This window comes from Salvelinus fontinalis, chromosome 5 (genome assembly GCF_029448725.1).
Source record: "Salvelinus fontinalis isolate EN_2023a chromosome 5, ASM2944872v1, whole genome shotgun sequence".
Taxonomy (NCBI): Eukaryota; Metazoa; Chordata; class Actinopteri; order Salmoniformes; family Salmonidae; genus Salvelinus; species Salvelinus fontinalis.
Genome location: NC_074669.1, coordinates 11851792 through 11905025, shown reverse-complemented (window position 1 = coordinate 11905025; position 53234 = coordinate 11851792). Strand labels below are relative to the sequence as shown.

The 53234-nt window shown below is 43.3% G+C and overlaps 1 protein-coding gene and 1 long non-coding RNA gene across 5 annotated transcripts; both read right to left on the bottom strand.

Annotated features, from left to right (window-relative positions):
- Positions 1-14438: 14438 nt before the first annotated feature.
- LOC129855112 (ral guanine nucleotide dissociation stimulator-like 1) lies at positions 14439-32520 on the bottom strand. 4 transcript variants are annotated; one of them, XR_008759422.1, is made up of 17 exons: positions 32443-32520; positions 32247-32333; positions 32013-32099; positions 31780-31812; positions 31501-31622; positions 31255-31344; positions 23019-23166; positions 22800-22914; positions 22520-22689; positions 22082-22281; positions 21673-21747; positions 21305-21498; positions 21027-21160; positions 19766-20085; positions 19568-19650; positions 19356-19445; positions 14439-19205 (listed from the first exon to the last, which is right to left on the bottom strand). XR_008759422.1 is itself a non-coding variant. In XM_055922451.1 (16 exons), the coding sequence occupies exons 1-16, from the start codon at positions 32446-32448 to the stop codon at positions 19432-19434; spliced, it is 1878 nt and encodes a 625-aa protein (XP_055778426.1). In that variant the 5' UTR covers positions 32449-32520; the 3' UTR covers positions 14439-19431. The 4 variants fall into 4 exon arrangements, 1 of the variants encoding a protein (XP_055778426.1); XR_008759423.1 differs by having other exon boundaries at positions 14439-16702; XR_008759424.1 differs by lacking the exon at positions 31255-31344.
- A 343-nt stretch (positions 32521-32863) lies between these two features.
- On the bottom strand, positions 32864-36427 carry LOC129855113 (uncharacterized). The gene is made up of 3 exons (XR_008759425.1): positions 36228-36427; positions 33291-33470; positions 32864-32953 (listed from the first exon to the last, which is right to left on the bottom strand). It is a non-coding gene; the product is annotated as an uncharacterized LOC129855113 (long non-coding RNA).
- Positions 36428-53234: the final 16807 nt, after the last annotated feature.

Below are 53234 nucleotides of genomic sequence, written 5' to 3'. Positions count from 1 at the left end.
AACCAGTTGACTACTTTAAAATGGTGGAAGCCCTCAATAGAGTGGTGAGGGGGAGCTCCTCACACCCTTCTGTCCAGAAGTAATTTAGCCATTAATTGTACTCATTGTGCTCTGTAGAGTTGCTATTTTCTCGAGTTTTCTTGTGTCAATTAACTCATGCTTACTAATTATATTAATAAAGTCTGATTTAAAATCAACAAATACAATAGTCAGTTTAAAAAAAGTTTGTTACAACACTGTGTACATACAGTTGAAGTCGGGAGTTTACATACACTTTGGTTGGAGTCATTAAAACTTGTTTTTCAACCACTCCACATTTCTTGTTAACAAACTATAGTTTTGGCAAGTCGGTTAGGACATCTACTTTGTGCATGACACAAAAAAAAAATTCCAACAATTGTTTACAGACAGATTATTTTACTTATAATTCACTGTATGACAATTCCAGTGGGTCAGAAGTTTACATACACTAAGTTGACTTCTTTTAAACAGCTTGGAAAATTCCAGAAAATGATGTCATGGCTTTAGAAGCTTCTGATAGGCTAATTGACATAATTTGAGTCAATTGGAGGTGTACCTGTGGATGTATTTCAAGGCCTACCTTCAAACTCAGTGCCTCTTTGCTTGACATCATGGGAAAATCATAAGAAATCAGCCAAGACCCCAGAAAAATATTGTAGACCTCCACAAGTTTGGTTCATCCTTGGGAGAAATTTCCAAATGCCTGAAGGTACCACGTTCATCTATACAAAAAATAGTATGCAAGTATAAACACCATGGGACCATGCAGCCGTCATACCGCTCAGGAAGGAGACGCGTTCTGTCTCCTAAAGATGAACGTACTTTGGTGCGAAAAGTGCAAATCAATCCCAGAACAACAGCAAAGGACCTTGTGAAGAAGCTGGAGGAAATAAGCACAAAAGTATCTATATCCACAGTAAAAGGAGACCTATATTGACATAACCTGAAAGGCTGCTCAGCAACCACTGCTCCAAAACCGCCATAAAAAAGCCAGACTACGGTTTGCAACTCCACATGGGGACAAAGATCATACTTTTTGGAGAAACCTCTGGTCTGATGAAACAAAAATAGAACTGTTTGGCCATAATGACCATCGTTATGTTTGGAGGAAAAAAGGGGAGGCTTGCAAGCCGAAGAACACCATCCCAACCGTGAAGCACAGGGGTAACAGCGTCATGTTGTGGGGGTGCTTTGCTGCAGGAGGGACTGGTGCACTTCACAAAATAGATGGCATCATTTTTGGAAAATTATGTGGATATATTGAAGAAACATCTCAAGACATCAGTCAGGAAGTTAAAACTTGGTCTAAAATGGGTCTTCCAAATGGACAATGACCCCAAGCATACTTCCAAAGTTGTGGCTTAAGGACAACAAAGTCAAGGTATTGGAGTGGCCATCACAAAGCCCTGACCTCAATCCTATAGAAAATTTCTGGGCAGAACTAAAAAATAGTGTGCGAGCAAGGAGACCTACAAACCCGATTCAGTTACACCAGCCCTGTCAGGAGGAATGGGCCAAAATTCACGCAACTTATTGTGGGAAACTTGTGGAAGGATAATCGAAACGTTTGACCCTAGTTAAACAATTTAAAGGCAATGCTACCAAATACTAATTGAGTATGTAAACTTCTGACCCACTGGGAATGTGATGAAATAAATAAATCATTCTCTCTACTATTATTCTGACATTTCACATTCTTAAAATAAAGTGGTGATCCCAACTGACCTAAAACAGGGAATATTTTACTTGGATTATATGTCAGGAATTGTGAAAAGCTGAGTTTAAATGTATTTGGCTAAGGTGTATGTAAACTTCAGACTTCATTTGTATCTGGCTGTGTCAGTACATATCTCATCGAGCCAAGCAGGGAGAGGCTGCTCATCGTCACAAAACCAATCAGAAACGTCCAGTTTACCCTACGCCAATGACGCCGGTGGATCTAAAGATGTAACTTGGGTCCGCGGTAAGTAGCAATGATATCCTTCGCCACCGTCGTTTTACGACAGATATCTTGAACCAGTCATGATAACTCAACAAAACAATAAATAATTAAAGTTTCTTTCCAGCAAATTTCTTAGTTACATGATTGTATAACTAGCAAGAGTTTTAATGTTGAAGGTGCAGTAATTATGAAGTTTGGCAATGAGGATGAAAAATAGCATAGTTCAGCTAGTTTAGTCATCTGTTAGTAGGCTCCTTGCTTAATGGGATCCCTGGGACGTCCCCCCCTGTTTTTACCCAAAACAGGGGCGGGTTTTTTCTTATTGTTTCAACTGCAGATTGCATGGAAATTATTCAAGTAAAAGTGAAAGTCACCCAGTAAAATAGTACTTGAGTAAAATTCTAAAAGTATATATATTTTTTAAATATACTTAAGTATCAGAAGTAAAAGGAAATGCTAAACTATACTTAAATGCTATAAATCATTTCACATTCCTTATAAGCCAACCAGACTGCACCATTTTAAAAATGTGACAGACTCCAGCACTCAGACATAATTTACAAACAAAGCATTTGTGTTTAGTGAGTCTGCCAGATCAGAGGCAGTAGGGATGACCATATGTTCTCGAAAGTGTATGAATTGGACCATTTTCTTCCTTCTAAACATTTTAAATGTAATGAATACTTTTGGGTGGCAGGAAACTTGTAAAACTTACATGATTACATTAGGAATGCAATGGAGTAAAAGTTATCAAAAATATAAATACTAAAGTACAGATACCCCAAAAAAACTACTGAAGTAGTACTTCAATACATGTTTACTTAGTTACTTTACACCACTGAGGGTATGCGTGTTGCATACAGAGAAGCAAGTATGTTGGTTGTGAATAATAACTGTTTCTTCATCCCATCCCAGGTGAGAAGCCCTACAACTGCTCCTGGCCTGACTGTGACAAGAAGTTCTCCCGTTCTGATGAACAAATCCGCCATCTGCGGACTCACACGGGCGAGAAACGGTTCCAGTGCCCACTGTGTGCCATGCACTTCATGCGAAATGACCACCTGCTCAAACATGCCCGTCTCCACCCTGGCTTCGAACTGTCCATGATCAGTCATTAGTTGGAGTAAGGCCTGGGGTTTATTCATTAGTCAGATTCCGTTCAAAAACAGAAAACATTTAGCAAAGAAAACAAGAGTTTCTATGGGACAAATTCAGGTAGGTTCTGTTTGCTTTCGTTTGGTTCCTAGAGTAAACGGTAACGGTTTCTGTAGAAAAATGTTTTGCAAAAGACCAAACGTTTTGCAACGGAATCCGACTAATGAATACACCCCTGGTCAGACCAATGGATAACTGGATCTCCACTGTGGGGAAGCAGAAGTACAGGATAGGAAGAGGTTCTGTAGCCATGCCCTGGTCCCAGATCTGTCTTAAGAAAACTCCTTTGACTATTGTCATGATGCCATACATTCATGTTTGGCTTGACAAGTACCACACATGGCACAGAGTTGGCTAAAGCACACATACAGATGGGATCAGGTAGCCTACTTCACTCAGCCAACTCTTGTATTTGGCTGGTAATCTGAGCTCTGAAAGCCAGGCCGAAGACATACCCTTTTCCAACGATAACACCAATTGAGAAAGCGCTTTCTGGTTACAGTTTATTTTTCTCGCTTTGGTGCATTTCACAAGTATATGGTACATTTTCACCACGCTTTGTACAGAACATCAAAAAGGCATTTGTTTTGAAACTATGCAGGTTTTTCTATTGACTAGGTTCAACACACAATCAGTTATTCATCAAACTTAGTGTTTCATCTAGAAATACATGTTCATATTAAGTAGTAGCTTTTAACAATGCAATACTCATTACTTTTAGTATGATTGTCTTCTCATTTGTTAAAATACATATAACTGACTTAATTCAACTGCTCTTAATTGATAATCATTTAACTATTTGGTAAACCTATTGAGATCTCACAGATTGAGAACACAATGAAAATGTTTGATAAGTATAAACACACATACATACACATACAGTAATGTACTATTATGACTTAAGATTTTACTTCACAGTAAATAAATACAAAAATCTGATAGACAAGATGTGTAATGCATCCCCTATACAGTAAACATATCCAAAATGAAGTCTTTCGGTGGGGTGTTTCACACTGCTTTGCTAAAATTGCATTGGCCAACACAGTACTGTAATACCTTTATAAAATTGCCTGTACATAGAAGGCCTTTAAAACCAAAGTGACAGTGAGTCCACACATTGTAAGTGACCCCAGAGGGAATCGAACCCACCACTCTGGTGTTGCTAGTGCCATTTTCTTACTACATAACTGAGCCACACAGGACCACTACAATACAAACACACGTGGAAGGTGTATGATCGCCATTCCCGTGAGCGTGCCACCCTCCTCCAGGCCATGGATGAGGCATGCAATGACATCAATCCAGACCTACAGTATGACAGGCTTTGATTCGCCTTGCCAAAAGGGATTTTCTGAAATTATGTCAATGAGAACCTATGGCCAAATGCTCAAGACAGACTTTATGTAAACTAATGCCGCTAAATGTCATGTTTCTTTAATTTCATTTGATTACAGTACACCTACAGTGGCTTGCGAAAGTATTCACCCCCCTTGGCATTTTTCCTATTTTGTTGCCTTACAACCTGGACTAAAACATTTATTTGGGGGGGGGGGGGGGGGGGGGGGGTTGTATAATTTGATTTACACAACATGCCTACCACTTTGAGGATGCAAAATATTTTGTGAAACAAGAAATACAACAAAAAAAGAACTTGAGCATACATAACTATTCATCCCCCCCAAAGTCAATATTTTGTAGAGCCACCTTTCTCAGCAATTACAGCTGCAAGTCTCTTGGGGTAGGTCTCTATAAGCTTGGCACATTAGCCACTGGGATTTTTGTCCATTCTTCAAGGCAAAACTGCTCCATCTCCTTCAAGTTGGATGGTTTCCGCTGGTGTACAGCAATCTTTAAGTCATACCACAGATTCTCAATTGGACTGAGGTCTGGGCTTTGACTAGGCCATTCCAAGACATTTAAATGTTTCCCCTTAAACCACTAGTGTTGCTTTAGCAGTATTCTTAGGGTCATTGTCTTGCTGGAAGGTGAACCTCCATCCCAGTCTCAAATCTCTGGAAGACAAACAGGTTTCCCTCAAGGATTTCCCTGTATTTAGCGCCATCCATCATTCCTTCAATTCTGACCAGTTTCCCTGTCAATCAAAAACATCCTCACAGCATGATGCCACCACCATGCTTCACTGTGGGGATGGTGTTCTCGGGGTGATGAGAGGGGTTGGGTTTGCACCAGACATAGCATTTTCCTTGATGGCCAAAAAGCTACATTTTAGTCTCATCTAGCCAGAGTCCCTTCTTCCATATGTTTGGGGAGTCTCCCAAATGCCTTTATTTTTTTCTTTAAGCAATAGCTTTTTTCTGGCCACTCTTCCATAAAGCCCAGCTCTGTGGAGTGTACGGCTTAAAGTGGTTCTATGGACAGATATTCCAATCACCGCTGTGGAGCTTTGCAGCTCCTTCAGGGTTATCTTTGGCCTCTTTGATTAATGCCCTCCTTGCCTGGTGTGTGAGTTTTGGTGGGCAGCCCTCTCTTGGCAGGTTTGTTGTGGTGCCGTGTTCTTTCCATTTTTTAATAATGGAGCTCTGTGGGATGTTAAAAATGTCGGATATTTTTATTAATCCCAACCCTGAACTGTACTTCTCCCCCACTTTGTCCCTGACCTGTTTGGAGAGCTCCTTGGTCTTCATGGTGCCGCTTGCTTGGTGGTGCCCCTTGCTTAATGGTGTTGCAGACTACGGGGCCTTTCAGAACAGAGATTATATACACACACAGATTATGTGACACTTAAAGTCCACCTGTGTGCAATCTAATTATGTGACTTCTGAAGGTAATTGGTTGCACCAGATCTTATTTAGGGGCTTCATAGCAAAGGGGGTGAGAATACATATGCTTTTATGTTTATTTTTTTTTAAACAAGTTATTTTTCTCATTTCACCAATTTGAACTATTTTGTGTATGTTACATGAAATCCCCCCCCCCCAAAAAAAAAAAAATATTACAGGTTGTAATGCAACAAAATGTAATTACATCTGAACAATACATTTATTTTAGAAATCAATGAAAGATGTCTTCAATCATCACACATGGAATAGAAACAATGGACATTTTATTTACAATTTGATGGGTCAATTTTGATAGTGCAAATGTAAATTACAGTACAGTACAATATTACTGTCATGACTGTCCAGTGAGGAGCCGAATGGGTCAGATCAGCTTGGCAATGAATGACAGTAACCAGACATTCTCTCACCGACAGATGAGGGAAGGAGGGAGCTGCTGCTGGGTTGACAACTCACGCCCTGTTGTAAATTAAAAGGAGAAGACTCTCCCCCCTCCAGTATTAACCAAAGGAATATACTTTAACATACTTTTCCTGTCGAAACTCAAACGCACTCAAGTGAATACTGGAACAATATTTCTAACATAAGAATGTTGGGAATGGTCAGTGGTGAGCTATAGAAAACTAATGTAATTAAGTGTTAAAAGGAAATACTGTACCTTGAAAAGTATATACACTACATGCATGAAGTCCCCATCCTTAATGTTGTATATGAAATATGAACATATTTTTGTTAAGATATGGATGAGATTTTAGGAAGGCTGGGATTTTTGCAAATGCAGGAGGTTACGACTATTCAGAATGATGATATGAGATGAGGTTATGATTAATACGTTGACTGTTTAAAGGATGTGATAGGAAAAGACCTTAAGAGTTAAATTCGGGAGATGGTAACTCTTTAAAACAATCGTTCTTGTGGTGCCCCAAATCCTAATGAGTTAATTGTTACCAGTGGCGATTTTTGCATGTAAATCTTAGGGGGAAAAAACAAAAAAAGGTGTAATGCATGCCAGCAAAGCCACTACACAACACCTGAATTGCACTATACCACTGCTACACCTGGCTATCAGCGGAGCCTTCTCTGGCAGTGAAACAATTCAGCCTCAATTACTGACTTTTAATAAAACATAGCTGATATGGCTTGTCCTGTGTAAATATAATTTGTTTTTTGTATGGCTGACTTGCAAACAATTGTGGTTTCTACTGACAATTGAGATGTACAAACTATGGCATAAGGGGACGACAAGCAGATAAGAGGCAATCCGTCATTTCGAATGACAATGAGCGAGCTAGGACGGACGTAATCAATAACTACACTGCTCAAAAAAATAAAGGGAACACTTAAACAACACAATGTAACTCCAAGTCAATCACACTTCTGTGAAATCAAACTGTCCACTTAGGAAGCAACACTGATTGACAATAAATTTCACATGCTGTTGTGCAAATGGAATAGACAAAAGGTGGAAATTATAGGCAATTAGCAAGACATCCCCAAAAAAGGAGTGATTCTGCAGGTGGTGACCACAGACCAGTTCTCAGTTCCTATGCTTCCTGGTTGATGTTTTGGTCACTTTCGAATGCTGGCGATGCTCTCACTCTAGTGGTAGCATGAGACGGAGTCTACAACCCACACAAGTGGCTCAGGTAGTGCAGTTCATCCAGGATGGCACATCAATGCGAGCTGTGGCAAAAAGGTTTGCTGTGTCTGTCAGCGTAGTGTCCAGAGCATGGAGGCGCTACCAGGAGACAGGCCAGTACATCAGGAGACGTGGAGGAGGCCGTAGGAGGGCAACAACCCAGCAGCAGGACCGCTACCTCCGCCTTTGTGCAAGGAGGTGCACTGCCAGCGCCCTGCAAAATGACATCCAGCAGGCCACAAATGTGCATGTGTCTGCTCAAACGGTCAGAAACAGTTGTTGTGTTTTGGCGATTATATCAATGTTCTCATAGTATTTCACAGTAAACATCTATTTTGGATCAATGGTTGTGGCTCAAAAGATGTCTCCACAAAATGAATAAACAATTAAAAAAATTGAATGACGCCGGAGGAGATGGCTGCCGTTTTACGGGCTCTCAACCAATTGTGCTATTGTGTTTTTTAGCATTATTTGTAACTTATTTTGTACATAATGTTTCTGCCATTGTCTCTTATGACAAAAAAGAGCTTCTGGATATCAGGACAAGCGATTACTCACCTTGTACTGGACAAAGATGTTTTTCTTTAACGAGTCGGACGCAAAGGATCACGAATATCCTACCAACTGGCCATTAAAAACTAATATATCTTATGTTTCATCGAGTCGTGGCTGAACGACATGGATAAAATACAGCTGGTGTGGTTTACGCTGCATCAGCAAGATAGAACATCTGGCTGCGGTAAGACAAGGGGTCGTGGTCTGTGTATATTTGTAAACAGCTGGTGCACGAAATCTAAAATTAAGTATGTCTCGAGGTTTTGCTCGCCTGAGGTAGAGTATCTCATGATAAGCTGTAGACCACACAATTTACCATGAGAGTTTTCACCTATAATTTTCACAGCTGTCTATTTACCACCACAAACTGATGCTGGCACTAAGTCTGCTCTCAATGAGCTGTATAAGGCCATAAGCAAACAGGAAAAAGCTCATCCAGAGGCAGCACTCCCCGGCCCGCTAGCTGTCTGAATCGTCGTGTCTCCAGCTCGCCTCACGTAGTAGCGACTGCTGAATGGCTCCCTGACTCACCTATTGCTACTCATTGGACCCTATGATCACTCAGCTACACATGCCTCTCCGTAATGTCAATATGCCTTGTCTATTGCTGTTTTGGTTAGTTAGTCTTATTTCACTGTAGAGTCCCCAGCCCTGCCCAATATGCCTTAGATAGCCCCTTTGTCCCACCCCTCACACATGCAGTGACCTCATCTGGCTTAACTGGTGCCTCTAGAGACTCTCTCTCTCGTCACTCAATGCCTAGGTTTATCTCCACTTCACTAACATCCTACCATAACCTTGTCTGTACATTATGCTTTGAATCTATTCTACCATGCCAAAGAAATCTGCTCCTTTTACTCTGTTCCGAACGCAATAGACGACCAGTTCTTATAGCCTTTAGCCGTACCCTACTCCTCATCTGACAGAGGTTAACCCAGGCCCTGCAGCCCCCAGCACCACTCCTATTCCCCATGCACTCTCATTTGTTGACTTCTGTAACCGTAAAAGCCTTGGTTTCATGCACGTTAGCAGGAGCCTCCTCCCTAACTTAGTTTTATTCACTGCTTTAGCACACTCCGCCAACCCTGATGTCCTAGCCGTGTCTGAATCCTGGCTTAGGAAGGCAACCAAAAATCCAGAAATGTCCATCCCCAACTACAACATTTGCCGACAAGATAGAATTGCCAAAGGGGGCGGAGTTGCAATCTACTGCAGAGATCGCTTGCAGAGTTCTGTCATACACAGACCTGTCATATCCAGGTCTGTGCCCAAACACTTCAAGCTTCTACTTTTTAAAAAACACCTTTCAAGAAACGGTCTCCCGGGTGGAGCAGTGGTCTAGGGCACTGCATCGCAGTGCTAGCTGCGCCACCAGAGTCTCTGGGTTCACGCCCAGGCTCTGTCGCAGCCGGCCGCAACCGGGAGGTCCGTGGGGTGACGCACAATTGGCATAGCGTCGTCCGGGTTGGGGAGGGTTTGGCCGGTGGGGATATCCTTGTCTCAGTATGTAAATGTAATAAAATGTATGCACTCTACTGTAAGTTGCTCTGGATAAGAGCGTCTGCTAAATGACAAAAAAAAAAAAAAGAAAAAAAAAAGAGACAAGTCTCACCGTTGCTGCTTGTTATAGACCCCCCTCAGCCCCCATCTGTGCCCTGGACACCATATGTGAATTGATTGCCCCCCCATCTATCTTCAGAGTTCGTACCGTTAGGTGACCTAAACAGGGATATGCTTAACACCCCGGCCGTCCTACAATCTAAGCTAGATGCCCTCAATCGCACAAATTATCAAGGAACCTACCAGGTACAACCCTAAATCCATAACCATGGGCACCTTAGATATCATCCTGACCGACTTGCCCTCTAAATACACCTCTGCTGTCTTCAACCAGGGTCTCAGCGATCACTGCCTCATTGCCTGCGTCCATAATGGGTTCACAGTCAAACAATTGCCCCTCATCACTGTCAAACGCTCCCTAAAACACTTTAGCGAGCAGGCCTTTCTAATCGACCTGGCCCGGGTATCCTGGAAGGATATTGACCTCATCCCGCCAGTAGAGGATGCCTGGTTGATCTTTAAAAAGTGCTTTCCTCGCCATCTTAAATAAGCATGACCTATACAAATAATGTAGAACTAAAAACAGATATAATACTTGGTTCATCCCAGACTTGAATGCCCTTAACCAGCACAAAAATATTCTGTGGCATTCTGCATTAGCAACGAATAGCCCCCGCGATATGAAACTTTTCAGGGAAGTCAGGAACCAAAACAGTCAGTTAGGAAAGCTAAGGCTAGCTCTTTCAAACAGAAATTTGCATCCTGTAGCACTAATTCCAAAAAGTTTTGGGACACTAAAGTCCATGGAGAATAAGAGCACCTCCTCCCAGCTGCCGACTGCACTGAGGCTAGGAAACACTGTCACCACCAATAAATCTACGATAATTTCAATAAGCATGTTTCTACGGCTGGCCATGCTCTCCTCCTGGCTACCCCTACCCCGGCAAACAGCTCTGCATGCCCTGAAGCAAGTTGCCCAAGCCCCCCCATCCGCTTCTCCTTCACCCAAATCCAAACAGCTGATGTTCTGAAAGAGCTGCAAAATCTGGATCCCTACAAATCAGCTGGGCTAGACAACCTGGATCCTCGCTTTCTAAAATTATCCGCCGAAATTGTTGCAACCCCTATTACTAGCCTGTTCAACCGCTTTCGTATCGTCTGAGATCCCCAAAGATTGGAAAGCTGCCACGGTCATCCCCCTCTTCAAAGGGAGAGACACTAAAGACCCAAACTGTTATAGACCTATATCCATCCTGCCCTGCCTTTTAAAATCTTCAAAAGCCAAGTTAAACAGATCACCGACCATTTCGAATTCCCAACGTACCTTCACTATGCAATCTGGTTTCCGAGCTGGTCATGGGTGCACCTCAGCCACGCTCAAGGTCCTAAACTACACTGCTCAAAAAAATAAAGGGAACACTTAAACAACACAATGTAACTCCAAGTCAATCACACTTCTGTGAAATCAAACTGTCCACTTAGGAAGCAACACTGACTAACAATAAATTTCACATGCTGTTGTGCAAATGGAATAGACAAAAGGTGGAAATTATAGGCAATTAGTAAGACACCCCCAAAAAAGGAATGGTTCTGCAGGGGGTGACCACACACCACTTCTCAGTTCCTATGCTTCCTGGCTGATGTTTTGGTTACTTTTGAATGCTGGCGGTACTTTCACTCTAGTGGTAGCATGAGACGGAGTCTACAACCCACACAAGTGGCTCAGGTAGTGCAGCTCATCCAGGATGGCACATCAATGCGAGCTGTGGCAAAAAGGTTTGCTGTGTCTGTCAGCGTAGTGTCCAGAGCATGGAGGCGCTACCAGGAGACAGGCCAGTACATCAGGAGACGTGGAGGAGGCCGTAGGAGGGCAACAACCCAGCAGCAGGACCGCTACCTCCGCCTTTGTGCAAGGAGGTGCACTGCCAGAGCCCTGCAAAATGACCTCCAGCAGGCCACAAATGTGCATGTGTCAGCATATGGTCTCACAAGGGGTCTGAGGATCTCATCTCGGTACCTAATGGCAGTCAGGCTACCTCTGGCGAGCAAATGGAGGGCTGTGCGGCCCCACAAGGAAATGCCACCCCACACCATGACTGACCCACCGCCAAACCGGTCATGCTGGAGGATGTTGCAGGCAGCAGAACGTTCTCCACGGCGTCTCCAGACTCTGTCACGTCTGTCACATGTGCTCAGTGTGAACCTGCTTTCATCTGTGAAGAGCACAGAGCGCCAGTGGCGAATTTGCCAATCTTGGTGTTCTCTGGCAAAAGCCAAACATCCTGCACGGTGTTGGGCTGTAAGCACAACCCCCACCTGTGGACGTCGGGCCCTCATACCACCCTCATGGAGTCTGTTTCTGACCGTTTGAGCAGACACATGCACATTTGTCGCCTGCTGGAGGTCATTTTGCAGGGCTCTGGCAGTGCACCTCCTTGCACAAAGGCGGAGGTAGCGGTCCTGCTGCTGGGTTGTTGCCCTCCTACGGCCTCCTCCACGTCTCCTGATGTACTGGCCTGTCTCCTGGTAGCGCCTCCATGCTCTGGACACTACGCTGACAGACACAGCAAACCTTTTTGCCACAGCTCGCATTGATGTGCCATCCTGGATGAGCTGCACTACCTGAGCCACTTGTGTGGGTTGTAGACTCCGTCTCATGCTACCACTAGAGTGAAAGCACCGCCAGCATTCAAAAGTGACCAAAACATCAGCCAGGAAGGATAGGAACTGAGAAGTGGTGTGTGGTCACCACCTGCAGAACCATTCCTTTTTTGGGGGTGTCTTACTAATTGCCTATAATTTCCACCTTTTGTCTATTCCATTTGCACAACAGCATGTGAAATTTATTGTTAGTCAGTGTTGCTTCCTAAGTGGACAGTTTGATTTCACAGAAGTGTGATTGACTTGGAGTTACATTGTGTTGTTTAAGTGTTCCCTTTATTTTTTTGAGCAGTGTATATCATAACCACAATCGATAAAAGACAGTACTGTGCAGCCGTCTTCATTTACCTGGCCAAGGCTTTCGACTCTGTCAATCACCGCATTCTTATCTGCAGACTCAATAGTCTTGGTTTCTCAAATAACTACTTCTCTGATCGATTTGACGCCCTGAACTCTGAGGGCCTGTTGTCTGGACCTCTAGCAGTCTATGGGGGTGCCACAGGGTTCAATTCTCAAGCAGACTCTTTTCTCTGTATATAACAATGCAATGATGTCGCTCTTGCTGCTGGTGATTCTCTGATCCACCTCTACACGGACGACACCATTCTGTATACTTCTGTCCCTTCTTTGGACACTGTGTTAACAAACCTCCAGACGAGCTTCAATGTCACACAACACTCCTTCCGTGGCATCCAACTGCTCTTAAATGCAAGTAAAACTAAATGCATGCTCTTCAACCGATCGCTGCCCGCACCCGCCCGCCCGACTAGCATCACTACTCTGGACGGTTCTGACTTAGAATATGTGGACAACTACCTAGGTGTCTGGTTAGACTGTAAACTCTCCTTCCAGACTCACATTAAGCATCTCCAATACAAAATTAAATCTAGAAATCGGCTTCCTATATCGCAACAAAGCCTCCTTCACTCATGCTGCCAAACATACCCTCGTAAAACTGACTATCCTACCGATCCTCGACTTCAGCGATGTCATCTACAAAAATAGCCTCAACACTCTACTCAGCAAACTGGATGTAGTCCGTCACCGTGCCATCCGTTTTGTCACCAAAGCCCGACCTGTATGCTCTCGTTGGCTGGCCCTCGCTACATATTTGTCGACAAACCCACTGGCTCCAGGTCATCTAGAAGTCTTTGCTAGGTAAAGCCCCACCTTATCTCAGCTCACTGGTCACCATAGCAACCATAGCAACCATAACACGCGCTCCAGCAGGTATATATTTCACTGGTCATCCCCAAAGCCTTCCTTTAGCTGCTTTTCCTTCCAGTTCTCTGCTGCGAATTACTTAAGATGGAGACCTATATCTCCCTCACTAACTTTAAGCATCAGCTGTTTGAGCATCTTACTGATCAATGTACCTGTACACAGCCAATCTGTAAATACAACACCCAACTACCTCATCCCCATATTGTTATTTATCTTTTTGCCACCCAGTATCTCTACTTGCACATCTATCACTCCAGTGTTAATGCTAAATTGTAATTATTTTGCCAATATGGCCTATATATTGCCTTAACTTCCTAATCTTACTCCATTTGCACACACTGTATTCAGATTTTCTATTGTGTTATTGACTGTACGTTTGTTTATCCCATGTGTAACTCCGTTGTTTTTGTCGCACTGCTTTGCTGTATCTTGGCCAGGTTGCAGTTGTAAATGAGAACGTGTTCTCAACTGGCCTATCTGGTTAAATAAAGGTGAAGTAAAAAATAAATGTTTATTTTCTCAGGGTTAAAATGATTAGCTGAAAATGCTTTTGTAAAAGATTTAAAGTAAAATCCTTTAAAGAAAGTGTTTGATACTGAATTCCAACGAAATTGCACTTGAGCAGTAGCTTCGAGAGGTCATGACTACATTGATGTCAGTTGAAATGTCTTTAACTCAAAGCCCACAAATTCTATGGTGCTTTACAGTACTTCTCATTGCAGCACTTTATTTTATGGTAAAGAAATGACCAAGTAGATAATTAAATGGTAATTACACTGTAATAACACATTTGTTACACTACTTGTACCAGAATAATAATTGGAAGTATCGTTCAACTCCGTAAATCTTATAAGTTGTTAAAGGGTCGAACAAATAAATGACATCATAGTAATGATCATTTATTTAGGTAGAGAATTTTGGCAGTGACGACACACAGAAACTGAGTTCATGAGAGAAAATTCACAAGTGTTGCATGAGAATCAACACAGGGAGAATCGACCACAGTACATCTTGCCCAGCATTTAGTACTGAATGACCAATAACAGACCAGTACACTGCTCAGTGAGATGGCCAGAATGTCAGTATTAGAGAATGAGCGTTATAGTAATAACCAGTGTGATGGAGAGAATAGGTATGAAACATTGGAGTGTATATGGTAGGGACCACAGTAGGGACCGGTTTCACTGTGTGGGTTAGACAGGTGGGGTGGAGGTGTTAATGCTGGTTAGGCAGTGTGTGGGAGCCGGTATCTGTGGGATTCCGTTAAAAGGGGGGTGAGTGTCGGTGTGTAGAGGCCTAGGCACAGGAGGAACTGAATTAGTGTCAGTGTGGGCTCGTGTGAAAATCTAATTCATATCGTTTGTGACAAACTATTGGGGGGGAGTGTTTGGGTGAGGCTCGGTGCACAGGGAGCTGGCTGTTCAGAATGTTGTAGATAGAATGCCTATTCTGAATGACAGTCTGTTCTGCACAGTACATTTCTAACTGAACATCCTGTAAAATGCTCAGCACACTTTACAGTTTATGCAAATGGAGTACAACGCAATACGTGAATGTCGTATTTGTCAAGTTTCTTTTTTGCCTGCTACGCAGATTTTCACTGCTCAAAGTTTGAAATGAAACGTACTATTCCTTACCCCACGGTGTGAGGCACTCGTGTAGATAATGAGGCTGTATCACGCCAAACTCACTTGGTTAAAATGAAACCAGAAACATAGTTCCTCTTTCGGCACAAAGTTGTTTCTCTTCACAAAATTACTATCAACTTATAAATTGCAAAAAAACATTTAACAAGCAGTGCTGGTATAAATCCTTGAAAACAAAAGTGATGAATGTACAAACGCCGTTTATAAACTTTCAAACCGCAACATTTTCTCAAAGCCACGTTGACAGGATGAACAGAATCAGAATTAACATACAATTTAAAAACATTGTCCTCAATCACCCTCTACAAGTTTGATTGACATACACTGGTGTACAAAACATTAGGAACACTTTCCTAATATTGAGTTGCACCCCATTTTGCCCTCAGACCAGCCTCCATTTGTTGGGGTCATGGACTCTATAAGGTGTTGAAAGCGTACCACAGGGATGTTTTTGACACACTCAAACCAGAGCACCTGGCACCTACTACCATAGCCCATTCAAAAGGCACTTAAATCTTTTTGTCTTGCCCATTCACCCTCGGAGTGGCAAACGCATAATCCATCTCTCAATTATTGCAAGGCTTAAATATCCTTCTTTAACCTGTCTTCTCCCCTTCATCGACACTGATTGAAGTGGATTGAACAGGTGACATCAATAAGGGATCATAGCCTTCACCTGGTCAGTGTCATGGAAAGAGGTGTTCCTAATGATTTGTACATTGTGTGTGACATGGTTTTCTGCCCTTTAAAAAAAACGAATCAATAAGAAACTAAATGATACTCCATTTTGTTCTGAGGTGAAAAGAGTAAGATTAGGTCACTCATTCCATCTACTTCCTACCTCCTGAAGTCACCCAAACAAACAAATGCATTTCTATTAGGACTGCTAATCAATGCGTCAGGCAGCGCAATCCGGGCCTCACAGAGACCCATCCTATTTGTGTCATTACACCCTACAGGTGATAGGACAGCTAGACAATATTAAAAAGGAAATAACTTGTTAAAACCAAGTAGTAAGCTATCACACAGCTCACAATGAGAGGTGCAGCCCCGCGTGGTACACAGTGCACACTGGTACACAGCAGACAGGAAGGCCACAGTCTGCTACTGGTGTGGGGGAGGGGGGCACAGAGGTGGGGGTCCGATTGGGGACAAGGGAATAGGTAGTTCTGAGTCTACCTCATTGACTTGAACTCATTCCCCATGTTTGGTCCTTCTCAGTCTCCCAGCATCTCTGGGGGTGGGGGGTGAGCACTGTTGGGGCGCCGGAGGCACAGAGACTCCTCAGCTGGACTGGCTGCCCCGCACATACAGCAGGATGTCAAAGTTAGCTGAGGTGTCATGGCATAACACAGGCTTACTAGGATGATGCAGGAGGCCTGGGTGTTTTAGGCGAGGGAAATGGCCAACAGGAAGACCAAGATACAGTACATGCAGGGCAGGCCAGGCTGTTTCACTCAATGGGGAACTGGCTGCTGAGGAGTCAACTCCCTGGAACAGTCTGGTGACAAAAGGGAAATGGTCATGTAAAAAAGTTAACGTCTATATGGGTCAGATACATCTAATATAAAAATACTGATAACTGATTCCTGTTAAAACATGTCAAAGACCAAGTTTACAAATCTGATTGAATTCCTGACTACAATACAATGTCTATTTCAGGGTAGATTTATTTTAAATAAATGTTAATTACAGTATACTTCATAGGGGGAGATCAGTGTCAGTCAGGTCAATCGAGCAGACACTAAGATCATGAATGACTAACTAATTAGTAGGTTAAGAACAGGTTGTAAATTACTAGCCTGTCACCTATTCTCAAAGTTGAAGAGCTCACCTTGCAGGGAACAAAATGACAGTGTGAAAGACTGAACGCTGATAACACGCTGTGCTGGTGAGACAAACAGTGGTGAAGGACTATAAAAACTGCCCAAAAATACTAATGAAACGCATGCTCTAGATGCAAACAGTGGTTAGTCACAACACATACAGGAGAAGTCTACAACCGTCAGTCAGGGGAGCCTCTATTGGGTGCACACGCTTGGAAAAAAATTATGTATGGGTCTAATTGTAAAGACATGTCATTTATCAGTAAAAATGTATTACATTTTAATGTGGCATGAACACAAACAATAATGACATGGTCATCTGATTTGCTAGGTTTTCAGCCAATTGGTGACCAATTACTATGCGAATATTCTAAAATCTGCATAAAACAATACGCGCATTTTCCCATCAGAGATGTTTCCATCAAATGTACTTGTTGCAGATAAAATGTTCATGATGACACAGGGCACACATTTTTATTTTGCAGTTAAATTCCCATGTACCGAATAAAAAAGTTAAATGGATGGTTTTGGCAGACATTTTATTTGCTTTATATAGCGAATGTGCCCACTCGGATCTTCGCACGTCCACTCTAGTCAACAGCTCGCAGATACAGTGCGGGTATAGCCTACATGAGATTATTATGGCAGCCAAGCATCGATCATCATGTCACCAGAATAAAACCCTTGATATTTACTGGAAAGGGGTATCAAGCCTTTCCAATAAAGCATTACCACGCTGTGAAGTTCATCATAACTCATTTAATCTATAGCCTAATAAACGGCATGCTTTACCGAGTGGGATGACCACACCATAGCGTAACTCCAAGTTCACTTCAATGTGATAGTTATTATATAAATATTTGCACATAACGGAATTTCCACCATACATTCTCATATACACTGCTCAAAAAAATGAAGGGAACACTTAAACAACACAATGTAACTCCAAGTCAATCACACTTCTGATAAATCAAACTGTCCACTTAAGAAGCAACACTGATTGACAATAAATTTCACATGCTGTTGTGCAAATGGAATAGACAAAAGGTGGAAATTATAGGCAATTAGCAAGACACCCCCAATAAAGGAGTGATTCTGCAGGTGGTGACCACAGACCACTTCTCAGTTACTATGCTTCCTGGCTGATGGCACTACCTGAGCCCCTTGTGTGGGTTGTAGACTCCGTCTCATGCTACCACTAGAGTGAGAGCACCGCCAGCATTCAAAAGTGACCAAAACATCAGCCAGGAAGCATAGGAACTGAGAAGTGGTCTGTGGTCACCACCTGCAGAATCACTCCTTTTTTGGGGGTGTCTTACTAATTGCCTATAATTTCCACCTTTTGTCTATTCCATTTGCACAACAGCATGTGCAATTTATTGTCAATCAGTGTTGCTTCCTAAGTGGACAGTTTGATTTCATAGAAGTGTGATTGACTTGGAGTTACACTGCTCAAAAAAATAAAGGGAACACTTAAACAACACAATGTATTTAATTTTACCGACAAGATCCACCTTGTCTAGAGTGTTTTGTTTTGTCAAAATTGGAAAGTTTGCCAACAAATTAGGTGTTTCCATCAGGCCTGTCGTGACATTACTCACATGAAAAGGTTGGATGGAAACCTGGTTATTGTAAAGATTTCACTTTAATCGACTACCTGCAGCTGTGCACATTCATCTCCTCAAAAATAATTCCAGCATCCATTTGATGAATGGAAATCTGTTACAAACACCATAATGACATTCATCGATTGTTATTAGGCCTACTACTAGTGGATGCCAAGTTTTCCCCAAAAATGTGAAAAAAAATTAATTACATGAACTGTTTCATAAATTTCCTGCAATTCACAAGTGGCTGAATCTCAGAGCGAGCAAACCAGCATATCAGTCTGTGTAGCCCATATATCCAGTGCTGTCTCGCCAGAAATACTATGACAGTCGCCGTTTCGCTCGCAAGGATGCTTTCTCCAGTGAGATTGATGCGTTATGCTCTTGTCTTGGTCTAATTATAAATATTTAGAGAAACCCCCCTCCCCAGTTTGCCTTTAGAGGAGCTCATGTCCTATTCAGGGGAATAGGACATCCCTGTGGCTCCCCCGTAATTCGCACTCCTTGTATCTAGCATGGTCAGGTCTGTCAGGAAGGTGCCCAAGTAAGGTATTGTCCCCTGCAGTGCACCCTGGGAAAAGAAAAAGCATAGGATAAACCATACCAATACGTCTGCAGCCACTGCCAAGCTTATCTCACTTTGACTTCCCTCATTAAAACGTAAACAAACAGGGCCTTGAACACAAACTGCCAGTGGCTTGTAGCTTGCGCCATCTCTCACCATTTCCATTTTCCTCTGGAATCGTTTGAGAGTGTGTTTCTGGTGCTCCTTAGCACAGCCTAACTGATTGGCAAACTTAGAGGTGCCCTCCTGTAGTGGAAAAAGTAGATCGCAGTAGTGATTTGATATTTACACAATCAATTAAATCAATCAACCACTACACCAACAGCCAACCCCTCTCATATAATGTTATTAACAGAGCAGTCTCTCACCCCTCATTAGCAGCTCTCGGCTGGTCAGGTAGTTGTGATGCGAGAAGATGTCTGATAGCTCCTCAAACGTAGACATGCTGTCTCTGGGGGAATTACATAGAGAAAAGGTTAGAACTAATTGGGAAAGCATAGGAACTCCTCCACATGAGTTGTGACTAATCAGTTCATATGCATTCAGGTTGTGAAAGAAAGACTCACTTGGGCACCCAGGACCAGGCCCTCTTCAGTCTGTAGAGTGGGTTGGACTGCAGAGCAGACACAATGGCACGCAGCGATGAGAAGTTCTTAAGCATGCGACACTCCTCAGCGATGTCTATCCAGCGCTTGATGACCCGTGCCCTGAGGTGTGGGCGGATCTGTTGTCGGTGCAGTATGGTTCTGACCACACATGCTGCCACAGCGTTGAACTGGGTGATGGTGGCACGGATGGTGGGAGCACTGTGCTTGTTCTGTTTCTTATCCCTCTGGGACCAGATGGAGCCCAGGCAGTGGTGAGGAATCACCTTCTTGAACAACAACTGGAAACAGACAAACTAATTAAGCCGTGTTCACATTGGCTTAATTTCATAGGTGGTTTGAAGTCCGGTAGAAATCTGATTCCTTTTCCATGTGACTTGTCTGAACAGTCAAATGTTATACATTTGCCCTCAAGTTGATTTTAGACTTATTTGGCATATCTTGTTGCTTGCTAACTACTCTAATAGTTTGACAAGAACATGTGGTAGCTAACTAGCCTGTTAATTGTTTACAAACAAATGAATGTGCTAGAACGCTAAACAGCTACCTAGCTAGCTAGCTGATTGCTGTGTCTAGCCAAAAATAATTTGTTTTGAAAGTTGAATCAACTTATTCTGAGGTTTTAAAAGTGTTCTTACACTATCATTTTGAACATTCAAAGCAACTGGGAAGATTCCATGTCAGGCATTGTTGTCACCTTAGCTTTCTACATAACCTCTGAGTAATAGGACGCACGAGCACCACCAATCAGCCTACACCACTGGGCACACCCGTCATTACTATGACAACTAGCGTAGCCATGTCAGGAAATGGCTGCTGTCTAAAAAACAAAAAACAAATCCGATTTGGTCACTTGTAATTTACTGTTTGGACAGTACGTAGTCCAAAACGGATTTGAAAAACAAAACTGATTTTAGCATTAAGACCTGCAGTGTGAATAAGGCTTTAGATTATTAGGTTGTGTTCATACAGGCAGCCCAATTCTGATCTTTCGTTCACTAATTGGTCTTTTGACAAATCACATTAGATTTTCACATCAGATCTTTTCAGAGCTGATCTGGTCAAAAGACCAAACAGTGAAAATAAATATGAGAATTGGGCTTCCTGTCTAAACACAGGTCTAGTATTAAAACACTTAAACGTATATTTATCATGCATTGTTCATATCCCAGCTGGGAATCCATACTCCCACCCAGACCCCCTCCCTCAGCCTCTCTCTTACCACATCCATATAGGTCAGTTGCTCTGCCACCAAATCTGTATCAAATGACATGAAGTCTTCCTGGACCTCAATCTCCACATCCTCATCCTCACACAGGCCGAAGGAGCGTATGTTGTCAAAACCGCTGGAGAAACCTACCAGGAGTAATGATCAGATTAATGATGGAAAACCAAACATGGAGATAAAGGTATTTTTAGAGAGAAAGAAAGATACAAAGATAAAAACTAAAGAATTAAGGATAGAGTACTAATTAACGAGATATCTTACTGTTCACCCACCCTCTGAGTCTACATCCAGACTGGCCTCAGCCTTCAGCTGCTCCAGTAGACTCTGGGCTCTACGCATGGGCTCCGATCCAGGCAGGGCCCTCTGTAGGTAGGCCAACACCCTGTGGAGGCAGGGGTAGGATGGAGGCTCCTGGAAGTCCTCTCGATACTGGCCCATCCAGGCTCTCAAGATGGAGGCCAGGGCACTAAGGGGGATGAGGGGCAGCAAGAGTCAGGAAGGGCTGCTGGGAGTAAGCTGCTGCTGACAGAGGGCAAAGCAGACAGGAAAGCTACACAGTAACAACTCAACTTCGCTTGAATCAATATGGAAATCAAGCGAAGACAGACCAAGTAAAGCAGGAGACGTTGAGAAATCTTACATTCGAACAACTCCTTTGGTTTCAGAGGGTCTACATCGCTCAGTCTGTCCTTCACTACCCTCTGGAATTCCATACCTGAGAGAAAAAAAAGAAAAAAAAATTCAGCACCACTGTCTACCATCAGTCTAAAAGCAGTGAGACCAGTAAGTCTCCTCAGCCTCTCCATATAGAGCAGTAGTGTTCTTCAACCATGGTTCTGGAGAGCCACAGTCTGTACACGCTTTGTCGCAGTTCAACACTTACGTGACTTCATCAAAATCATGTTGATTAGATGATTATTGAACCAGGTGTTATAGCACTATGACTGGGACAAAAGCCTGAACACACTAGGTCCCACCAGGATCAGCTGTTGTCAGCTCCTGCTATACACTCTAGCCACCATGGGCCCCCAGCCCAGAACCAGACGTACTTGTCTAGCAGCAACTGCAGCACGGTGTGCGTGCTGGCGAAGGTGCGGTATGTGGACAGGAAGATGCTGGTGTAGGCGAGGTCATTGCCCCAGAACCCCGTCAGCAGGGTCTCTACCAGCCGCTCCAGAGTTCCAGCACGGATCTTCCAGGTTTCTAGCTGGCTCACCGTGTGGCCGGGTGGTAGCCGGTCCCCCACTGCCTGTGACGAGACAAGATGAAAAGAACCAGGGATATTAGAACAATGAGAATGGGGAAAGAGGTTGAGACAAAGGCACCCTATATTTAAATTCTTAGGCAGATGTGTCAGAGTATTGTGTCTGCTGGGAGAAAAGGGAGAGGGCGAGAGAGAAAAGGGAGAGGGCGAGAGAGAAAAGGGAGAGGGCGAGAGAAACCTTTGTGCTGCTAGCGCGCTACAATAGGAAACTACAACAGGTGACCTTGCTGAGGCGCAGGCTGGCACGCTGCTGGGCACAGGGGAGTGTGGAGACATAGCGACTCCTCAGCTGGACAGGCCACCCCGCCGTGCCTCGCACACGCAGCAGGAAGTCAAAGTTGGCTGAGGTGTTCATGGCGTAAAACACATTGGCGTTGTCAGGAATCACCAGTTCTAGAAAACAAAGGATTTTTTAATGACAAATATTATCACAAGTCAGTAATTACAAATGAGAGTATAAAAGACAGTGTGTGATATTTGAGTGACAGGGAGAATATTTGTACCTCTTTCGTCAGAGATGACCTGCACCAGCTCGTATCCCTCCCCAGGCTCACTCTCCAGGTTGTGTTTGGCCACAGCTCTAGAGATCACTGCTGGAGTCTTATCCTGACTCATCAACTGGGGAGGGAACAACACCATGTACCAATCAAAAACCACTTTAAAAGGGTTCCATACATTTATTCAAAATGTCTTGGCCATACTAATCTCCTGCTGAGCCGTACCATGATGCTCTTGTAGAGGTTGCCATTTCCCTGCTCCAGGCTGACTCTGATGATGCAGGCGTCCTGAGCCTGGGTGTTGTAGGCAGGGGGCAGGGGAGAGGAGGGGGACATGGGTGTCAGGGAGCGCAACCATCTTGTGCGCGACTGCCTGGTGACAGAGGGAAAATGTTCAGGTTTAAAAAAAGGAGGGTCAGATAAATCTAATGTAAAACACACTGATATAACTGATTCCTGTTAATACATATTGGGCTCTATTTGAACAAATCTAAAGCAATGGTAAATATTAGTGCTGGCGGTAGAGTTATAGGTTCAGGGTGTCTACGAAATATTTTTGCTATTTTCACAACCCGAATAATGACAAAAAAGGACTGGGTTTTGATGAATAAACAAGATAAGGGTGTGTCAAAGCTTGGCCCCTCACTGGCCTATCAATGTGCTCCATGGTTAAATATGTGCTTGCTTCAAGTTGTGCATTTCCAGTCTCCTATGTATTGAGTTGTTAGTCCATTAAATAGTTTGCCCCATATTTGCTAAATATGTTGAAAATGTTTGCCCTCCACATTGTTCTAATTGCATTGCTAAACATAGGCTATAGCATTCACACTGATATAGGGGCTAGGCCTACTGTAAATTGTAGTCTGGACATGGAAACAGTCAATAAGCAAGATGACATTCCCTAGGCTATTGATAAGACCTAAAAATAGTATATTTTCAAACAAAACTGCCTATTTATAATAGACTGTCTAAATACAGTTACAGGCACTAAAACTGCTCCCTGTGGATGTATAATGCAGACAAGGCAACTTAAGACTATGAAGGGTTTTACACATCCAAAATTTTCACAGGATCTGGATACCCACCGAGCACATTTGGTTCCTTGGAAGTGAACATGTCGCCTGAGAACTTAATTTTTAGGTTGCAGGGAGGTCCTGAAAACATTTTACTATGGTTCCCTGAAAGTTTTATTAACATTCTGAGAATGGCAATTGTAGGTTGAAGTTTTTCAATTATTTCAATAACACTGCTAAGCTTATTTTGGGTTTACTTTTTTGAACTCCAAGCACAGACAGGACACACAAAGCCATTTCCTTTTGCATGCAAACATTTTCTTTGTGACAGCTTAAATGAGATTCAAAAGTATTCTTATTTTCTTCATCCATGAGATTAGTCCACTGCGCCATCGGGATGGAGCTAGCATGCCATGTTTTTTTACGCATACAAAGCTGTTCATTTTAGTCTATTCAAAACAAGGGCTGGAACCGGTTCAGGGAACAAAACCAAAAAAGGAAATTTGAGGAACAGAACCGTTATTTGAAAAGCATGGGAACCGGTTAATGAAACGTTATTCTACGTTCGGGGATCTTTTTCCAGTCCCACAGAAAATCGCAACAAAATGCCTTTGCAAAGCCCTCACTGTCAGTCAAACCTTTTCCAGCGTCTGCCTGCCAGCTGGAAATCTTTGCCAGTAGTATGCATGCTACCTGCCCCTCCCTTTTGAAGCATACGTTACTGTAGTCTACTGACGACATTACAAGCATGATTTAGAAATTAGGGAGAGATGTTTAAAAGAATGGATGTTAGGATGAAACAGTCGGAGGTCACCAAGCGCAACATAGCTTCAGCGTGTAAATCAGCTAGAAAGATGTGTCGGCATCGAGTAATTGTCTCTGGCCCCCTCCCAGTTAGGGGGAGTGATGAGCTCTACCAGAGTCTCACAACTCAATCGCTGGTTGAAAACTGTTTTCTGCCCCTCCCAAAAGATAGAATTTGTAAATAATTGGCCCTCTTTCTGGGACTCACCCACAAACAGGACCAAGCCTGGCCTGTTGAGGAGTGACGGACTCCATCCTAGCTGGAGGGGTGCGCTCATCTTATCTACCAACATAGACAGGCCTCTAACTCATCTAGCTCCACAATGAAATAGGGTGCAGGCCAGGCAGCAGGCTGTTAGCCAGCCTGCCAGCTTAGTGGAGTCTGCCACTAGCACAGTCAGTGTAGTCAGCTCAGCTATCCCCATTGAGACGTGTCTGTGCCTCGACCTAGGTTGGGCAAAACTGAACATAGCGGTGTTCGCCTTAGCAATCTCACTAGAATAAAGACCTCCTCCATTCCTGCCATTATTGAAAGAGATCGTGATACCTCACATCTCAAAATAGGGCTACTTAATGTTAGATTCCTCACTTCAAAGGCAGTTATAGTCAATTAACTAATCACTGATCATAATCTTGATGTGATTGGCCTGACTGAAACATGGCTTAAGCCTGATGAATTTACTGTGTTAAATGAGGCCTCACCTCCTGGTTACACTAGTGACCATATCCCCCGTGCATCCCGCAAAGGCGGAGGTGTTGCTAACATTTACGATAGCAGATTTAAATTAAAAAATTAAAAAGACGTTTTCGTCTTTTGAGCTTCTAGTCATGAAATCCATGCAGCCTACCCAATCACTTTTTATAGCTACTGTTTACAGGCCTCCTGGGCCATATACAGCGTTCCTCACAGAGTTCCCTGAATTCCTATCAGACCTTGTAGTCATAGCAGATAATATTCACATTTTTGGTGACTTTAATATTCACATGGAAAAGTCCACAGACCCACTCCAAAAGGCTTTCGGAGCCATCATCGACTCATTGGGTTTTGTCCAACATGTCTATGGACCTACTCACTGCCACAGTCATACTCTGGACCTAGTTTTGTCCCATGGAATAAATGTTGTGGATCTTAATGTTTTTCCTCATAATCCTGGACTATCGGACCACCATTTTATTATGTTTGCAATCGCAACAAACAATCTGCTCAGACCCCAACCAAGGAGCATCGAAAGTCGTGCTATAAATTCTCAGACAACCCAAAGATTCCTTGATGCCCTTCCAGACTCCTTCTGCCTACCCAAGGACGTCAGAGGACAAAAATCAGTTAACCATCTAACTGAGGACCTCAATTAAACCTTGTGCAATACCCTAGATGCAGTTGCACCACTAAAAACCAAAAAACATTTGTCATAAGAAACTAGCTCCCACAGAAAATTACAGAAAATTCCCGAGCGCTGAAGCAAGCTTCCAGAAAATTGGAACGGAAATGGCGCCACACCAAACTGGAAGTCTTCCGACTAGCTTGGAAAGACAGTACCGTGCAGTATTGAAGAGCCCTCACTGCTGCTCGATCATCCTATTTTTCCAACTTAATTGAGTAAAATAAGAACAAGCCAAAATGTATTTTTGATACTGTCGCAAAGATGACTAGAAAGCAGCATTCCCCAAGAGAGGATGGCTTTCACTTCAGCAGTAATAAATTCATGAACTTCTTTGAGGAGAAGATCATGATCATTAGAAAGCAAATTACGGACTCCTCTTTAAAGCTGCGTATTCCTCGAAAGCTCAGTTGTCCTGAGTCTGCACAACTCTGTCAGGACCTAGGAAGACACTCAAGTGTTTTAGTACTATATCTCTAGACAATGATGAAAATAATCATGGCCTCTAAACCTTCAAGCTGCATACTGGACCCTATTCCAACTAAACTACTGAAAGAGCTGCTTCCTGTGCTTGGCCCTCCTATGTTGAACATAATAAACGGCTCTCTATCCACCGGATGTGTACCAAACTCACTAAAACTGGCAGTAATAAAGCCTCTTGAAAAAGCCAAACCTTGACCCAGAAAATATTTTAAAAAACTAATCGGCCTATACCGAATCTTCCATTCCTCTCTAAAAATTTTGAAAAAGCTGTTGCGCAGCAACTCACTTCCTTCCTGAAAACAAACAATGTATACGAAATGCTTCGGTCTGGTTTTAGACCCCATCATAGCAATGAGACTGCACTTGTGAAGGTGGTAAATGACCTTTTAATGGCGTCAGACCGAGGCTCTGCATCTGTCCTCGTGCTCCTAGACCTTAGTGCTGCTTTTGATACCATCGATCAACACATTCTTTTGGAGAGATTGGAAACCCAAATTGGTCTACACGGACAAGTTCTGGCCTGGTTTAGATCTTATCTGTCGGAAAGATGTCAATTTGTCTCTGAATGGTTTGTCCTCTGACAAATCAACTGTAAATTTCAGTGTTCCTCAAGGTTCCGTTTTAGGACCACTATTGTTTTCACTAATATATATATATATATATTTACCTCTTGGAGATGTCATTCAAAAACATAATGTTAACTTCCACTGCTATGCAGATGACACACAGCTGTACATTTCAATGAAACATGATGAAGCCCCAAAATTGCCCTCGCTAGAAGCCTTTGTTTCAGACATAAGGAAGTGGGTGGCTGCAAACTTTCTACTTTTAAACTCGGACAAAACAGAGATGCTTGTTCTAGGTCCCAAGAAACAAAGAGATCTTCTGTTGAATCTGACAATTAATCTTGATGGTTGTACAGACTTCTCAAATAAAACTGAAGGACCTCGGCGTTACTCTGGACACTGATCTCTCTTTTGACGAACATATCAAGACTGTTTCAAGGACAGCTTTTTTCCATCTACGTAACGTTGCAAAAATCTGAAACTTTGTCCAAAATTGACGCAGAAAAATGAATCCATGCTTTTGTTACTTCTAGGTTAGACTACTGCAATGCTCTACTTTCCGGCTACTCGGATAAAGCACTAAATAAACTTCAGTTAGTGCTAAATAGGGCTGCTAGAATCCTGACTAGAACCAAAGAAATGTATCATATTACTCCAGTGCTAGCCTCCCTACACTGGCTTCCTGTTAAGGCAAGGGCTGATTTCAAGGTTTTACTGCTAACCTACAAAGCATTACATGGGCTTGCTCCTACCCATCTTTCCGATTTGGTCCTGCCGTACATACCTACACGTACGCTACGGTCACAAGACGCATGCCTCCTAATTGTCACTAGAATTTCTAAGCAAACAGCTGAGGCAGGGCTTTCTCCTATAGAGCTCCATTTTTATGGAATGGTCTGCCTACCCATGTGAGAGATGCAGACTCGGTCTCAACCTTTAAGTCTTTACTGAAGACTCATCTCTTCCGTAGGTCATATGATTGAGTGTAGTCTGGCCCAGGAGTGTGAAGGTGAATGGAAAGGCTCTGGAGCAACGAACCGCTCTTGCTGTCTCTGCCTGGCCGGTTCCCCTCTCTCCACTGGGATTCTCTGCCTCTAACCCTATTACAGGGTCTGAGTCACTGGCTTACTGGTTCTCTTCCATGTCGTCCCTAGGAGGGGTGCGTCACTTGAGTGGGTTGAGTCGCTGACGTGGTCTTCCTGTCTGGGTTGGCGGCGCCCCCGCGCCCCCCCCCCCCCCCCCCCCCAAGGGCCGTGGCGGAGATCTTTGTGGGCCATACTCAGTCTCGTCTCAGGATGGTAAGTTGGTGGTTGAAGATATCCCTCTAGTGGTGTGGGGGCTGTGCTTTGGCAAAGTGGGTGGGGTTATATCCTGCCTGTTTTGCCCTGTCTGGGGGTATCATCAAATGGGGCCACAGTGTCTCCTGACCCCTCCTGTCTCAGCCTCCAGTATTTATGCTGCAGTAGTTTGTGTCGGGGGGCTAGGGTCAGTCTTATATCTGGAGTATTTCTCCTGTCTTATCCGGTGTCCTGTGTGAATTTAAATATGTCCTCTCTAATTCTCTCTTTCTCTCTCGGAGGACCTGAGCCCTAGGACTATGCCTCAGGACTACCTGGCATGATAACTCCTTGCTGTCCCCAGTCCACCTGGCTGTGCTGCTGCTCCAGTTTCAACTGTTCTGCCTGTGGCTATGGAACCCTGACCTGTTCACCGGACGTGATACCTGTCCCAGACCTGCTGTTTTCAACTCTCTAGAGACAGCAGGAGCGGTAGAGATACTCTCAATGATCGGCTATGAAAAGCCAACTGACATTTACTCCTGAGGTGCTGACTTGTTGCACCCTCGACAACTACTGTGATTATTATTTGACCATGCTGGTCATTTATGAACATCTTGGCCATGTTCTGTTATAATCTCCAGCCGGCACCGCCAGAAGAGGACTGGCCACCCCTCATAGCCTGGTTCCTCTCTAGGTTTCTTCCTAGGTTTTGGCCTTTCTAAGGAGTTTTTCCTAGCCACCGTGCTTCTACACCTGCATTGCTTGCTGTTTGGGGTTTTAGGCTGGGTTTCTGTACATTACTTCGATATATCAGCTGATGTAAGAAGGGCTATATAAATAAATTTGATAAACTTTATCAATGCTAGTTAAAGGATGCAGTTTCCCATTGAATTAACTACAAAAAAGGTAAGATGTGTTTTAAATTCTAGTGCAGCTCTGCAAACAAGGTTGTTAGCTAGCTAGCTCTGGTCCAACTTTAAACAAACTCTGAAGTTCAAAGACGTCTCAAAGTTCCTCCAATGATATAATTCTGTGGGCCGAATTCAGATAATGCATGTCATAAAAAGATGCCCAGCGGCAAGCCTCCTCCATCCGCTCTTGCAAAATTTCAGTTGCATCTCGCGCCCTACACTGACTGGCAGCACAGTTTGTGTGTTTGTATTTCAATATGATTAAACCATGCAGTTACGGTAAAATACAATTTGCTCTTAACTTCCCTATACAGATTAGAAGAAAAAAAATCTGCCATAGCAAGCTGCTCTATCCGCACTGATTGGTGAAGTAATTCAATGTCAAACTAAATGAAAAAAAAATATTTACATTTCAGAGGTTAAAAAAGGAACGTTAGTCTTTTTTTGAAAAAATTTCTGTTTAGAAAGAAAAGATTGGAAAACAATTTTGGTTCCAACCATATTCAAACAGACTCCATTTCAAAGGAAACAAGCACTCAGTAAGATCAGGTGTGGCCAATTAGTGGGCGCAGCCAATATGCCTGAAGACACTTAAGAGTTTTGTTGATGCTGAGAATGGAATGCGTTTATTTTACTCCCTTTTTTCTCCCCACATTTGTGATATCCAATTGCGATCTTGTCTCATCGCTGCAACTCCCCTCTACTGAGAATGTTCCAAAGCAAGCAACAATCATGCACCATTTCCAGAAGCTTGTGGGAAGGTGGTACGCAAAATAATCATAAACAACCACTCACCAAGCTCTAAGAAACATCTGGTTCTCAGAACATTATGTGCTACCTGGGTATAGCTCCAATATAAAGAGAGAACGGGGGAACGTCCACTCACCATTATACTGCTTTCAAATGTAATGTTTTGTAAACATAATGGAACCATCTTACAGTTCATATTTGCCCTTTTCCAGATATAGTAGATGAAATTGCATTGCATTCGAGCCATAAACCCGTGTCAACAATATTTCTAAATAAGATCGGGTCAGAGGCACGATATCATAAAATCGCTTCGCTCGTTCCATGGCACTGTGCACACGTACTGTAGGCCTAAATGCCTTTACGCGTACCATTCGCACATCTATCTATACAATATACTAGGCTTCTGTCAATTGTATCGTTGCCCATGTGCAAAGCAGATTTTAAAAAAATCTGATGTTGAAATGGCATTACAGGAAGATTGAAGAGATTGGAATTGCGTGTCTTTGGTAATCGGGGTGCTCTTTGAAAATGGGGATGGATAGTCTACTTAAACAAGCGAAATGCAGGTATGTGAATAATGAAAAGGCATGAGGGCAAAAACCTCCAACATATTTCAAAGCACTATGTAGACCATTCAAAACCCATTTATTCATAGGCTACTTTTGACTAAATGTCCAAGTTAAATTCTGCTAAACTAGCCTTGATTGGGGGCAGGGTATGCTTGTTTTTTATGCAATTAAAACAAAAAAACTAAAATGGGGGATACTAAATACGAGATTCACCGGCATAAAATTCACATCTCTCCTTCCATGGGCACCGTGCGTAATGGTTTGGATAGGCTACACTTCCACTCTCAAAATCAATGCCATTATCAACTGCGTTACCGTCAACCTGATTTTTGTGAGTCTTAAAACGTCCCATTAGCGCTGCATGAAATTGTCACTTTGGGGTTGTTTTTAGGACACAACTTAAATATTGCCACCCCTCCCAACTCAGCACAAGTGAGCTGATTTTAGACAGATAAATTGACAGACATGCCATTAGAGCTGGAAAATGCCAGTGCGCCAGTTAACATCACAAAATTGCAAACTAACAAGAGTTTGACACTTAAGCCTCCTCAGCGTCAGACGGAAATAGAGACCAATAAGGCTAACGTTCCAAATCTGATTGTAGTCAACGGAATTCGATAATGTCTATTATTTCAGGTTAGATTTATTTTAAATCTCAAAGTTACGTACAGTACACATCATGTTAAGTCCTCCAGTGTGTACTTACTGGCTAAGTCTCTTGACAATGCCCTTGCAAAGTTTGCATAAAGTCGTACTTCTGTCTCCCACTCCTTCAATGTCACAAGACATGGCATGGCTGCAGAAGGCAAACAGAGAATAATCATGATATCACTACTACCAGTCCACTTATCCTGAGTAGGAGTAAAACAATCAGAAAGAGATGGAGCAGAGAGGATAGAGGGAGCAAGAGCTGATGTAGATATACAGTGTGAATGATTACTGACGCTTGTACCTCTCCTCCTCTCTGTGTTGAGGCTGGCCCTTGAACCAGCGCAGGAAGGCATCATCAGCACTAAGACAGTAGCTGTTACACGCAGACTGCAGCAGCTTGATCCGAGCTATCACCTCAAATTCCTGAATAAGAGAGTCAGAGAGAGATCAAGGTCACAGTCAATTTATTTAACTAGGCATGTCAGTTAAGAACAAATTCTTAACATAAAATGCTGACTAACAATGACTTTTCCCACTTTACCTAATTAGTGGTTTAGAACGGGTTAAAAATGACACTCACCCTTCGCATCTTCTCAAAGTTGATTAGCCCCCCCTGCAGAGGACACAAAGATGAGTGTGAAAGACTGAACAATGATACCACGCTGTGCTGGCTAGACAAACAGTGGTGGTAGACTAAAGACTGTCAAACAAATTCCTCAAATACTCATGCTCTATATGCAAACAGCGGCCACAACACACAGGAGAAGTCTACATCCAAGCAGAATGAGTGAGTAGGATGATAGTAAGGCTCACCTCTACTAGGTCTGACCGGGCAGTATCTAACATGGTCAGGTCTGTCAGGAAGGTGCCCAGGTAAGGTATCGTCCCCTGCATGGCACCCTGGGAGGAGAGACAGAGCAATGGTTCAAAATCATACCGATACATCAGCAGGCACAGCCAAGCTTATCTCACTTTGACTCCCCTCCTGAAACAGAAACAAACTGGGCCTCAAACTGACAGTGGCTTGTAGCTTGCTCCATCTCTCACCATTTCCTTCTGCAGCTGGAGTCGTTTGTGAGTGTGTTTCTGGTGCTCCTTAGCACAGCCTTCCAGATTGGCAAACTTAGAGGTGCCCTGTAGGGGAAAAAGTAGATTGTGTAACTATCAAATCACTACTACATTCAATCACTACACCAAAATCCAAACCCTCTCATATGATGGTATTAACAGAGCAGAGTCTCACCCTCATCAGGTCGTCAGGTAGAGTTAGAGTTTGTGATGTAAGATGTCTGATAGCTCCCCAAATGTAGACATGCTGTCTCTGGGGAATTACATAGAGAAAGGTTAGAACTAATTGGGAAAGCATAGGAACTCCTCCACATGAGTTGTGACTAATCAGTTCATATGCACCCAGGTTGTGAAAGAAAGACTCACTTGGGCACCCAGGACCAGGGCCTCTTCAGTCTGTAGAGTGGGTTGGACTGTAGAGCAGACACAATGGCACGCAGCGACGAGAAGTTCTTAAGCATGCGACACTCCTCAGCGATGTCTATCCAGCGCTTGATGACCCGTGCCCTGAGGTGTGGGCGGATCTGTTGTCGGTGCAGTATGGTTCTGACCACACATGCTGCCACAGCGTTGAACTGGGTGATGGTGGCACGGATGGTGGGAGCACTGTGCTTGTTCTGTTTCTTATCCCTCTGGGACCAGATGGAGCCCAGGCAGTGGTGAGGAATCACCTTCTTGAACAACAACTGGAAACAGACAAACAATGAGACGATTAGTATTAAAACAACGTATACTTATCCTGCATGGTTCCAATCCCACCAGTAACAGTCTCCTCAGCCTCTCAATGTAGAGCAGTAGTGTTCTTCAACCATGGTTCTGGAGAGCCACAGTCTGTACACACTTTGTCCCAGCTCAACACTTACACGTGACTTCATCAAAATCATGTTGATTATTGAACCAGGTGTTATAGCACTATGGCTGGGACAAAAGCCTGCACACACTAGGTCCCACCAGGACCAGACGCTGTCAGCTCCTGCTGTACACTCTAGCCACCATCGGCCCCCAGCCCAGTACCAGACATACTTGTCTAGCAGCAGCTGCAGCACGGTGTGCGTGCTGGCGACTGTGCGGTATGTGGACAGGAAGATGCTGGTGTAGGCAAGCTTATTGTCCCTGAATGCCATCAGTTGGGTCTGCACCAGCCGCTCCAACGTTCCTTCCCAGATCTTTACAGCTGGTTTCCTTTCTTTCACAACCCTCCACCTGCGACGGGACAAGATGGAAAGAACCACGGATAGGTGTTGAGACAACGACACCCTATATTTAATTCTTAAGCCGATTTGGGAGAGAACTTGCTGCTACAACAAGAAACAATCCAATTCTAATCACGGAACAGAGCGCCCCTCATTGAGCCTGTCCTCTGGCTCAAAGAGGGAGGCAAAGAGGACAGCAGACTCCGTCCAACTCACCAGCTCTTTACTCTGTCAGCACTGCTCTCTGGCAAACATCTAGCCACTGGAAATGTACTGACAGTCGAGTACAAAAAATATACATTCACACAGTATTTGCATAGATTTTCTAGTCAGATGGCACTCTGAGAAGTGCCACAACAGTAAACAAAGCACCAGTGTGGCTCACCGTTTACATCATCTTGCTTTCCACTAAACAAATAAGATTACAAGTCAACAACAGAAAACAAACCACCACACAGACAATAGCTAGGTTTCCATCCAACTTTCATGCAAATATTCTAAAATCCACAAACATTTTCCCACCAGACATGTTGCCGTCAAATTTATTTGTTGCAGATTAAAAGCTGTGCACATAAAAATAACTAGCTAAATGGGTTTCAATCGCATTTAACTCTACTGATGGTTTTGTCAAAAACAATGTTGGGTCATGTGCCCACTCTGGTCATGGCAGGTACACGCTAGCCAACAGCTTGCTGATAATGGGTATAGCCTACATGTGATTATTATAGACATTATTATTTGTCAATCGGCAGCCAAGCATCAATCATCATGTCAACAGAATAAGACCCTCGATATTTATTGGAAAGGAGCACCAAGCTCATCACCTTCACCACCCTGTGAAGTTCATCGTTTATTTCAACTGTAGCCTAATAAACTGCATGGTTTCCTGAGTCGTAGTGGGAGGACCACACACCGCGTCATCGCTTGACTCTTGGAAAGTTCACAAATTTGCTGTTTACATCAGGCCAGTCGTGATATTTTTTTATCCAACGTTTACTTTACTTGCATAAACAAAAAAGGTTAGACAGAAACCTGGTTAGTCTTGCTTTCACTGGCTTACTCATATACATAACTCCCACTCAGGAACTGGATAATGCTCCAATGTTCTGAGCACAAATTGCATCTCCTTGCTTGTGGTTAGCTAGATGAAAGTTTCATCATCCAATTATTTCAGAGCTACAGAAGTGCAAGTTTCACCATTGCACAGATTGTGGTGATACATTGGCACAAGAATTATTAGAATATGGCAAATATTAGGAAATTATTGCATTCTAGCCATGCTGGCCAGCCTACCTGAGACATGAAACCAATAGGTTGGAGGGGATAATGGCTGTTGCCAATTTATTAAATGCACATTTAGCCAAAATGGGTAATGGAAAGACTTCTCCACCTACATTTTTATTCGACATTCCAGGTCTTCGCAAAACATATATTTTTTAGCTGTGACGTCATTACATCCAGCTGTTAATATAGTTACAGTTCAACGGAAATGTACCGCAGCAGGCAATTGTTGCATCAATTTTCTATGCAAACATTCTACATGTCGAAGAAAAAAAAACAAAGTCTGGTTTATTTTCTCATCCATAGACTTCATTTAGCTGCAAGACAATAACACAAAAAGGCAAATAAACAAAACCTTTTTGGGTGAACTCAGTTGAGGTCTCCATTTACTGTTGAGAATTAGAATATAATACAGAAGGTGTACTTTCAAATTTTGGTTGCGCAACAGCAATCACTCAATTAGCCCATGTCAGCAAAACATTTCTAGATTGGTAAATTAGTCTAGCCGCCAGCTAGCTAAACCTGTAGTGAGTATGGTCGAAAAACCGACCAAGGTGGGCCCCACTGATAATCAGTTATGTTAAAAACCGAAAAACATTTGCCTCTATTCTATGGCAAAATGTTTAGAACTGTAGGAAATGAACTGTAAAACTGCTAATTTCTCTCCGCCCCATGGCAAAACGCGCCAAATTGCAGGGGACAAAACGAACTTCAATTTGTTCTCCCCATTTTTCATGAGGGTGGGCCGGTAAATGTTTTGATCGCATGGTGGGGCGCATGTGGGTAAACAGACCCACGAGCCACTGCAGGCCCCACATGAGTTCTGATTTTTTTGTTGGTCCCCACTGCTATCAAAGTTGCCCCTCCCTAGTCTAGAGGGTGTATTAACGAGTGTCGAATTTGGTCAACAATTTTACTAATTTGCTACCTACGTGAAGCTTATTTAATCGAATAGAAGTTTAATAATGGTTAGGTTTTACGAATACACCAATGCGGACGCACGTAGCATTTTGGAAACTATGAAAAAACGACTATCGGAGATGTGCCAGTTCACATGAGTATGTGGTCACTAATTGGCTAGAATGGCCCCAATTGATCTCGCCTCCCATCTTTTGATTATTTATTTCCATTTTTAGAGCAGTAACTCGACTAGCTTGTCAATATAATAAAATAATTTAACTCAATGTTATAATGTACCCCTCTATTCCATTAATTCAATTCGAGGGGCTTTATTGGCATGGGAAACATGTGTTAACATTGCCAAAGCAAGTGAGGTAGATAATATACAAAAGTGAAATAAACAAAAATTAACAGTAAACATTACACATACAGAAGTTTCAAAACAATAAAGACATTACAAATGTCATATATATATATGACATTATCTGCTACATCCCCAAGCCTAATAGCCCCTCTCCTCCAGACTCTAAAGATGCCTCTTAAAACGCTAAATAACCTGCAGCACAGAAAAAAGTAACTTTTTTACCATCTTAATTTTTCAGGTGAATCTCATGACCAGCGATTTATGATCCGAGGACTGCATCAGAACACGGTAAGTCTACCCAGTGCATAAATGTTTCCAGTCCCCAGCCACATGGTCCTGCTCTGTAAAATATTTTCTCCTCCACTACACAAACAATCTGTCATTAATCTGTCTGCGTTGTCCCCACTTGGTTTCAAATCTTCTTGTTCTTCTTCTGTGGATTTTATATGGCGGTTGGCAACCAACTTTAAGGCGCATTACCGCCACCAACTGGACTGGAAGGTAGATCATTGTCAAGGAAGGCAGAGAGGAAGGGAAGCGGGAGGGTTATCTCGGCCAACAATGTCTTCTCCAGCAGGTGGCCTTTTTTTTCGCTTACCGAGCTTGAGGTTTTTTACGAGGTTTATTTGGTCAAATATAAGTTTTGTAATGCTTAGGTTGTTATGAGTATACCGATTTATAAGTAGGACAAGTGACATCCCAGCAACTTTGATAAAAAACACTTTATATCGGAGTTGTGCCAGTTAGTTCTATAGGGAATCCTTGGGACATCCCTAACCTTAACCCTTACAGACACGTAACCATTTTACATTTCAACATCGATAGAGCCCCACAGTGCTGGTGTCATAATACCCATAAAACCTAGCGGTCAAACAGGGAAACGGTTGTTGTTTTTTCCACCATTCATTTTTCTCATAGGGAATTTTAGAAACAATTAAAATAAGGGCTGTGTTTCATGTAGGTTACCCTGGTGGAAAAACGATTGGAACCATTTCTGTTTGACCACTAGGTTTAATGGGTATTATGACACCTCCACTGTGGGGCTCTATAGAAGTTGAGACAAAAATGGTTAAGGTAACATTAGGGATTAAGGTTAGGGACATCTCAAAGTTCCTGTATAGCCAGCATAAACTAGTAGCTAGCTGGGAAGGGCTTATGATGACTGACTGAACTGAATCCATTTAGTCTCCACTCGACTCTCAGCTGTGTGACATACATCATCAATTTGGGCACCAGTCATGGCCATATAACCTCTCCTGAAGCACACGGTAAGAATAGTGACATTTTTCTGTTTTGATGTTAAGTTTATGGAACTGTCATAAATAATGCACTGTGCCAAATGGTGATGTAAATGTGCATAATACAGTATGTACTGCATTGAAATACATAAAGTTGCCAAATATTTTTCAGTTTTGTAATTAAGTCATTTTTTGTTATTGTCCTGCTATACCAACTATAGCAAGCTAAAGTAGGACAGCATGGAGTAGCTAAAGTGGGACAGTCTTATTTATAGGATTTTCCTATGGAGGAAAGGGATCCAGTTTATATTAGGGACCCCCTGTACTTAGGTTAGGCAGGGCTCTGGTTCTTATGGTACTGTAGTACTGTTATTTGAGTGAATTCAGAAAAAGTGGGACACTTTTTGCATTTCTGTTTTCTGTAAACCCTCTTCAGACATCCAACGTATTAGCCCAACACATAATACATTTCTGAAATCCTCAGATGTTTCCTAATCACACAAAATGTAATTGTCATTGGGGTACAATAATAATGGTGTCCCAGTCTACCAAATGCGAACTGAAAATATGGTTTTGACTCAATATACACAAATGGGTGTCATGCCTGATTTTTTTGCAATTAGGAAACATCTTGAGGATTTCAGAAATGTATCATGTGTTGGGCTAATATGTTGGATATATGTTGAATGAGGTTACAGAAGACAGAAATGCAAAATGTGTCCCACTACTTCCGAATTCACCCTACATAATTAAATTCTAGGTCACCTGAAGATTTTCTCAGCAGTTCACTTAAGCTTTGTTCTTCAACACCATTATTCCTTAAATCTACACTGAACAAAAATAAACACAACATGCAACAATTTCCTAAATTTGACAGAGACAGTGAGGAAATCAGTCGATTGAAATAAATTAATTAGGCCCTAGTCTATGTATTTCACATGACTGGGAATACAGATATGCATCTATTGGTCACAGATACCTTAAAAAGGTGGGGGCATGGATCAGAAACCAGTCAGTACCTGGTGTGACCACCATTTATCTCATGCAGTGCAACAAATTTCCTTTGCATAGTTGATCAGGCTGTTGATTGTGGCCTGTGGAATGTTGTCCAATCCTCTTCAATGGCTGTGCGAAGTTTCTGGATATTGGTGGGAACACGCTGTCGTACACATTGATCCAGAACATCCCAAATGTGCTCAATGGGTGACATGTCTGGTGAGTATGCAGGCCATGGAAGAACTGGGACATTTTCAACTTCTAGAAATTGTGTACTGATCCATGCGACATGGGCAGTGAATTTATCATGCTGAAACGTAATGGCGGCGGATGAATGCCATGACAACAGGCCTCATGATCTCGTCACGACATCTCTGTGCATTTAAATTGCCATTGATAAAATGTAATTGTGTTCGTTGTCCGTAGCTAAGCCTGCCCATACCATAACCTGACCGCCACCATGGGCACTCTTCACAATGTTGACATAACCAAACCTTACATGCTGTCTGCCATCTGCCCGGTACAGTTGAAACCGGGATTCATATGCTGGAGAAGTGTGTTCTTCACGGGTCAGTGGCCATCGAAGGTGAGCATTTGCCCACTGAAGTCGGTTACGATGCCGAACTGGAGTCAGGTCAAGACCCGGTGAGGACGAAGATTATGCAGATGAGATTCCCTGAGACTGTTTCTGACAGTTTGTGCACAAATTCTTTGGCTGTTCAAACCCAGTTTCATCAACTGTCCAGGTGGCTGGTCTCTGATGATATCACAGGTGAAGAAGCCAGATGTGGAAGTCCTGGGCTGGCGTGGTTACACGTGGTCTGTGGTTGTGAAGCCGGTTTGACGTACTGTCAAATTCTCTAAAATTACGTTGGAGGCAGCTTATGGTAAAGAAATTAACTTTCAATTATCTGGCAACAGATCTAGTGGACATTCCTGCAGTCAGCATGCCAATTACACACTCCCCCAACTTGAGACATTTGTGGCATTGTTGTGTGATAAAACTGCACGTTTTAGAGTGGCCTTTTGTCCCCAGCACAAGGTGCACCTGTGTAATGAACTTGTTTAATCAGCTTCTTGATATGCCACACCTGTCAGGTGGATGGATTATCTTGGTAAGAATAAATGCTCACTAACAGGGATGTAAACTAATTTGTGCACAGAATGAGAAATACGCTTTTTGTGCATATGGAACATTTCTGGGTTTTATTTCAGCTCATGAACACAGGACCAACACTGCATGTTGTGTTTTATCTTTTTTTTTTGTGTAATAACAATCTCTCCCTTTAACCCTCCCATATTGCTCGCACTGAAATAGAATGTGTTCCATTGTCTCCACCTACCAATTTCCATGTACTGTTGAGCATTGTGTGGCCCAGTCACAGCCATGTGATTACACTTTCCTACCTTCTCTCTCAAACCGAGGACCTCCCCGCCCCCACCTTTTTCTGGATATTATACAGGCGTCTTCCCTTTCCCACCCTGTTCCACACCTCTTACCATTTGTTTTTAACCACTGTTTATCAACCATTTGGCTTCTGCTTTACTGATTGATCATTTCATTTCAACATTAGGATGTTTGAGAGCCTGCTCGGTGAGAACATCCACCTCCTTATTCATCTCTACTCCCACATGAGCTAGTATCCATTTGTCCCACCCTATACAAGAACTGCAAAACCTCATACAATACATCTTGTCTGCTTTTAGACACAAATTAATTTAAGCTCATCAGTGCTGCACAGGAGTCAGAGTAGATAGCTAACCAGAAGCTACTCCGATAGCTAGCCAGAAGCTAATCTGTAGCTGCCCCGAAATTAGCCGGTTTGCTGGCTAGCGTTGGTGTTTCAGCTGCCCACGTTTTGCGGTCATCAGCTACTCCTTTAGCTCGATAATCTACCGGCACTTTTGTGCAACGCGACTCGGACCGGAGCATTCCGGGACTTTTTTTCTCTCAGTTTCCCCGGATTCCAACCGCAGGCTCTGGACACTTGCACCTTGATTTCGCAGCTAGCTAGCTGCATACCGTGTGACTATTGGCTTACGTCGACCCCGGAGCAAACTCAAATCATGCTGGAGCTAGCCAGCTGAAGAGTTCCATCACCATCCGGACCCGTTTCTTTTGTTGCTGCTGCAGATACGGAACCCCACCGGGCCTTCACGACTGACTGCCGACGTTATCTGCCCGAGGGATTTATCCAACCGGCACCTCCGTCCCGACGTTACCTGAACGCTCATCTGAGGCCCGCTAATCGTTAGCTGTCTTATCGGCTGCTATCTGAACAAAACCCCACTACACGGAACCTACCGACGGAAACGCACGAGGTATCTACAAACAGACCTCCATCCTATGCTGCTACCGATAGCCATATACCCGGCCAGCTGTCTGGATCGCCACGACCCCAACCAACCTCTACTCACTGGACCCTTATTGATCACTCGATTAAGCATGCCTCTCCTTAATGTAAATATGCTTTGTCCATTGCTGTTCTGGTTAGTGTTTATTGGCTTATTTCACTGTAGAGATTCTAGCCCTGCTCTCTATACCCAATATATCTATATCCAACCTCTCAGTTCCACCACCCACATATGCGATGACATCACCTGGTTTCAATGTTTCTAGAGACAAGATCTCTCTCATCATCACTCAATACCTAGGTTTACCTCCACTGTATTCACATCCTACCATACCTTTGTCTGTACATTATTCCTTTAAACTATTTTATCGCCCCCAGAAACTTCCTTTTACTCTCTGCTCTAGTAGCTCTAGGCGACCAATTCTCATAGCTTTTAGCCGTACCCTTATCGTACTTCTCCTCTATTCCTCTGGTGATGTAGAGGTGAATCCAGGCCCTGCAGTACCTGGCTCCACTCCTATTCCCCAGGCGCTCTCTTTTGATGACTTCTGTAACCGTAATAGCCTTGGCTTCATGCATGTTAACATTAGAAGCCTCCTCCCTAAGTTTGTTTTGTTCACTGCTTTAGCACACTCTACCAACCCGGATGTTTTAGCCGTGTCTGAATCCTGGCTTAGAAAGACCACCAAAAATTCAGACATTTTTATCCCCAATTACAATATTTTCAGACAAGATAGAACGGCCAAAGGGGGCGGTGTTGCAATCTACTGCAAAGACTGCCTGCAGAGTTCTGTTATACTATCCAGGTCTGTTCCCAAACAATTTGAACTTCTACTTTTAAAAATCCACCTCTCTAAAAACAAGTCTCTCACCGTTGCCGCCTGCTATAGACCACCCTCTGCTCCCAGCTGTGCTCTGGACACTATATGTGAACTGATTGCCCCCCATCTATCTTCAGAGCTCGTGCTGCTAGGCGACCTAAATTTGAACATGCTCAACACCCCAGCCACCCTACAATCTAAGCTTGATGCCCTCAATCTCACACAAATTATCAATGAACCTACCAGGTACCACCCCAATTCCGTAAACACGGGTACCCTCATAGATATCATCCTAACAAACTTGCCCTCCAAATACACCTCTGCTGTTTTCAACCAAGATCTCAGCGATCACTGCCTCATTGCCTGCATCCGTAATGGGTCAGCGGTCAAACGACCTCCACTCATCACTGTCAAACGCTCCCTGAAACACTTCAGCGAGCAGGCCTTCCTAATCGACCTGGTCGGGGTATCCTGGAAGGATATTGATCTCATCCCGTCAGTAGAGGATGCCTGGTCATTTTTTTTAAATGCCTTCCTCACCATCTTGAATAAGCATGCCCCATTCAAGAAATTTAGAACCAGGAACAGATATAGCCCTTGGTTCTCTCCTGACCTGACTGCCCTTAACCAACAGAAAAACATCCTATGGCGTTCTGCATTAGCATCGAACAGCCCCCGTGATATGCAACTTTTCAGGGAAGCCAGAAACCAATATACACAGGCAGTTAGAACAGCCAAGGCTAGCTTTTTCAAGCAGAAATTTGCTTCCTGCAACACAAATTCAAAAAAGTTCTGGGACACCGTAAAGTCCATGGAGAATAAGAACACCTCCTCCCAGCTTCCAACCGCTCTGAAGATAGGAAACACTGTCACCACCAACAAATCCACTATAATTGAGAATTTCAATAAGCATTTTTCTACGGCTGGCCATGCTTTCCACCTGGCTACCCCTACCCCGGACAACAGCACTGCCCTCCCCTCTGCTACTCGCCCAAGCCTTCCCCATTTCTCTTTCTCCCAAATACAGTCAGCTGATGTTCTTAATGAGCTGCAAAATCTGGACCCTTACAAATCAGCCCGGCTAGATAATCTGGACCCTTTCTTTCTAAAACTATCTGCTGAAATTGTTGCCACCCCTATTACTAGCCTCTTCAACCTCTCTTTCGTGTCGTCTGAGATCCCCAAAGATTGGAAAGCAGCTGCGGTTATCCCCCTCTTCAAAGGGGGGGACACCCTTGACCCTAACTGCTACAGACCTATATCTATCCTACCCTGCCTTTCTAAGGTCTTCGAAAGCCAAGTCAACAAACAGATTACCGACCATTTCGAATCACACCACACCTTCTCCGCTATGCAATCTGGTTTCAGAGCTGGTCATGGGTGCACCTCAGCCACGCTCAAGGTCATAAACGATATCGTAACCGCCATCGATAGGAAACAATACTGTGCAGCCATATTCATTGACCTGGCCAAGGCTTTTTGACTCTGTCAATCACCACATCCTCATTGGCAGACTCGACAGCCTTGGTTTCTCTAATGATTGCCTCGCCTGGTTCACCAACTACTTCTCTGATAGAGTTCAGTGTGTCAAATCGGAGGGTCTGTTGTCCGGGCCTCTGGCAGTCTCTATGGGGGTGCCACAGGGTTCAATTCTTGGACCGACTCTCTTCTCTGTTTACATCAATGATGTCGCTCTTGCTGCTGGTGATTCTCTGATCCACCTCTACGCAGACGACACTATTCGGTATACTTCTGGCCCTTCTTTTGACACTGTGTTAACAACCCTCCAGGCAAGCTTCAATGCCATACAACTCTCCTTCCGTGGCCTCCAACTGCTCTTAAATACAAGTAAAACCAAATGCATGCTCTTCAACCGATCGCTGCCTGCTCCTGCCCGCCTGTCCAACATCACTACTTTGGACGGCTCTGACTTAGAATATGTGGACAACTACAAATACCTAGATGTCTGGTTAGACTGTAAACTCTCCTTCCAGACCCACATCAAACATCTCCAATCCAAAGTCAAATCTAGAATTGGCTTCCTATTCCGCAACAAAGCATCCTTTACTCATGCTGCCAAACATACCCTTGTAAAACTGACCATCCTACCAATCCTCGACTTCGGTGATGTCATTTACAAAATAGCCTCCAAAACCCTACTCAATAAATTGGATGCAGTCTATCACAGTGCCATCCGTTTTGTCACCAAAGCCCCATATACTACCCACCACTGCGACCTGTACACTCTCGTTGGCTGGCCCTCGCTTCATACTCGTCGCCAAACCCACTGGTTCCAGGTCATCTACAAGACCCTGCTAGGTAAAGTCCCCCCTTATCTCAGCTCGCTGGTCACCATAGCAGCACCTACCTGTAGCACGCGCTCCAGCAGGTATATCTCTCTAGTCACCCCCAAAACCAATTCTTCCTTTGGACGCCTCTCCTTCCAGTTCTCTGCTGCCAATGACTGGAACGAACTACAAAAATCTCTGAAACTGGAAACACCTATCTCCCTCACTAGCTTTAAGCACCAGCTGTCAGAGCAGCTCATAGATTACTGCACCTGTACATAACCCATCTACAATTTAGCCCAAACAACTACCTCTTTACCTACTGTATTTATTTATTAATTTATTTTGCTCCTTTGCACCCCATTATTTCTGTCTCTACTTTGCACTTTCTTCCAATGCAAACCAACCATTCCAGTGTTTTTTTTAGTTTTTATTTTACTTGCTGTGTTGTACTCACTTCGCCTCCATGGCCTTTTTATATTTTTATTTATTTATACATATATCTGTTTGCCTTCACCTCCCTTATCTCACCTCACTTGCTCACATTGTATACAGACTTATTTTTTTTCACTATATTATTGACTATATGTTTGTTTTACTCCATGTGTTGTTGTATGTGTCGAACTGCTTTGCTTTATCTTGGCCAGGTCGCAATTGTAAATGAGAACGTGTTCTCAATTTGCCTACCTGGTTAAATAAAGGTTAAATAAATAAAATAAAAAAATAAGATGACTACCTTGTCTGGTCTCACCTCCTCCATCCACTCAACAGTCAAGAGTATGGCCAGCAACTCCATTGCTCTTTTTGTCACTGCCACCTTAAACTCAGGAACACTAAAAGCTGCAACGGTCATCCCTGTTTTAGGGTCCTTAGATCCATCTGTGAATATATTCAAGCAAGCATAGTACTGTGTTAATTGTTCACTTACAAAATGTACTTGATCTACTCCTTCCTCTCAAGCAACCCTAAGTCTGTCATTAGCTGAGGGAGGAACCAAGGTGGGATAGCAGGAAAAACCACAGAGGGGCTGAACTCCTTCCCAAACAGCCCCATCTCTCTCGCATTGCCATTACCTATCCTCAGTCTCAAATCTTACTCCTCCTCTTATCTCCCTTCTGCCTCTTCATGTGTTGCTGTTGAATGGCTGAGCTCTGCAGTCGTGGTCCTCCCCATTACCCCTACTCTTTCCACTTTCTTTAAATGTTTCATTTTCAGGGAGAAAATGAAAGATACAATCTGACATATATTATAACGTGTACGATGGGAAGCAAGTACAGGGAGTGCAAATGTAATAATAAATAGTACAAAAAGCATACAGACATGAAACAGAGTCAATAACACCTGAGGCAAGAACCAAGGGGAGTGACAGATATAGGGAGGTAATCAGGAAGGCGATGGAGTCAAGGTGAGTGTCATGAGGCGCAGGTGTGCGTAACGATGGTGACAGGTGTACATAATGATGAGACAACTGGCGACGTCGAGCGCCGGAGAGGGGGAGCAGGAGCATATATTTAGAGAAATTTAACATAACAGTTTAGCGCCATCGAGCATTCTGTGAAAATTACGCTTGAATGTTTGTGCGTAAATCCTAAGCCAGATTGTCCTAACAGAGTGAGTGAATGCAAGGAAGGCTGGCGATGCAGTCACTACTGTGTATTGTTTGTGAATAGTGTATGTGTGGGAGAGTAGTCAACAACTGTTCCACTGTGTATGTATTTGCACACGTAGTCAACCACTTGTGTGAGTCAGTGGAGAGATTGAAATCAGAAGGTGGTTTAAATATTTGGAGAGTTTTATGAAGCTATTAGGATGATCGATAGTAGTATGCCTCACATAAAAACTTCAGCCACACAATGCACTGAGTGAGCCATATACTGTACTAATAGTACTAGGCTGCTAGAGGACAATGGGAGCCCTGTGAGGGGTTTCTCTCTGTGGGAGAGTAGGCTGGTCATGCCGTGGCCCATGTCCTTTGACTCTCATACACTGGCCCATGCAACACACGTCACACAGCATCACACACAACGTCCCACACCGTGTTAGTCGGTGCCCACACACGTACAGGCCAGCCATGGTGTCGCTGCCCCCCAAACAGCTCAGTCCAGGGTGGCTGCAAATGGGTCCGGAGGCTGCCTGCCTGGAGGGTCAAGAGTCCAGGGAAGCCCTGTGTACCCTGTCTGGAGGCAAGTTCCCAGGCTGGCCTGACCCACCATCCTCATCAGTCTCCATAGGTCTGGGAAGCATCGACAGGCAGTGGGATAGGTTGTGACCCCTGGCTCTCCCCTGGGGACAGTTGTGTTGCTCTCAGAGGGGAATGATGTCATCCTTCTGCTCACAACACTTCTTCTGTCAAAGTGAAAGACACGGCCCAGATCAACTGGACCAATGAGAATACGTCTTCCATTTCACAAGAGTTGGTTTGGGATGCAGAGGGCTGTTCAATGGCCCAATCGATGCAGTTTGGCGCTGCAGTGTTCAGATGAAGTAAGAGACTGTTTGTGCTGCGTCTGCTGCTTGGGGATGATAAAGCCATCTATATGATTGATTGACAGTACTAAGATCCTACTGCTGCACCAACAGATATTATAGTCCAGAGCAGTCTGTGGAAAAGGAAGTTTGTTTGTCTGAGTGGCGCTGATCTTCCTGAGATCTGATACGTTAAATACACAGCACAGACTGGATACTGCACAGAGGGGTCAGCTCTCCCCCGGTTTGACCCCTGGACACCCAGCCTCCAGCCTTCCCTCTTGGGAACCACATCACTCTCCCACCATCCTCCCCTCTGGCTCCCTGCCACAGAATCAGGACAGGGATCAGCAGCGTGGAGTGGAGCGGGACAAAAACAGGAGAAGCGCAGTGCTGTTATTGCTCCACTGTGGGGGAAAAGGCACATTCCAGGAAATCTCCCACTTCCTGCCTGCAGCCTCTGGACTCCACAGCGCCTGCTGTTCTCATACCTGACTGGCTGGGCTAGAGACATAAAAACTCAGGTAGGATGGGACAGGACAAGAGATGAAAGGACAGGAGAGGAACGGAGAGGAATCATAAATCCCTACATCAAGGGGACAGAACAGCAGCAGCTCACTCCCTCACAGAGTAGATAAGAAAGGAAACACTCAGTACAGCACTATAGGGATCTAACTATAGCCTTATGAGAGCCAACAGGGTTTTACAGATCAGACAGTCAGACTGTGTGATATGGTTTGAAGCTGCTCTGTTTAAGTGAAGAGGATTAAGAGGTCCATGTCACAGAAAGTCTACTGTACTGTTGGAGAACAGGTTGTTTAGTGGGTGTTATCAGAGCTCTGTGTCTGTGTGTGTGTGTGTGTGTGTGTGTGTGTGTGTGTGTGTGTGTGTGTGTGTGTGTGTGTGTCATAGAGTTCACAGCATGGTCGGGAGCGCATAGAGAAGAGCAAAAAGGCAGAAGAGAAGAAGCCCAAAACAATAACAGAATCATCAGTTTAAAAAAACTTAGGGGCTGATCCGGGAGACAACGGGCACGAGTAAAGAGCTGTAGGAGCCAGGGGATAAGGTTGAGCCACCATAGGTCTATCTGGCAAGAACAAAGTCCCAGATATCTTCAAACAATAACCATCAAGTGCCATGATGAAACTGGCTCTCATGAGGACCGCCACAGGACACAAAACACATCACCAGGCTGTGTAAGGGTTATTTGACCAAGAAGGAGAGTGATGGTGTTGCATCAGATGACCTGGCCTCCACAATCACCCGACCTCAATCCAATTGAGATGTTATGGGATGAGTTGGACTGCAGAGTGAAGGAAAAGCAGCGAACAAGTCCTCAACATATGTGGGTACTCCTTCAAGACTGTTGAAAATCATTCCAGGTGAAGCTGGTTGAGAGAATGCCAAGCGTGTGCAAAGCAGTCATCAAAGGTGGCTACTTTGAAGAATCTAAAATATATTTGAGATTTGAGATTTTCAGTACTAGATTCATTCTCTGATCCTTTGATTGGGTGGACAACATGTCAGTTCATGCTGCAAGAGCTCTGATAGGTTGGAGGACGTCCTTCGGAAGTTGTCATAATTAATGTGTAAATCTATGGATGGAGGTGAGAACCAAGAGCCTCCTAGGTTTTGTATTGAAGTCAATGTACCTAGAGGAGCACAGAAGCTACCTGTCCTCTGGCTACACCCTGGCGCTACCCTACAGAGTGCTGTTGAGGCTACTGTCGACCATCATTGCAAAACTGTGTATTTTAATCAATTATTTGGTGACATGCATAAAACTATACTAAATATATCTAAAAAGGATAACTTTTTTAATGTGTCACTATGTTATTTTTATGAAATTCACTAAGGAGGTTCACTAAATTCACTCCTCCCCTTCCTCTTCTGAGGAGCCTCCACTGGTCTATAATCAGTAGGGGAGATTCCAGATTTACCTGGTTTTAATATAACTGAAAATGCTGTTTGATACAAAGTACTGAATTTAGTGAAATGTGTGTTGTCAATACTTTGTCCCAAAATGTTGAATAGAATTCTATGGGAAAGCCATCCATTCCTGGTGCTTTTCACAGCACAAATTGTTTAATGGTATCTAATACTGTATACATTTTGGGGTGATCTCTGTTTTTAGTGATTATTTTTGTCTAAAGATAATTGCTTCAGAGTTGTTGAGTCTAAGAAAGCTATAGGAGCCATCCTAAATAAGTTCAAGAGTAAAAATTTGCTCAACAAATCACATAATAAGTTGAATCGACTCACTCTGTGTGCAATAATAGTGTTTAACATGATTTTTGAATGACTACCTCATCTCTGTACCCGACATATACATGTATCACTAAGGTCCCTCTGTCGAGCAGTGAATTTTAAACAAAGATTCAACCACAAAGACCAGGGAGGTTCACCAATGCCTCGCAAAGAAGGGCACTTATTAGTAGATGGGTAAAAAAAAGCAGACATTGAATATCCCTTTGAGCATGGTGACGTTGGATGGTGTATCAATACACCCAGTCACTACAAAGATACAGGCGTTCTTCCTAACTCAGTTACCTGAAAGGAAGAAAAAATACTCAGGGATTTCAATGGTGACTTTAAAACAGTTAGAGTTCAATGGCTATGATAGGAGAAAACGGAGGATCGATCAACAACATTGTAGTTACTCCACAATATTAACCTAAATGACAGAGTGAAAAGAAGGAAGCCTGTACATAATAAAAATATTCCAAAACATGCATCCTGTTTGCAATAAGGTAAAACTGTAAAAATTTGGCAAAGAAATTAACTATATGTTATAAATAAAAAGCATTATGTTTGGGGGCAATCCCAATACATCACTGAGTTTTAGGACTCCCATATTGCTCCATGACACATTCAATTTTACAATCAGGAAATTGTCCTAGAAATACCGATCCAGAGTGAATTTTATTGCAATATGCTGTTTTGCACATTTGTAACTCCGTTACAATGTAACCATCTCTTTGGATTATCTGCATTTTCATGAGGAAACATTACATCAAATGATACCATAATTGCTGTTGATAAAGTCAACTAAGTACTTCCCCAGATGATATATTACATAAATGGATTATCACTAAAGAACCTGCATGTTATGCAGGTTTGCATATAACTATCTGTGACTTCATTACCAAGCACTAATTAGAGATTTTCTGCATGAAAGATATATTTAAACAATTACTTGTTAGTATTGCATTAAAGCACTTACAAATACATTATAAAAAATACATAGCATAAAGACTTGGCCCTTATTGTCAAAAATATATGGTTGTTTTATAGGGAAAGGGAAAGGGAAAGGTTGGATACCTTGGCTATGATGGCTATGATCTTTGTCCCTTTGTAACTTTCTCATGAATATCCACATTAATGTAGACATATTCAGAAACATATTCTAACTTACAATAAAAGTGATTCCAAAATGACACAATGCAATATTCAACATTATTTAATCTCGTTTAACCCAGAAGTAAAATCGTGCGTAATTTGGTCAGCTGCGTGATTACCTTCTGTGTTTCATACTTTTTAGGAATTGAGAGTTCCGGCAAAAATGAAGTCCCCACCCTCGCAGAGTTCCGTCAAAAACAAAGTCCCCACCCTCGCAGAGTTCGGCCAAAAACAAAGTCCCCACCCTCGCAGAGTTCGGCCAAAAACAAAGTCCCCACCCTCGCAGAGTTCCGTCAAAAACAAAGTCCCCACCCCTGCAAAAGGAAACATTCAGCTAAAGGCCCTCCATTGTTTCAAAAGCTTACTATTTAGCATTTATGTAACAAATCCAATGCAACTCAATAGTACCTACAGTACCAGTCAAAAGTTTGGACACACCAACTCATTCAAGGGTCTTTCTTTATTTTTACTATTTTCTAATAGTGAAGACATCAAAACTGTGAAATAACACATGGAATCATGTAGTAACCAAAAAAGTGTTAAACAAATCACAATATATTTGATATTTTAGATTCTTCAAAGTAGCCACCCTTTGCCTTGACACCTTTGCACACTCTTGGCATTCTCTCAACCAGCTTCGCCTGGAATACTTTTCCAACAGTTATGAAGGAGTTCCCACATATGTTAATCACTTGTTGGCTGCTTTTCCTTCACTCTGCGGTCCAACTCATCCCAAACCATTTCAATTGGGTTGAGGTTAGGTGATTGTGGAGGCCAGGTCATCTCCACATTCGGGGCGGCAGATATCATAGTGGTTAGAGCTTTGGGCCAGTAACCGAAAGGTTGCTGGAGCGAATCCCAGAGTTGACAAGGTAAAAATCTGTCATTCTGCCCATTAACAAGGCAGTTTAACCCAGTGTTCCCCAGTAGACCGCCATTGTAAATAAGAATTTGTTTTTAACTGACTTGCCAAAATAAAAGTTAAATACATTTAAAAAATATATTATAATAATAATCCATCACTCTCTTTCTTGGTCAAATAGCCCTTAAACAGCCTGGAGGTGTGTTGGATCATTGTCCTGTTGAAAAAATATATATAGTCCCACTAAGCGCAAACATGATTGGATGGTGTATCGCTACACGATGCTGTGGTAGCCATGCTGGTAAAGTGTGCCTTGAATTCTAAATAAATCACAGACAGTGTCACCAGCAAGGCACCCACAGACCATTCCACCTCCTCCTCCATGCTTCACGGTGGGAACCACACATAAGGAGATCACCTACTCTGCGTCTCACAAAGACACGGCGGTTGGAACCAAAAATCTCAAATTTGACTTCATCAGACCAAAGAACAGATTTCCACCAGTCTAATGTCCATTGCTCGTGTATCTTGGCCCAAGCAAGTCTCTTCTTATTATTGGTGTCCTTTAGCAGTGGTTTCTTTGCGGCAATTTTTTATTTTAATGTATTTAACGGTTATTTAACTAGGCAAGTCAGTTAAGAACACATTCTTATTTACAATGACGGCCTACCAAAAGGCCTCCTGTGAGGAAAGGGGCTGGGATTAAAAATATAGGACAAAACACGCATCACAACAAGAGACAACATAACACAGAGACACATAGACAACAACATAGCAAGGTAGCAACACATGACAAAACAGCATGGTAGCAACACAACATGACAACAACATGGTAGCGCCTCCCGGGCGGCGCAGTGGTCTAAGGCACTGCATCGCAGTGCTAGCTGTGCCACCAGAGATTCTGGGTTCGAGCCCAGGCTCTGTCGCAGCCAGCCGCGACCGGGAGGTCCACGGGGAGACGCACAATTGGCACAGCGTCGTCCGGGTTAGGGAGGGTTTGGCAGGGATATCCTTGTCTCATCACGCACTAGCGACTCCTGTGTCGGGCCGGGCGCAGTGCACGCTGACCAGGTTGCCAGGTGTACAGTGTTTCCTCTGACACATTGGTGCGGCTGGCTTCCGGGTTGGATGTGCGTTGTGTCAAGAAGCAGTGCGGCTAGGTTGGGTTGTGTTTCAGAGAATGCATGGCTCTCAACCTTTGCCTCTCCCGAGTCCGTATGGGAGTTGCAGCGATGAGACAAGACTGTAACTACTACCAATTGGATACCACGAAATTGGGGAGAAAAAAGGGGTAAAAAAAACAACAACATGGCAGCAGCACAAAACATGGTACAAACATTATAGGGCACAGACAACAGCACAAAGGGCATTAAGGTAGAGATAACAATACATCACACAAAGCAGCCACAATTGTCAGTAACACTGTCCATGATTAAGTCTTTGAATGAAGAGATTGACAGTTTGAGTGTTTGTTGCAGCTCGTTCCAGTTGATAGCGAACTGAAAAGACTAGCGACCCAGGGATGTGTGTGCTTTGGAGACATTTAACAGAATGTTACTGGCAGAACGGGTGTTGTATATGGAGGATGAGGGCTGCAGTATATATCTCAGATAGGGGGGAGTGAGGCCTAAGAGGGTTTTATGAATAAGCATCAACCAGTGGGTCTTGCGACGGGTATATGGAGATGACCAGTTTACAGAGGAGTATAGAGTGCATTGATGTGTCCTATAAGGAGCATTGGTGGCAAATCTGATGAGTGAATGGTAAAGAGCCTTACCTGCCGATCTATAAATTACGTCTCCGTAATCTAGCATGGGTAGGATGGTCATCTGAATCAGGGTTAGTTTGTCAGCTGGGGTGAAAAAGGAGTGATTACGATAGAGGAAACCAAGTCTAGATTTAACTTTGGCCTGCAGCTTTGATATGTGCTGAGAGAAGGACAGTGTACCGTCTAGCCATACTCCCAAGTACTTGTATGAGGTGACTACCTCAAGCTCTAAACCCTCAGAGGTAGTAATAACACCTGTGGGAAGAGGGGCATTTCTTACCAAACCACATGACCTTTGTTTTGGAGGTGTTCATATCAAGGCTCAGGGCAGAGAAAGCTTGTTGTACACTAAGAAAGCTTTGTTGTAGAGCGTTTAACACAAAATCCGGAGAGGGGCCAGCTGAGTATAAGACTGTTTCATCTGCATATAAATAGCTGAGAGAGCTTTCTACTGCCTGAGCTACATTGTTGGTGTAAATTGAGAAGAGCGTGGTGCCTAGGATCGAGCCTTGGGGTACTCCCTTGATGACAAGCAGTGGCTGGGACAGCAGATGTTCTGACTTTATACACTGCACTCTTTGAGAGAGGTAGTTAGCAAACCATGCCAAAGACACCAATACTTCTTAGCCGGCCCACAAGAGTGGAATAGTCTACCGTATCAAAAGATTTGGCCAAGTCAATAAAAATAGCAGCACAACATTGCTTAAAATCAAGGGCAATGGTGACATCATTGAAGACCTTTAAGGTTGCAGGGACACATCCATAACCTGAGCTGAAACCAGATTGCATACCAGAGAGAATACTATAGTCATCAAGAAAGCCAGTTAGTTGAATATTTACAAGTTTTTCCAACACTTTTGATAAACAGGGCAAAATAGAAATAGGCCTATAACAGTTAGGATCAGCTTGATCTCCCCCTTAAAATAAAGGACTTACTGTGGCTGCCTTCCAAGCAATGGCATCCTCCCCAGAGAGGAGAGACGGGCTTGGCGATGATAGTGGCAGGAACCTTAATTAAAGAAGAAAGGGTCTGAACC

What these genes read in the sequence shown, in the direction of transcription:
- LOC129855112 (XM_055922451.1), bottom strand. An exon ending in ATTGTCAAGAGACTTAGCCA is followed by an intron (nt 23,167 to 31,254) that starts GTAAGTACACAC and finishes CTCTGTCACCAG; the next exon opens with GCAGTCGCGCACAAGATGGT. An exon ending in TCTGGATGTAGACTCAGAGG is followed by an intron (nt 21,161 to 21,304) that starts GTGGGTGAACAG and finishes TACTCCTGGTAG; the next exon opens with GTTTCTCCAGCGGTTTTGAC.